At 34.8% G+C, this 72,089-nt stretch overlaps 1 protein-coding gene across 1 annotated transcript; it reads left to right on the plus strand.

Annotated features, from left to right (window-relative positions):
• The first annotated feature begins 14,677 nt into the window (after positions 1-14,677).
• LOC136037788 (tolloid-like protein 1) lies at positions 14,678-43,649 on the plus strand. The gene is made up of 8 exons (XM_065720624.1): positions 14,678-14,822; positions 15,425-15,595; positions 18,501-18,662; positions 21,590-21,757; positions 25,333-25,485; positions 29,632-29,802; positions 39,665-39,820; positions 43,559-43,649. The coding sequence occupies exons 1-8, from the start codon at positions 14,736-14,738 to the stop codon at positions 43,562-43,564; spliced, it is 1,074 nt and encodes a 357-aa protein (XP_065576696.1). The 5' UTR covers positions 14,678-14,735; the 3' UTR covers positions 43,565-43,649.
• The last annotated feature ends 28,440 nt before the right edge of the window (positions 43,650-72,089 follow it).

Below are 72,089 nucleotides of genomic sequence, written 5' to 3' on the forward strand. Positions count from 1 at the left end.
TCTAAAATCCTAATATGACTGGACTAATAGGTATTAGTAAAAAATTTCATCGTAAATTTTGGTCAAAGTGTAAAATTAAACTAAAACACCACTCCTGACTTCATTCAAATTGTCCCACATGTGCCAAAGATGTATACGGATTTCGTAGAAAAAAGGAGCCACTGCATTGTTGGCCATTAAAAATATGATTTTATATGTTTTTCACAGTAGGGAACAGTAAACCTGGAATTAAGCGTTTCCGATTACATTTATTTTTATCTCTAAGCGATGTTATTTTTGAGTAATCCCGAGCCCTCTCTTGAAAACCACTTTCAACGGTTTTGAATTCAATGGTTCAAGTTCATTTTCAAGTTCATTTATTTATTAATCGCACATACATGTATATATATATATATGACATAGGCCCATGGGGAGACAAGCTCGAAAAACTAGGCCTAGACAAAGAATAAAATAATAACACACTACAATACAAAGATAAACATGACGGCAAAGATACAATAACACAACAATAGTATGAAAGTAGCAGCTAGCTCAGGATCATTCAATACTGTTGAAGAAATTAAGAAAGTAATATTATTAAATATAAATTAATACTGGAAGATAGCTGAGAGGCCCATAATCACCCAGAGCAACGAACCATACAAAAACTTTGCCTTACTAAAAAGATACTTAATTAATTAAAAATAATCCTGAACTAAATGAAATTTAAGTTTCCTTTTTATTAAATGGATAGAGGAAAATTTATCAATAAGAGCCTTGTGAGCATCCCAGCACCGAGCTATTGACAAAAACGGAGCGAATTTAGATCTCTCAGTATTATATTTGTCAATGTAGATATCCTTTTTTTGTCGAGTGTTATAATTATGTAAATCTTGTGATTGGGAGAACAAACTTTGATGGAGGTAATATGGCGGTAATTTCTTAATGTCATAATTGATTTTGAAAAGAATTGCTCCAAAAGTAAATTGTTGAGTGACTGGAAGTATATCTAGATAAGTATATAAAGATGCAGTAGAAGACTTATTTGGAAGTTCAATAGGTGATGGAATAAAAAGTTTAAGGATTCTTAGGGCTTTATTTTGTAAAATCTGTATTGGTTTAATATGGCTTTTAAATGTAGATAAATATACTAGAGAACAATAATTAATATTAGTCTGAATCAGAACAAAATAAATACTTCGTAAAGCAGAGTAGGGCAAACAAAGCTTTAACCTTCGCATTAAACCAACATACCTTGAAATCTTTAATCGTAGATTTTGAATGTGTGTTTTAAAAGATAAGCTTTCGTCAATCACAAGTCCAAGGTACTTTGTCATTTTCACCCGAGATATTGATAATAGATACTTTGAAGAAGTAACTCGGGTAATACGAGGGCAGATATTTGACTTTCTGCCGTAAATTATGAAATTTGTTTTTGATACATTCAAAGCAATAAAATTTGAAGAACACCAATCAAGAACATTAGAAAATGCAGTATTCAGTTTTGTCTCCAACTCCTCGTCATTCTTTTCAGAAATTGAAACTGCCGTATCATCAGCAAAATGTGTGTTGAGACACGGGGATGTAAAAGCGCGGTGAAAATCATTTATATAAATTAAAAAAAGTAGAGGACCTAGGACAGAGCCCTGAGGTACCCCAACCTTCGAAGACTGATGTACAGGTGAAGAGAGAAAATTGCCTCCATCTAATCGTTGCTTTCTCATATCAAGATAAGATTTAACTAGATCCAACGCCGGTCCACGCACACCACAATTATCCAATTTACTAAAAAGAATACAATGGGATATTGTATCGAATGCTTTTTTAAAATCTAAATATATTGTTGCTGGAATTTCACCTCTATCTAAGCATTCATGAATATATTGGATGAGAGCAACGGTAGCATGTTCAGTGTTGTGTCCAGACCGGAAACCAAACTGGAAATTTGTGAAGAAATTAGACGATTTAAGAAAGTCATAAAACCTCTTATAAATTGCCTTCTCAAGTATTTTAGAAAATGCTGACAAAATAGAAATAGGGCGGTAATTTGATGGATTTTCAGGAGAGTCACCTTTGTGAAGCGGAACTATCCGCACTTCTTTAAAAGCAGATGGGAAAACTCCAGTTTTAAATGAAAGATTAATTATATGCTGTAATGGTAATATTATTGCAGACAGTATTTCTTTAACAATTTTAGAACTAGACCCGTCAATTCCCGCTGAATTACCTGGATTTAGATCACACACTATTTTTGTTATTTCAGAATGAGAAATAGGCCCGAGAAAAATTGAATTACTTTGAGGAGACGGAAGGTATGAAGAAAAATGTTTATTACTACGTGAATCAAACTGGTTCATTACTGATGAAACAATTTTCTCTCCTATTTTAGCAAAATGAGTATTCAAAATATCAGCCACTTTCTCCGATTTATTAGTAGTCGAACCATCTTCTAAACTAATAACTTCAGGAAAATTAGACTTACTTTCTTTTTTTATAAAATAATTAATTAAAGACCACGTTTTGCGAGGAGAATTTTGAGCTTCTTCGAAAGACTTTTTATAATACAATTGTTTCGACAAACGTATCATTGTGGTTAATTTATTTTTGAAAATTCTAAAATTTTTAATATTATAATCAGTTGGATTCTTTAACTGCTTTTTAAATAACTGATTTTTTTTCTTAACTGATATCAAAATTCCAGACGTTATCCATGGCCTTATAGGAAATTTTTCTCTGCAACTTTTAATTGTAACAAATGGGCAACTAGAATCAAGGCAGCAATTGAAATTTCTTAGAAAATTATCAGTTGCCATATCTGTATCCTCCGTGGATATTACCTCCTGCCAATCCAATAGTCCAAGGCTTTCATTCAGGTGCTTTAATGTTATTTTATTTGTTAATCGTCCTTGACGTTCCTTACTTATCTGCGGTATTTTATAAGTAAAAGCTAAATCTGAAACCAGCAGGAAATAATCCGATATATCACTTAAAACTGCATAATTTGCTTGAATAGGTAAAGATGTAAAAATATTATCAATGAGAGAAGCAGAACTAGGTGAAATTCTTGTAGGTATCAGGCAAGTAGGAAGCAGACACGCAGAAAAGCAAGAAGACAATAACTCAACAGAAGATTCATTTGAAGTTTCTAGAAGGTCAATATTGAAATCTCCGGAAAGGATTACATCTTTATTTTGAAAATGGGGTTGATGCAAAAAATCATGGAGTTTAGAGAGGAAAGATTTGACTGGAGAAGAAGGCGGTCGGTATACTACGCAAAAAAAAACATCTTTTTTTCCAAGACTAATTTCAGTCACCATTACTTCAAAAAGCATTTCCTCATGAGAACCTTCCAGATTTGCAATGCGTCGAAAAGAGATACCTTCTTTAACTATTACTGCTAAACCACCTTGGCGCCTAGTCAATCGGTTTTTAAAAATAAATTGTTATCCAGGAAAAACAACCTGAGGAGTCAGGTCTGTAAGAAAAGTCTCACAGAATCCAACGACATGACAAGATAATTTATGAACTACATCAATAAGATCATCCTGTGAACTAAAAAAACCCCTACAATTTAAAAATCCTGTTCTCACAACACCGGTACTGGGAAGATCAGAAACTTCGGAAGGTAATTTATATTTACAATTTGGAAAGTTAATTAGCCCACCGTCATTTATCTTATTTCCTGAAAATTTATCATGGCTCTGGAATATGGAAAAATCAAAAGGGTTAGATTCAAGGTATCTCAGCCTATCCCCAATGCAACTATCATCCAATGTGCAAAATCAGAATTATGATCCGAGCTAGCAGAAACTTTTGCAAAATGCATACCGTCTGAGTCTTAAAGTAGCAAAAACAACTGAACCAGTGAGAACTCGAAAATAATGAAAGAAAAAGAAAAAGAAGACAACAAAAGACAAAAAAAAGGACCATGATTATTACGGCTAGATCGTATTTAAATTTTAAACCAACCATGATGACGACAAGAAAAAAAAAGAAATAAATATATATATATATACATATACATATACATACACATATATATATATATATATATATATATATATATATATATACCCACATATACACATACACATACATATCTCCCTACAAATTAAAATATAACCCATACTAACAGCAAAAATCTTCACTTATCTTGACAAAACCCCATCAAAAAAAAAAAAAAGAAAAAAGAAGAACTTTCAACTGTTGTCACTTAAAAGGAATAATAGACATTTTAAATAATCATTATAATCTTCACTGGAGTTCAATAATAACTATTAAGCTTCATGTTGGTCATCGTATTTTATCCACTTATCAGAGTTCAGGTGACATACTTCTAACCATAGATCCGCTCCCTTTTGTTTGATCCTGGAGGACTCCCATTTTCCAGCTTCGCGCAGACCTTTAGCCTTAGCAAGGAGGTTGTTCCTGATATCGTTAAGTTTGGGAGGAAGATCAGACACAACGCGAGCTCCGGACCCTTTAAGTTTCCCCACATTACGCATAATTAATTGCACATCTTTGTCGTTGCTAAGGGAAAGAAAAACTGGTTTTAACGTCTCAGTTTTCGATGAGCCTCGCCTAGTGGTAATGTTATTGCTTGTTTTAGACCCCAGTCTATACAAATTGTCAATTGTAATAGGGCTAGAAATTCCCAAAGTATCACTGATCCATGATTTCACGTTAGATTCCAGGGTTTGGTTACCCTTTTCGTTTCGTAGACCATGAATGATGAGGTTTTTTTCCTGCTTTTTAAGTCAACTAGCAATAGTTCTTTCGAAAGTAATTCGCAGGAAGCTTTATGAGCATTCAGTTGACTTTCGAGTTCACGAATCCTATTGCCACGTTCTATTCCATCCGATTTTATGACTTCAATATCAGCTTTCAAACTCACAAACTTTAGTGACAATTCGTTTTGGTTTGCCAAAATTATATCAAGTTTATCAAGTTTCATCAGCTTGGCATTAATGTTAACTTTAAAGTCCTCAAAATCCTTTTTGCTGACGCTCGCCATCATTAAATAAATCAATAATTACGATCTAGTTAAAATCACCTTAGATCATTCCTTGCTATCAATAATAATCTTATGCAAAAAACAGGTTTTGCACGGTTGACTTTAGCGAGATGCTAACACCTTGAATGACCAGCCAGAGAATAACAATTGTCTTACTGTATTAATGATTATATCCAAAAAGGTGTTTGCAGTATGAACTCTCAAACATAACTTTTATTTTGATGTGAAGTCGTGACCTTTTCGAATAACCTTTCATGATCTTTTCAAAATTTTCAAAAATGAGGTTTCATAACAAATAAAAACTATCACTTTGCTAAAAAAAAAAAAAAAAAAAAAAAAAAAAAAAAAAAAAAAAAAAAAAAAAATTAATAGCTCCAGATGAGCGTAAATTGGAAAACTTTCTCGCTATATACATTTTCTTGGAAAACAAGTTTTACTCTTGCTATTATAATGGGGCGTAGTCCACTCTCTGGTAAACTGTGGTTACTGCTGTAACCTTTGATAAACTTAATTGAGATTTGTGGAACGTAAAATGAAAACTTCTTTGATAAACATGAAATATTAGCGTACAATAAGATACATTAAATAAAAAGCTTTAGGGCTTTGCTTAAGACTGCTTGGGTGTTTTAAATCAGTAGGCTACTGATCGACTTTTGTGCTTCTAACCTTTTTTATTGCCTCTGTTTTGTGTTTTCGGCAAAGGAAAATTTTTACAAAGGTCTACAAGTATAGGGAAAAATCACAAGTCTGTTTGTTTGAACCATATTTTCAGATACATCTTGCGTAAACTAGGAAGCAATATTTTATGTCCTTTTTAAGATTCAACTTCACTCTTTACTTCCATCAAAAATACTTTTTTTTATTATTTAGAAACGAAACGACTCATAAAAATGCTTTACCTGACGTAAAAATGTTTATGTCAGGTATGAAGACCTTGAGCGATGTGTTTGTATCATTCTGTATACGGTATTCCCTAATAAATTGGTTTTCATCCCTGAATCAGCTTGAAAAGCAATTTTTCTCCCTTGCCAGTATGTTTTTTCTTTTCTTCTGTACTCTGGGCCACGGTTTGTCCTTCGTAAGGTTGCAGTTACTCCTGTAACTATGTTTGGGCAATACTGGGACTTCGCATACTGACAAAGTTGTGTTTCTGAAATAGCTGTCTCAAATAACTGTCTTTTCGATAGAGTTAGCAAATCAAACAAGGAGTGGATAACAAACGACCGATACGCGTTTGCTGCTGGATCATATCTAGAGGCATGTAACGCTGCTTATGTTGTTTCCGTCTCTAAGGCAGATGTAGACCCAACTAATGTAGGATCATGCAGACGAATCCGGCTGCTGTCCTGCATAGGAAAAGTATATAATATTCCCATTAGTAAACTGTAATGCCAGCATCCTGAGTCAGTTGCTAGTTGATAACCAATGCGTCTTTTTTTTTAGAAGAAAACGTTCTAAGCTAGATTGTCTAATTGCATTAGCTCAGGATTGGGTTGGAATTTTTTTTTTAGGGATAAAACATTGACCATCCTACAAAACGTTTTGATTGTTTTGACATGTTGGTTTTCCTTTTAAAATTTGGGTCTATGGAGCTAATGATTGGCTTCTTTGAATCCTTGTTAATTTCACTTACAAAATAGCCCAACTTGGATCGAGCTGAATGTAAAAAAATTCACGTTTTTTTAAGCATGAAACAGACACTGGTACATTTTTGATTCGAAAAACAACCAGAAATACATTACAAATTAAGTGCCATATAAGTTTAAATCAATTAAGGTGAGCTAGAATCAATCCAACCAAGAACTTGATATACCAAACTACAAGAGCTGATTGAGGAAGGAGATAATGCATCCTTAGCAAAAAAAAACTTTTAATGTCCTAAAGTGCAGTAGAAGCAGCAACTCCAAAGTTGTCAGACTTAACCAGTTTTCTTTCTTTAAAAAGCAGACAATTATTTGGTGAAACAGAGAATGCAAGAGAGCAATAGAATAAAAGTAGGAAGGTAGAAACAAAACCGAAAAAATTCTTATCCTGATATACTTTAGGTATCGGAAGAAGTTGATTCAATTATAAGATCGGGGTGATGATGGGATTTTCGGACCATCTGTTTCAGATGATCTATTTCAGGACTTTTTCAGACCACTGGTAAATCTTTTACTTGACATTTCTGTACTATGGATCTTCAGTGTGAAACAAGCAAAGATGATTTTGGAGCAAAATCTAATCGACATCAGGGGTATTAATCCACAAGAATTGAAGGTAAAAATGTATTTTTTGACATATAAGGCAAAGGTCGAATTTGGTGTTTTTTTCCCCATAAATACGTATAATAATATTTTTCACTGAAAATACTAAAATACATTTTGAAATATATGGGGGTTTATTTACTACCCACCCAACAGAGGCTGAATGCTTAGCGTTGATCATAGGGCTTATTTTTAAACTCTTTAAATGATTTCGAATGAAGTGTTCTTTAAGGTTTTACTTTTAACTTGTAAGAATTTTGCTCAAAACCTAAAAAAAATTCAAGAGCAAAATCATTTTCGCCTTAGGAAATCACTATAGGAAAGCATTTAAGAATTCTGTCATATCGACAAAATCCTTGAAGCGTTTTGTTAAAATACTGTGCGTCTGAAAAAGACCTGATAAACAGTCTTTTAAGACCCAAGTTTTATTAGACTTGATATATTTGGTTTTTAAACGTATGGGTCTAAGGTCCAAGTCAATAATAACAATAAGACCAATTGTCATTTTTCAGGTTATAAGTGAACTAGCAAGATATATTAACATGCTAAGACATTCAAAAGAAATATTTGCGAACAAAAGTTCAACGGTTAATAATCATTCACGAAAAAACTGTGGAGGGCGAATCCTATCAGCTGTTAATTACATATAATTAAATGTTGGTTACAGGGCTTTTTCATGTAAAGTAAAGAGTTAGTTTAAGATTTTTTCGCGCAAAATATTTTCGCTTATATAGAATACCAAACCTAATAAGAAAAGAAATTATCCAATTAAGCGTGGAACTGCCATTCTTTAAGCCTTGAAAAGGGTAGGGTATCTTTTGCGGTTTTCTAAAATAAAAATTCTTGTTTTACTAAGTTTTTTTTTGTACAATTTTCTTTTTCTGGCATCCTTACAATTGAACTAAAGTAGTAGAAACTAGTCTGAAGGATTCTAAAATTTCTAATGCCCTTTTCTAGCGCCAAAAACAACCAGAGGGCAAATTTATCACCCCCTCAGTGCCACAAGTGTCCTATGATACTCTTTTTTCCCAAGACAGCATGGCATATGATCAAGATTTAAAGACTGCTATTTTAATCAAAACGTCAGATTAGTCCAAAAATATACCCTTTGAAATGTAAGTACAGCCCATGTGGTATAGGTTACAAGTCGTTCAGATAACCCACATTAAATGTTTCATTAATAAATTTTTAGTAGAAATAATGGACAGGTTAAATACCGGTAAAAGCAATGAAAGCTATGAGAGGAGTTTCAACATATAGCATTAATTTTGCCTTTGGGACTGTGTTCCTTCCACATCTTCACCACCCTCAAAAACTTGGATCGTATTTTTTGCTTTTTTGACATAGAATAAAACAGACTTTTAATAGAAGTCTCTGAAAGAGACTAATATTTACAGGTCATATCAAACAAACTGTAAATATTAGGTTTTGGAGTTTCTTCTTAATTAGAATATGTAGATTGTTCTACATCATTACGCATATAATTGACATTTCCAGAAAAAAAACGAATAAACTGTTAATTTAAAACAGGTTATGTTCCTTTTCTGCCCTTTTTCTATTCCTTTTTGGTTCCACTACTATTCTAAGGAAAGAGAAAAATTGACTATTTGAATTATTAGTGTGAGCATTTAGCTGCAGTTCATGACATTCGCCTATTTGTAAAGTTTTCCAATAAAGAACCGTTTAGCTCATATTTTTCCTTAACGCCCACCCATAGATAGTACAAGTTTGTTAAAACCTTGAAAGAGAAAAGAACATTTTTTTTAGCTTGGTTTATTGTTTGAATTCAGAAGTTAAAAAAGATATTATGTGAAATGAGAATATTCCCTTAGGAGACTCCAAATGAGTCCGTTGATTTTTGAATTAAAATGGAATAGTTGTGGGCATCAAGTCTTGGATAATTGTAGAAAAAGCCAAGACAGATAGTCCAATTGGGTGAGAGGCAATTCTGGCATTGTACCCTCCCCCCTCTTATTGGAATTGCATAAAAATAATGTTGTTTCAATCGTTAATAGATAGATATGTCTATCTATTTTCCGTCTACGCGTCATTCCTTGAGCAGTAGAACTAAGGTAGTTAGTCATAGAGCTAAGATAGTTATAGAACTTATTGGTTTCCAAGTGTTTGGTTAAATGGCTGTATGTGACAAAATTCTTATGCTCATTCAACAGTTTCTATTATTTGTTTATCTATCAAAACAAAAACTGCAGTAAGCCAAAGGCTTGTCATAAAATTCATATTGGCGTAATCATTACTACCCTTTTTTACTATCAATACTCAATTTAACTATCATGTAAGATGTTTCCTAAGGGGTATAAATGTCTATTGAAGATGATAGAAGTATCAAAGATGTTTGAGTTTTACCTCATATCCTAAAAAGTACAGGTCATGTCAGACTTGGTATTAGTAGTCTATTTAATTTTTATTTTGCTTATAATAAAGTTAAAATTCGCAGATTAGTTCTAAATAGTTTTTTCTTAACTAAGAAATAGAAATTCGATATTTATATCTTAAAGTGTAATTTTGTGTTTTTTTATTTTTTTTAAGCGTTTTATGAATAATCTTTCTTTCTGCCTTTGACTTGTCAGTTCTAAGAAGCCAAAAATTTTCAAACAGTCGGCGTAACGGACTGTAAGTAAGGAGCGACTCGGCTCAATAGTAACGGACACTATAAAAAACGCAATTTTTATACAAATAAATACATCAAACGAATTAAATTCTCACGAATTAATACTAACGAATTAATACTGATTTTAAATATATAAATTTCACCAACTTTAATCCTACACATCAAAAGTTACGAGCCTGAGAAAATTTGTCTCATTTTGAAAAAAAGGGAAAACATCCCCTAAAAGTCATAAAACCGTAATGAAAATCATACCTTCAGATTCAGCCTATCAGAGAACCCTTTTGCAGAGGTTTCAAGCTCCTCGCTGCAAAAATGCGGAATTTTGTATTTTTTGCTAGAAGAAAGATCACGAATGCGTGTTTATTTATTTATTTTTTGTTTTTGTTTTTTTCCCATGCGTGATCGTATCGACTGAGTTGTCATTAGAGGGCTCATTCGAATGGAAATTAAAAATTCTAGTGTCCTTTTTAAGTCACCAATAAATTGGAGGGCATCTAGCCCCCCCCTTAAAGCTCATGCTTTTCCTAAGGCCACCGGATCAAAATGTTGAGATAGCCATTTTGTTCAGCATTTCGAAATATCTAATAACTATGTCTTTGAGGACGACTTAATCCTCAACAGTCGCCGAGGAAAAGGCTGCAAATTATGAACTTTGCCCATTGTTTACATATAGTATTGGCTATTGGTATGTATATAGACGTTTTCAGTCAGGATTTCTTCTGGTGGGGGTTCAGGGGATTTGGTTACGTGGGAGGATCTTTTCATGGAGGAATTTTCCATAGGGAAAGAGAATTTCTACGAAAAGGTGCTGGATTTACCAGCATTATTTAAAAGACAATCGGAAATTAAATAAAAAAAGAACTTTTTTGAACTGAAAGTAAGGAGTAACATCAAAAATTACAACGAACAGAAAATATCACGTATATGATGGGGTTCGTCCCCTTGTCAATGCCTTGCTCTTTACGCTAAAGAATTTTTAGTAATTTCTAAAGAGCTATTTATTCTAATTAAACGGCCTTTGTGATTCAGGGGTGATTCTTACAGAATTGAAACAAAATTCGAACTTTAGCGTAAAGAGCGAGGTATTGACGAGGGGGCAAATTTTCTTATATTACGCATATGAGGGAGTTAACCCCCTCGTCAGTGCCTCGCTCTTTATGTTAAAGTTCGAATTTTAATAAATAATGGCCGATATAAGCAATAATTTGTTTGCGTTATTGTGCTGCGAGAGTAACACTTCGTTTTTTTTCCTATGCCGCCGATATCGGCTTATTCCTGGAAACTGGTAAGGGTCTAACCTGTGCGGTTTGTACAGAAAGTGTGGACCTCAGGCCGGATTGATGAATATGACATTGCATTTTGGAAAGCTCCACAGACTCTTGCCTGGGGCCAAAAAGGATGGTTTTTGCTTGTCCACGAGCCAGAGCCTATGGTGTGCGAAGTGAAGTGGATTTATATAGCCTATGTCAGAGAGGAGTATCTGAAGTTGTGCAGCCAAGCTTTCGTTTCATCAAACCATGTTTCTGCTTTCGAGTGGAAAGCTCCGTTCTAGCAGGCAAGCAGGCAGACACCACTTTCAAACTGAAGATGGACTAAAATCTATAAGTGTTAAATATATGCGGCAGTTACCTGGCCCCAAAGCCAATATATCTTCTTTGAGTAATAAATAGAAAAATTTACAGAAGCAAAAAAGTGGCATTTTCCCACGGGTCCGAAAGTGCTGCCGTGATTTCGGCTGGGTTTATCATTTGTTTTTTCGGACTTGGGATTGAGGTAGAGAAATGTTATCAGATGTACCTCTTGAACTTTAAAAGTTCTGTCATTGCTAAAGAAATTGGAGCTTATCCTTTGCTGCTTTCTAAGTGGTGACGTTAAAAAGTTGGCCTACGGCAAAAAAATCAACTTTTGAACTAAGACAGATAGAATTTTTTCTCAACGGCAATCGATAGCTCTTGACGAGCTGATATCTGATCCATTTTTTTGGTACAAAAAATACTTCATGAGATATACTAGTTTAAAAGTTTCAACGGGGTTGACACCTTCAATAGTAGGGTACACACTGAAACGAAAAATCGGCCGATACCAATTGTGAGACAAGTAGAGGACTTGTAAACATCAGTCGGCTGTTAGACCATAATCATCTTCGGCAATAAGGGGTTTCCAACTTTGGCTAGTTGGTGTACCTATTATTTGTATCCGGTGTATTTGATGGTAAGACCAATTTGGTTCCAGTGGTAAGACATGCAGGGGACTTGTAAGTAATAATCGTCTTTCAGGCTACAATCATCTTCAGTGAAGAGGGGTTTGTAACTTTTGCTAGTTGGTGTAGCCTACCCATACTCACTGTAACCTAAAATTAAGTGTTTACGCAACGGGTACAAACGATAACGTAAAACAATGAGGTATTCTCGTAATAATTAGTGTCACCTATGGTATTTTAACCCTGAAAAGTTACGGATAGCTTTATAGTACCAACTAAGATTATATAAGATATTGATCCAAGTTTTCATCCGTCACGATGTCTTCGATTGAAAAGGATAAAGTTCAACTGGCTGCAAAGTCAATTTAGGTCCTTCTTTCAATATTCTTTTGTTATTGTTGTTTTTTCAACGCTGAGGAATAGCCTTTGATCATGTGATTACTGATCGCGTTCTTCTTTGAACATAACGTTTTAAAAGCTTCGATAGGCTGACAGCTTCCGCGTTTAACCTATAGCAAAGAAACAAAACCAAAGTGTTGCTCTCACAATCCTTTTGTCGGCGAAGCCGAAGAAAGGTTGCCGCAACACTTCACGTTGCTCAGGCAACGTAGGTCTAGTTTTATGGCCAATCTTAGCATTTGATTTTATGTTAAAAAGCTTCATAGCTTTCATCTTTATGTGATAATAAACGAAAAGAATTGTATGTCTTCGGCTTGTGTTTGTTAATAAAAAGAAAACTAAACAAGTTTTTTTCTAACTGAAAGTAAGGAATAACATTAAAACTTAAAATGAAGATAAGTTGTTGCGCATATATTTTAAAGCTCTTTTCTTTCATTCATTTTAGTCATTTGAGAATTGCTCAACTTGTGACTTTCATTTTCATAAAAATAGTTTCGACCCCCTTTGACTGTTCTGTTACTATGTCTTACAAAATTAGTTCCGCTAATATGACTAATTTAAGTTATGTGGGAGAATCTTTCCACAAAGAAATTTCTCGTGGGGAAGGGAATTTTCCATAAAGGGGGAGCTGGGCTTAACAAAATTATTTAAAAAACGATCACAATTAAATAAAGAACAAGTTTTTCAACTGAAAGTAAGAAGCAACATAAAACTTAAACAAATAGAAAATGTTACGTATATGAGGAGGGCTGTCTCTCCCAAATCGATCTTTCTTATGGTAAATATTCTTTTTTAACTTTTAAAAGAGGTTATCATTCTAAATGGACAGCCTTTGTGATTTAGGAGTCATTCTTAAGCAACTGGAACAAAAATCAAACCTAGGTTAATTATAAGGTCATTATTAGTTAAAAAATAAAATTAATAATCAAATTTGTTTTAAGTATTCATTTATGGTGAGCCATATTTAAAACCTGCATTAATTCAAAAAGTTTAGAAATTAAATAAAAAACGAGTATTTTTTTAACCAAAAAAGTTTGATTCTAGTAATTCGCAGCATCATCCTGTAAATCCGTCATATCCTGTAAATTCAAAGAGGAGAAAAATTATTATTTTTTAAAGTTTTTTTTTATTTTGAATCGAATATGCTAAACACACCTTGAATAACAGAAAAAAACCTAAACAATGATCAGCAGACAAACTTTAAAAAAGTAGACAAATCAGACCTAACGTTACAGAGCAAGTGTTGACCCTTCTCAGAATTAAATGAAAACACGACAAGAGACACACAACGCTGAGAAGTGTCAACACTCTCCCTATAACGCTAGGTTTGATTTGTAATTCAAAATAAATTGTAAAATAAATTTGTCCGTATCACACTTAAACAGATGAAATCAAACTATTTAACAGCATCAGACTTTATCAAGACCTCAATGTGTATTATGCAAGAATTTTCATCTTCTTTGGTTGATCACATCTAATTTTTGTATCAATTATTACACTCAGCAATAGATTAAGCGCAGCATACTGTAGCAACTCCGTCCTTGATTTTTTTTTTCTAACACAGTTTCTGCTGCTAAGTGTTTTGTAACTCTGAGGAGGGGGTAGATTTTCAAATACTAATAAAAAAGGCACTATTTAGCCCGGCGGGGTCAGCGTACGGTCTACGTATGTCTACGTACGGTCTTGTGCTAACTCATAGCCCCGGATTCATGAAGCAGTCAGAATATATCGAAAACAGGTTGTATTTTTCCAGACGCAGGTCATCACGAAAAGGTGAATTAAATAGCAATGTAGAATACCTTACCCCCATCCCCCATTTTTCTCTCTCGCGAAATAGAATCCTTCGTCTCATTCTCCAAAATCTATTCTTTTCAGTAAACTCTTCACACCTTTTCCCCTTTCTTTTTTACTATTTTTTAGAAATAGAATTTTCATGGGAATGTTCTTTTCCATTCTTGTCAGTAAACTCTTCACACCTTTTCCCCTGTCGTTTTTACTACCTTTTAGAAATAGAAACTTCATGAAAATATTCTTTTCCATTCTTTTCCGTGAACTCTTCACACCTTTTCCTCTTCCTTTATTGCAACTTTTTAGAAATAGAAACTTCATGGGAATATTCTTGTTTGCCTCATTATTTATTATAGATGAAGACTCGTTAGAAATTTTGTTCAAGGAAATATTTGATTTGAACTTCATTATGATAAGAAGTGATAAAGACTTGTGAATTGAGAATCTGAGTCAATTTCTTAGAAACATATCGCAAGAAACATGTTGAAAGCTTTAACCTTTTATATCTTTTGTGCTTCTTTGACAAATGGAAAAGTCATTTTTAAGTCTGTAAACCCTAGGGATGAGGTAATATGAATTCTTGTTTAATCTTATTTATCTTAAATTTGAATACCCTGCCATGTAGGCTAATTGACTAGCCCCCGATGACGGCACAAGTTAGGCTGTTGCCTAGGATGTTATGCTTTACGAAAAACACCTGTTTTATTTCAATTTTTGACACATAAATTTTTAGGTTTTGTTACAAGGGTCAACGATAATTCAAAATCTTAGTCTTTTTCAATTTTTATAATAACAATACCAGCAAATGCATTTTTCATTGTAAAAACCACAGAAAGTATTTTTCAGGATTTAGGAAGAAGACAAAATCCAAAGTAAAAAATATCTGCTCCTGCTCCTCCTCAATTGGCAACGCTGAGGGGGCGGGTACAGTAAGCCTTAAAAATTACGATGTGATCGAGTAGAACCAGTATATTTTTTTTTACAGAGATAGTGTCATACATTATTTTTTGCCTTCCAAGAGAAAAAATATCTAACCCTTCACCGTCCCTCTTATTTGAAGAAGATCCTGCCTAAAACGGAAATTTTCAGCGATTTTTTTCTAAACACTCGCTGAAAATTTCATAAATTGCATATTTATCTTCCTTAAATTAATAGAATTTAACTTTCAGTGTGGATCAGTTCTATCAGGCAATGAGGGAAATTTTACCAGCCCTGGATACCCAGACCTATATCCATCTAACGTGACCTGCGAGTACATTATATCTACTTCAAATGCAGACAGAGGTATACGACTAACGTTCTCAGATTTCAGTACCGAACTTGACAACGATTATGTAGAGGTTAGTAACTATATAAACAGTTATTTACAGCAGCAGATACTCTTACGCACACAAGACTATGCGTGAGGGAAGGGATGGGCAGTGGCACCTAGCTTGAACTTCGTCCTAAATTTGGAAAACACAGAAAATTGCTAAGAAATGTGTACTCCTTTACTATAATGTTTTAAAAGGCTTGGTTCCGTACTTTGAATGCTCCCAAAACAAACTCTAAACAACTGCCTGTCAATATATGTTTGATTTCACATGTAAACAGTTCAGTTATGTATGTATACAGGTGTGCACATCGAAGAAACTATGAAATTCCTAAGGCTTTTAGAATTATGATTCTGTTTTTTTTTTTATGTGTTTTAAACATTTACCTTTTTTATAAAATGGACCACCTCCCTGCAATATATTCCACTACCTATTCAAGATTAATTTGTACGTACATCCCAATTTCCAGATAGACATTTTTTTACTTTTTGTTTTACAAATGAAGCCTATTTCTTTCGAATTTTTCATTTAATTCATGAAATTAGGCCTGAAACAGACTGTTAAGCCTGAAACAGTGAAAGTTTAATCCTTTCTCCGCTATTTTATTGTTTACTATCCAGAGTTCGATTTATTGTTTATCCACGCGAGATTCGGGAAATTTTCCAAATTTAGCTCATATCTGAAATTAACGGAATTCAAGAAAAAACTAACGGTCGGAAAATGGTTTCGAAAAGAAATCTCATGTTTTCAACTAACGGATAACATGTCTTATATTAGCTTTAAGACTCATTATTAAATAAAAAAAAATAGTTTTTTTTAACTGAAAGTAAGGAGCGACATTAAAACTTAAAACGAACAGAAATTACTTCGTATGTGAAATGGGTTGTCCCCTCCGCAATCCCTCGCTCTTTACGCGAAAGCGTTTAATTGTTTTAAAGCTTTAAAAGTAGAATTGTGGCAAAGAGTCAAACTTTGCGTAAAGAGCGAGGGATTGCGGAGGGGACAACCCATTTCATATACGGAGTAATTTCTGTTCGTTTTAAGTTTTAATGTTGCTCCTTACTTTCAGTTAAAAAAAACTAGTTTTTTTTATTTAATTTCTGAACGTTTTTGAATTAATGCATGTTTGATTTTGGCTCTCCGCACATAAATTATTAAAATGAAATTTGTATATTAATTCTTTTTTTGGCTAAATGGCTTTCTCTTAGTTTTGATCAGACGATTTTGAGAAATAAGGGGTGGGGAAGGAGGCCTAGTTGCCCTCCAATTTTTCGGTTACTTAAAAAGGCAACTAGAACTTTTAATTTTTAACGAAGATTTTTATTAGTAAAAAATATACATAACTTAAGAGTTAACTTACGTAACAAAATTTTATATTCTTATATTTTTATTTTGTATACAAGGGGGTTTGTACCCTCGTTAATACCTCGCTCTTTACACTAATTCGTAAGTTTTGTCCCAATTCTTTAAGAATGACCCCTGATCAGAAAAGCCATAGAATAAATAGTTGAAATTACTAAAAATACTTTAAATACTTAAAAATACTTATCTCCTCCTAAATACCTCGCTCTTTATGCTAAACTATTTTTAGAACACCTCATATGCGTAATAATCTGTGTTCGTTTTAAGTTTCAAGGCTACTCCTTACTTTCAATTGGAGAATTGTTTTCATGTTTATTTTTTCATTGTTTTTTGTATAGTAATACTAGAAAATCCTGCGCCCTTTCCATTGAATTTTTCTTCCCCCATGACATATTCCTCCAAGGAAAGATCCTTCCACGTAGTCCCTCCCCTCAACCCCGCCTCCCAAACCAAAAAATCCCCCTGAGAACGTCTGTACACTTCCCAATAACCATTACTGTATGTAAACACTGGTCAAAGTTTGTAACTTGCAGCCCATCCCCCAGGGATTGTGGGGGAGTACGTAATTCCTAAAGACATAATTATTATGGTTACCAGGGATTGTGTTGACTTTGGGAAGAAATGAGCGTGGGAGGGGCCTAGGTGCCCTCTAATTTTTTGGTCACTTAAAAAGGGCACTAGAACTTTTCATTTCCGTTATAATGAGTCCTCTTGCGACATTCTAGGACCAAAATTTTCCAAAATAAGGCAAATTTTCTCAGGCTCGTAACTTTTGATGACAATGACTAAATTTGATGAAACTTGTATATTTAGAATCAGCATGAAAATTAAATTCTTTTGATGTATCTTTTAGCATCAAAATTCCGTTTTTTAGAGTTTCGTTTACTCTTGAGCCGGGTCACTCCTTCCTACAGTTCGTTACCACGAACTGTTTGACTACTGTTTAGATGTCAGAATCCAAAACCACCAAGAAGATCCAAATGCACCTCAATCACCCCTTAATGTTGCTTATAAAAAGAAAAAAATCCTAAAGTAAATTGACATTTTACAACGAAGAAGTAATTTAAAAATCTACTTCAGATTTCTCAACATATTGGCAGGAAATATGGGCAGGAAAGACTTTCAAGGATTAAAAGATGTTTAGGGATTCTAGGGAGGGAGTATACTTATGCTCACTCTTTTATTACGCTCTTATGCTTTCACGCTGATTGTTCTATGGGTGAAGCCTCTGTGGCTGTGGTTATGAAATTCAGCCAATGATTTTTAACAGGTTTGCTATGAAAACCATTAAAACATTTGTATTTCATTGTCAAAAGAGCACTTCCAGAAATTACAAAATCATTAAGCTCTAAGAACTCAAGCAACAAATAGATACTTTTTTGGTTTTGAAAGCAATTAATCCTAGCTGACTGTTCTGCTGAAAAGTAACTATTTTTTTCTGACAACTTCTAGCTACCAGAGTTGGCAGGCAGTGACTTTTTAGCAAATTACTAAATCTGATGGGCCTAAATAGGTTCTCACATTTTAGTGACTCACAAGACGGTTAGTTGTTATGATTGCTTTTTCCTAGGTCAGAGATGGAAACTCGTCTACTGCACCTCTTCTTGAACGCATCACTGGTGAACCAGATATTTCAACTTTAAGTGCAACTTCAACTTCTTCAAATATGTACGTAGCACTTGTGACTGACTCATCTGTAAGAGGAAGAGGTTTTAGTGCCGCATACGCCTCCGTAAGTGTTTCTTATTGTCTCAGCTACTTGAATAACAGAGTCATAGACAAATAAAATATTGATTTTGGCTCTGCTTTGACAGTTTTTGAAACACTTCTCCCCTACCATAACTGGTTAAAACGGTCTGATTTTAGTAATGTCACTTTTAAAGACACTCTTTGAGGTTGAATGGCTAAGAATTTTTACTACAGTAAACAGTTTATGCTGTTAAACTATGTCAAATTCTTTGGGGAACATACGCTATCATTAATCTATCATAGATTATTCTCATTTACTAGATTGCAGCAAGAAAAACATATTAAAATCAACATACAAATATAATCTGGAGCAAACCCTGAAAAAATATAGATATAAAAAGTCCAGTGCCAATTCGTTTCATGTAGGTAAGGTAAAAAGGTAAAGGATACGGCATTAGACTTTATAGTCCCTACTGGCGGTGCTGATCTCCGTTTCTTGGCCCTTCAGACAGGAAGTGCAATGGGGGGTTGGGGGCCAGCCATCCTGTGCTTTCGCGCACCCTTCCTGTTTACCTTCCCCAGATTTCTCCAGGTACCCATTTAGAGCTGGGTCGACTCTGGCTAAGCTTACAGAGTCACGCCACTGACCCCCGTCCCAACTGAAGAATTGGGTACACTGGGATTCGAGCCCGCGTCCTCTCAGACAAAGGATCCCGAATCCAGCCATGTAGGTGCGTAAGAATATTTCTTTTTTCACCAGCAGGATTCTAAATTTCATGAGATGGAACAAAAATTCTATAAAAAGGAAAAATATGCAAAATATTAGACATACAGAAAAATCATGAAAAATAGGTATTTTAAGGGACACGGGTCCATAAGCCCCGTGCACCAGTGTAAGTCTCTGGTCTTAGCACCTCTACCTCAGTCTGGTGTTCCTATGATAAACAAAAATGTTGAGTAAAGGAATTATAAAAAATATTTAGCTTACGCTATGCCAACTCCGATAGCGGCTTTCTATTGAATAAAATTTCTGAATTTGTAAAATCTCCGATCTTGGAATCTCTGTGATGCTTGTGATCAATAAACAAAAGGTTCAGAGCCAAAAAGCCAAGATAACCTTCTTTCAGCATTTGCGAAAGATAGTTTTAGAAGTCTAAACTCAGTAGTCTTATTTGATAGAAGATCATGTTGGTTACCCTTAGTTATGTTTCTCATGCCTGTCTTCCTATCATTTGTATTAAGAATAACAAATTCAAATTATGCCATGAGATTGACAAATGACATTTTAGAGACCGTCAATTCGACCGGTCTATAATAAAACATGGCCACCAAATTGGTTGGCAGTTGATCTCCGTTTAGCTGATGATGAGTATTTGACCAATTATACTCATGTTTCTAGATGGAAGTATACCCGAATTTTTATAGATTTGATCATATTAGAAAAATTGTAATCGGACTTAATAGTAAGTTTATCAACGAAAACTTAGGGAAATACCAGAAAAAAGTTGTTACAGGTCCTACTTAATGGAGAAACAAAGAAATTATAATCATTTAAATTAATTATAGCTTTTGAAAAATACTGAAAAAGATGGCCTTATGGTGTTTCAAATTTATCTACCAGCATAAAAAAAGAAAATGAATTGGGTATTTTGTTTACTTAGAATTGATTTAGAAATAGATGGAATATTCCTTAAAATAAAATAACATTTCTTGTAAGAAACAAAATAGTTCTTATTCTACGGCTACTACTAACAACTCACCGCAGTACCAAGCCGCCTGACGCCAACACAGCTACACACACTCCTCTTCCATCGCAATTTATTCAAGGCCTCCCTCTTTACACCCTCCTATGAAGCTCCCATTTCCTTTAAATCTTTCTTTATGACATCCTCTCACCCCCAGACGGGTACGACCTGCTTTCTGTTTAGAGCTAAACGGTTGGCCGAAAAGTACAATCTTTAGCAATCTGTCATCCTTCATCCGCAGGACGTGCCCTAGTCATCTCAATCTCTCTTTCATTATAGCTTTAGAAAGATGGATTGAACGACATTTACTGCACAGTCTACAGTTTGAAATACTGTAACTCATCCGGGTACCCAGACAATCCATTGGCAATTTTTCTGGAAAACATCTAGTAAATCTTCATCCGTGTTTCAGAACGCCCATGCTTCAGAGCCATATTTGACCACTGTTATCACTGAATTCGCGAAACCTCTAAAAGTTCTTTGCTTTTACTCACACTTTCATCTAGGATGCTTAAATCATCAGCATAACCTAAGTCCAGAAGAGTTTTTCCTCCCCATATGATCCCGTGGTCTCCCATTGCCTTTCCTGTGCTCCTTAAGACAAAGTCCATCAAAATGGCCTCATATAGAGGGAGATAGAGCACAACCTTGCTTAACACCTGATTTAATACAAAACCAGCTACTAATCTCATTTACTCCCTTAACTCCAGCAGTGTTATTTATGTACCTATCACTGTTCAATATTTGACGAAGTTCAATCTTAAGATTTTTCTCAAATGTCAATAAAATCCAAGAATTATTTTTGTTCATCAGAAGAGTCTATCAAGAGATGGGTTGAAACCTTAAATTGTATTTTTAAGTCAAAATTTTGAATTTTTTTGACTGGGGAAATTGGACTTTTCTTAGGTCTGGAATTAAAGTTAAAAGTTAATCATAAGTTACAATGAACATTGATAAATCATTCTCCTACTGAGTACAATTATTAATCGCATTTTAGAAATATAATTTTTCACGTCAGCTTGTATTTTAGTCCTTGATTTTCATTGTTCAGTTTTAAGCATTAAAGTAAGAAATATTCTTTTAGTAAAGATATTTACTAAGTAAAACATCATCAATTTTTTGGGATTAAAGTCATTTACTGTTTTGATGGCAAATTGCATGCCGAATGTATAAACCATTATCCATCCTGCTTCTCTGGATGTTTAACTATAATTTGAACTTTTAGATCTGTCCAAACTTGTTGACCGACGACAAAGGAGGTTTTTCATCTCCAAATTTTCCGTCCCCTTACAATCCAGACGCAAATCTTTGCTGGGGAATCAGTGTTCAACCAGGATTTGCAATTGAATTGGAAGTAACATCGTTTGTAACCAGCCCAGAAGATGTAATGACGGTAAGTTTCTATCTTATTTCAAAATTGAACAAGCTTTTAATAAACCAAGCACGTACAAAGGATTTTGTTTAAACGATAGAGCCCAAATTTTTTTTGTTGTTTCTTTTTGTGATCGGCGGCTTGTGGCTTGGAAATGGCAAGTAAAAAAGCTTGAAATTTCTTTCTGTGATATGAAGGTAATGACAGAAGGGAGTTGGTGAATCTACACTAGCTTGTGACATGTGTCTTTCTCCAAGGGGAGGGGGGTCAGAGATCAGCCCAATTTATGCAGAGAATGGGACTTCATAATTCCTAGTCGTTCCAAGTCATCTCACGAAAAGGGGCCATCGAGCAATTATACTTAGTCAGAAACACTAATTGTACTCCTTTCAAAGTGCAGGACCACTTTAAGCTTTGTTGAGGGTGATCCAACACAGCTTCAGAGACAAATCGTTCCTGTGTTGATGTCTTTTTTACAAATTCACGTAAGTTGATCCCTTATAAAAGGCATTTTGAAAAAGAATGGCTTATCATAAGGCAGTTTCTAAATGTGCAACTTGGCCTTAAAATTACCCATCTATTTAAAAATGGAAGGTATGGTGTAAGTCCGAGGATCTTTATGGAGGCTTACCGCAGTTGCTTCAGTTGCATTTCACGCCTGTTTACGAGGGAGTGTTGATAAATAAGTGGGCTATATATGAGGATCATATTAAGGGCTAGTAAAAGCAATTTGATCATAGGCAGCGCAACACTGCTACCTAAGTAAAGAGCGATGTGGGCACAATTATTATTTTTTTATTATTATTATTGTTTTTCTTTTTTTTGGACCTGGGCACTCCGTATCGAAGGAGTTGTCGTAGAAAATTTGAAAAGAGCTCATTCGATTGGAAATTGAAAAGGCTAGTGTACTTATCAACAGTTGAAAGTAATTGGAGGGCAACTAGCCCCCCTCCGACGCCCACCATTTCTCCAAATACATCGAATCAAAATTTTGAGATGGATGTTTTGTTCAAAGTAGTTAAAAGGTCTGAAAACTATGTCTTTGAGAATGAACCCCCATCCAGAGCCCTACGGGTAAGGGTTGTAAGTTATGCCCTGTGGACGTATAAGGTATATATAGAAAGGATGATCGTAACAATTTAGGAATGGGCTCATTTGATTGGAAAGCATACTTTCTAGTGCCCTTTTTAAGATTCAGAGTGATCAGAGGGTGGATAACCCCACCTACACCTAGTGTTTTCCCGAAGTGTATCTAATAGAAATTTTGAGATGGTCATTTTTTGTCATAGAAAATTCGGAAGAACTTTATCGATTGGAAATTGAAAGGGCTAGTGGCTTTTTTGAATGGTCGAAAGTGATTGGGGGGCAGCTAATCCCCCTCCCACCCCCATCATTTCTCCAAACACATCCAATCAAATTTAAAGAAAGTGATTTTGTTCAACGTAGTTGAAAGGTCCGGAAATTATGTCTTTGAGGATGGCAACCCCCCCCCCCCCGCATCCCTCAATGCAAGGGTTAAGCCAATCAGAAGTTCCAGTGCTATTTTTAAGATTCAGAGTGACTGGAGAGTGGATACCCTCCCCCACACCTCATATTTTCCAGAAATGCATCTGGTAAAAATTTTGAGATGGCCATTTGTTTTCTTAGAAACTTCGATTGGAAATCAAAAGGGCTGGTGCCCTTTTTAATAGTCGGAAGTGATTCGAGGGTAACTAACCCCTTCCCACGCCCAACATTTCTCTAAGCACATACAATCAAAATTTTAAGATAAGACATTTTGTTAGGCGTAATTGAAAGGTACGGAAATTATGTCTTTGGGGATGACAACTCCCCAGAGCCCTCAGGGCAAGAGTTGTAAATTATGCCCTAGGGGCATATAGGGTACATATAGAAACGGTGATCGCATAAATTTTGGAGGGGGTTCAATGGATTGGTAATCAGAAGTTCTTGTGTTCTTTTAATATTAAGAGTGATCACAAGGTGGATGTCCCCCACCCTCACACCACATATTTTCCTGAAATGTAACTGATTTTGATTTTGAGATGACCATTTGTTTTTGTAGAAACTTCAGAAACAGCTCATTCAATCGGGAATTGAATCAAAAGGCACTGTGTTTATGGTTGCCAATGACACTGTAGCAATATATCGAAACGACTGGGGGTATTAAGTTAAAACTTTTGGGAATACTACTATTACTACATCTGCTCTTACAATTTAAATAAATAAAAAGGGTGTTCAGGTCACCTTCAGAATCTATTAAATCCAATTTAAAGTTGTACTGTTTGTGTCAGGATTAAAAATTTTTTAAAAAAAATTCTCCAGCATACAAATAGCAACTCATACTATGAATTCTTATAGAAAAAACTGAAAACGTATACAACATTGTTTTTTCCATGAAAAAGACTATATCAACAACAAACAGAAATCGATTTAAAAAACTTTTACACAAAACAAGTTGTTCAAAGAAAGTAAAGAGCTCTAATCAGCCAAGAATGAGCAATAAGTAGGTCAAACCATCTTCCAATCGTAAAACTGCCACAAGTCGCTATCAACAAATAAATGCAACTAAAAACAAACAGAAATTACAATGAATAGCCGAGTCAAACTCAAAACGAGCAAAAATTAACATGACTTGGGCTGACAGCCTCCAAGTTTTCTCAAAATCAAAACACAATTTGTGCTTTAATGAAAACAAAATACGTTTGAAATGTTTTCACCTTTCTTACTTCCATAAATCCAAAATTATCAAAACCCTAAGGAACAAATGTAGTATATGTCAATTAAACTGACAATCCACGGTCATTTGTTTGTTGGTGTTTTTTGTTTCTTCAATAAAGCGCCAATTGTGTTCTGGTCTTGAGATGGCAAGGGGGTTATCAGACCTGCTCATATGAATTTTTGGTCGTTTTGAGTTTCACTCGGTTATTTATTGTGATTTCTGTTCGTTTTGAGTTCCATTAATTCACTGAATAGTAATTTGTGGCAGTTTTACGACTGGAAGATTATTTCACTTATTTTTTGCTCATTCTTGGCTTAATGGAGCTCTTTACTTTTCTTTGAAAAACTTGTCTTGCGGAAAAGAATTTTGAAAATAATTATCTTAAGGATTAAGTCTGTGCTTTTAAATAAAAACTATGTCTAACATTAGCTGGTGGAAGAATAAATGCTTAAAGTGCTATGTTTTCAATTTTTCATATCTAAATGCCTACTACCCTCCCCCCTTCGTATATTAAGTGTTATTTGAGGGTAAGGATGATCATTTTGGTGGTGTCTGATGTTTCGTGGTAAAAAGATGCGTAAAAATATATTAAAATCTTTTTTGGCTTACCCACCCATTGTTGTTCAACATCATAGCCGTCAAAAATTCAGGAAAAAAGGAAGAATTTCAGTTTATCTCTTCGAAAAATAAAGAATGTATGAGGGGACCTACGATTTTCAAATTACGGGCATATCCATTCTTTCTCTACCCTTGTCACTATGGCATTGTATCCTTGTTATTTCTTACACATACATTTGCCTAAGCAAATTATTGTGCAAGCGTTTTGGGGTTTATGTAAACAGCAGAATATTATCGTAAATATTTTTTTTATTTACAGATCTATGATGGTGCTAGTGAAGATTCTCCAATCATTACCAGCTTAAGTGGAGAGGTAATTGGCGACTATTATTCGACTGGCAATAACATGTATATCACTTTCATAAGTAATCCTGCTAATGAACTTGAAGGATTTGTTGTATATTACAAACAGGTAAGTAAGATATAATCAATGGTAGTACCATCTTATCATAATAAAAGCATGTTCGTATTTAAGTAACCTCAAGATAATTTTAAAGGGACCTAAAAAAAAATGCTTAAAGTAATTGTAAGTAATTTTGTAAATGAGTCTATAATGTTAATTATATGAAATCTTTGGTCATTTCAGCTTGTTTAATACGTTTGTATGTAAATATTAAATATGTTTGGTGCTTGATTATGTTGAAATAAGTTGTTCTTATATTTATTCTTTTTTGGGGGGGAGAGGGGTAGTAATAATACGTAAATAAAAGTGGTATTTTGGTATAAATGAAAAAATTCTTTGGTAATAAATTAGCCAGCATACGCATTGTCTTCCTGGGACGGGAGGACATCCTCTTTGGGATATGGCCTGTTTGGAAGGTTACAATGCTTTAGTAGAAATAAAATAATACAAAACCACTCGGCTGCTACTTTAAACTAAAAATAATTTCTTATATAATTGATAATATCTATAGTAGAATTGAAGAGATAGTATTTGAATTCATATTTTATATATCTGCTTGAAAAGTGAGAATTCCCTTCTCACTGAGAGGAGGGAATAACAAATTAAAAAAAAGTATGAAAGTGCTGAAGGGCTACTTTATTTACATGTTAAGACCAAAACTCACTAGCTGGTAGTCACCAAGTTTCCTTATGTTTTAAATCTTTTTCTTTTTAACATGATCCACGGTATTCTGACAAATTTGAAGTTCTCATAAGAGACGGAGTACTGTACTGTAAATAATAATAATATAATAATAATAATAATAATTTATTCCAGAAAAAGCCCGTGGGCCATAGGAAATTTACATAATTAAAAACAAACAACAAATTAACTGAATTAAATTAATACTATTTAAAGAAAACGCTCCCGATGTGCCGCTGCAATCCTCACAAATCTTGCTATCCTTTTAATACTCAGGAAATTTGTCTCTTTCATTCTATCTACCATCCATATCTCATTCAATTGTTCTTTACCATACATCTCTCGCCTCCAATCATTCAATTCGACACATTCACACAAAAAATGTATTAAACTTTCATCGTGAGATCCACACATAGGACAAGCAATAGATTCTACCTTCTCCCCTTTTCTCCCTTGATGCTTTCTTTTCTCCCCAATCAAAAATCCATTTCCCCTTCCAATCCAAATAAGCCTTCAAATCCTCTCTACTTAACCCAGCCTTCCAAAATACCTCCTCCCCCAACTACCCTTTATCTGTCTATACAATTTTAACGACCCTGAACGGTCTAGACTTGTATTTCTCTGTATTTCTTGGTTCTTCAACCTCTCTTGTACCTCCCTTATTACGATTTCCAATATAGTGACAATTTTGACCAACAACTGTCTGGTTCTTCCTAGGAATACCAAAGGCCGAATAGAACAACTTTGACAATATCTATACATCTCTGTTTTGAATCTTTTTATTTGTTCACTCGATTGTTGTGTCATATTTCTTTCATTTTGTGTTTTTTTTACATCACGTTGGCCCTGTTGTTTTGTTTTTGTCTAATATTGGTACTGAGGGTCTATTCATTAATCAAAAGTTCTCGCCATTGCCAGTTATTTATTAAGGTCCCAGTGGTCCGTCTAAAGCATTTTGTGAAAATATTTGGCAAATTGGCATAATTTTTATGTGAAAAAAAAAAAACAACAACAAAACCATAGGCTTCTGTAGTGACATTTCTTAGAAAAGTCCCAAAACTTTTCAGTCTATATATGGTATGTTTTTCCTTTTTTGGTATGTTTTTGTTTTCTTGGTATGTGTTTACTTTTCTTGGTATATTTCTACATTGTATATCTTTGTTGCTTTGTTCAGTTGCTTTGGTGTTCTCATTGAAGTAACTCTAATAGCTTCTTTTCCCTATGTGGATCAATAGCGACAATTGTATTTATTATTGCTAGTGGTGGTTTTATTTGTTTTTAGTTTAGTGTTTTTTTTTTATCTTGTGCTGAGGACGCCTAGTTTAGATACAAGCGAAATATCCGCATTATTTTAGTCTTTTCTCTCTACTGGCCGCAGTCTTGTTTGAGATTTTTTGTGGAGTTTTATCTCTCTTTGTTGTTTGTTGTGTTCTTATAACCTAATAAGGTTGGCCCCATATGCACCAGTCTGGTGGTTTTGGGGATCTGAAATCTGCACCAAAACCATCTGATGATGAGTCCTGTAGACGGTGAAATTACCTCACATCAATAATAGTTATAACTAGATCTACGTTGCATAGGCAACGTGAGGTGCTGCGGCAATCTTTGTTCGGCTTCGCCGAGTAAAATGTTGCGAGAGCGACACTTTGGTTTTGTTTCCTCGCTTCGATTAAACGCTGAAGTCGTTAATCTGTAAGGATCTTAAAATAGGTACTAGGTACACCAACTCGCAAAAGTTCCAAACCCCTCATTGCAACCTAGTAAAAGTTGCAAACCCCTCATCGCTGAAGATGATTGTAACCTAACAGCCGATTAATAATCACCAGGTCCCCTACATGTCCAATTTGGTTCCAGTTACAACTGGAACCAAATTGGTCTTACCATCCAAATACACCGAAAACAAATAATAGGTACACCAACTAGCAAAAGTTGCGAACTCCTCACTGCCGAAGATTATTATGAGCTAACAGACGACTGTTGCTTAAAACTCCCCTATATGTCTCACAATTGGTATCGGCCTTTTTTGGTTTCAGTGTGTACCTTGCTACTGAAGTTGTCAACCCCTTTAAACTTTCAAACTGGTATGTCTCATGAAGGAATTTTTCTATCAAAAAATGGATAGATTATACTTTGATCAGCTCATCAAGAGCTATAGACTACCATCGAAAAAAAAAATCTATCTGTCTTAGTTCAAAGCTGACTTTTTTGCCGTAGGTCAAATTTTTAACGTCATCACTTAGGAAGAAGCAAAGGATAAACTCTAATTTTTATAGCAATGAGAGAAATTTAAAGTTCAAAAGGCACATCTGATACCATTTCTATGTTGGCCTATTTTTGGTTTCAGTCTGTACCTTACTACTGAAGTTGTAACCCCTTTAAACTTTCAAACTGGTATATCTCATGAAGGAATTTTTCTACCGAAAAATGAATACCATATACTTTAATCAGCTCATCAAGATCTATCGACTGCCCTCGAAAAAAAAATCTATCTGTCTTAGTTCAAAAGTTGACTTTTTTGCCGTAGGCCAAGTTTCTAACGTCATCACTTAGAAAGAAGCAAAGGATGAACTCTAATTTCTATGGCAATAAGAGAACTTTTAAGATTTAAGAGGCACATCTGATACCATCTCTACCGCAATCCCGAGTGCGAAAAACCGAATGATTAACTCAGCTGAAATCACGAACAGAAATGGGTATAAAGACAAGCAAAAACCATCCTTTTTGGCCCTAGGCAAGAGTTCTAAAAACTTTCCAAAATACAAAGTCATATTCATCAATCCGACCTAAGGTACACACTTTTTGTAAAAACCGCAGAGATTAGACCCTTACGACTTTCTAAGATTAAGCTGAAATCGGGGTGCCAGGTAAAGAAAACACGTCAAAACCAAAGTGTTGCTCTCGCAACACAATAATAGTTTATTTTTAACCCACATCATATAAAAAAATACACTTGTGGATTATATAGAAGGGAGAAAATTTAGTACATACATGAAAACTTATAAACTTTACAAGGTCAGAGTATGACCTTGCCTATTTATTTTCGCCTATTTACGAAAATATGCGGTTAAGACGGTGGAACGGGCCTAGACTTAACTAAGCATAAATTAATTGTTTAGAAATTAATATTTAAGATGTTTGAAAAATATACGTTGCTGAGTATTACGAAATTAAATTACTAATATGGAAAAATCGAGAAATATAAAGCGAAAAATTAATATACCGGTAATACTCGACCTTGACTCTTGCTGGTATTTTATTACTACCCTTCGTCCTTGCCTTAATCCTTTTGAAGGGGAGGGGGGCAATGGAAGCATATTATCCTTCTTCTACTGTCTAGCGTCTATAACACGCCCAAAAATGTCTGGAGTGTACCTTTGACAAAATTAAATAGTGTTTTTTGATGATCGAGGTGTAAGAAGGGAAAAGAACTCTTATTTGGACTAATCGCGTTTTGACTTTTCCTTCTTTTTATAGGTTTGTGGAAACCGCTTCGTGGATCCCTCTGGCACTGTGTCTAGTCCAGGCTACCCCTCTCCTTATCCACAAAATGCAAATGAATGCTATTTCATTTCCGTCACTGCTGGAAAAACGGTTCAAATCACTTTTACAGACTTTGTCACTGAGCCAAATTATGATGTCCTGAGGGTAATTTTTTTTTACTTATTAATTGTATGCCATATTAGTTACGCGCCATTGTAGTTGTGTCCCTGCGTCCCACCTGGGAATATATATATATATATATATATATATATATATATATATATATATATATATATATATATATATATATATATATATATATATATATATATATATATATATATATGTTTTTAACTACGTAAAACTTGCAAATATACAACATTCTTCGCTGTCCCATTGTCTGTGCATATAAATAGATTGTCGGGTTTACCGACTCTTGAACATGCAATATATAATTGTCCATGGGAAAAACAATCCGTATTCAGATCTATACTTCATTATTCTAATGTTTGCCCTTGAGCTTTGTTGATGATGATTGCTAATCGAACATTCCCTGTGTCCCTGCCGTCATTGATATATCCCCCTGTCCCCCCGGCGTCCCCGTTGTAGTTGTGTCCCTGTGTCCCGGTCGTCATTTATAGTCCCTATGTCCCGGTCGTCATTTGTGTCCCGGTGTTTTTTTCTTTCTAGTTTTTTACCTTTTTTATTTTTTTCCTTCTCTTTAAGTTTTACTTTTTAGGTTTTTTTTCTTTTTTTAGCTTTTTTCGCGCCATATTAGTTACGCGCCATTATAGTTGTGTCCCTGTGTCCCATCTGTGAAGATAGATATATATGTTTGTAAAACTTGCGAATATACAACATTCTTCGCTGTCCCATTGTCTGTGCATATAAATAGATTGTCAGGTTTACCGACTCTTGAACATGCAACATATAATTGTCCATGGGAAAAACAATCCGTATTCAGATCTATACCTCATTATTATAATGATTGCCCTTGAGCTTTGTTGATGGTGATTGCTAATCGAACATTCCCTGTGTCCCGGTCGTCATTTATATATCCCCTCTTTGCCCCCCCGTCCCCGTTGTAGTTGTGTCCCTGTGCCCCGGTCGTCATTTATATTCCCTGTGCCCCGGTCGTTATTTGTGTCCCGGTGTCCCAGTCTGTAATTTCTATCTGAGTGTCCCGGTCGTCATTTGTGTCCCGGTGTCCCGGTCTGTAATTTCGTCAGTCGACAAACCTGACGTCAGTCTACAAACAACTTCATGACGACATACAGCTCAATCCTTATAATGACGTCAGTAGACAAACATGACAGCAGTCGACACACAAACATGACGTCAGTAGACAGACACACAGACAAACAACTTATTTTTATATATATAGACTAGCTTTTGGGGTGGCGCTTCGCGCCACCCCAACGCCTATTTGGTGGGGGCGCTTCGTGGCCCCCCCAAGCCCCCCCGCGCGCGTAAGTCGTTACGCGCCATATTAGTTACGCGCCATTGTAGTTGTGTCCCTGTGTACCACCTATGAATTTAGATAGATTTATATCTTAGTTTTGAACTACGTAAAACTTGCGAATATACAACATTCTTGGCTTTCCCATTGTCTGTGCACATACCAAGCCTTATGTACTTATAACGACGTCATATGCAAACGCTCTTTTTAAAAACAAACAAACATGCATTCACACAACTCGTTTTTATATAGATAGATAGATAGATAGATACAATACAAATTAACTGCGTAAAACTTGCGAATATACAACATTCTTCGCTGTCCAATTGTCGCTGCATATAAATAGATTGTCAGGTTTACCGACCCTCGAACATGCAACGTACAATTGTCCATGGGAAAAACAATCAGTATTAAGATCTATACCACATTTTTCTAATGATTGACCTTGAGCTTTGTTGATGGTGATTGCAAATGCTAATCGAATTGGGAATTGCAATCTTTTAAACTGAAAAGGCAGATCCGTTGGAATCATGGGAATGCGAGGAATAAGAACAACCTCACCCTCAAAAGGCCCTGTCAAGATTGTGGCCTCTATTACGTTTTCCATTGTTTTTTTTTTTACGGCGAGTCGCGTGCCATTGCAAAGCTTTGATGGGTTGATATTTCTTAACAGTATTATTGGTACGCCTATTTTTAGTTGTAGCACGTGTGTTGGAAACCCTGAAAGATCCACGGAATTTAAAAATTCAGATGGATAATTAACCGCCTCATTTGGTTCCAAAACTGTGTCGACTGACTTGTAAAGGACTGCCTGGTCTCGAATCTTGGTTAAAACAATATTGTTGATTTTGTGGACGTCTATATTTTTGGGTGCAAGAATCGCTCTTTCCGTTAGCCAATTATTATTTTTATAATTGTTTAGAATATTCGGAAATACTTTTTCAATCAATTCATTTTTGGACGTCATTAAATTACAGAATTCAGCAGGTAGTTGTATACGTCCTGAAATTGAGTCTACTGGGAGCTTTCCGTTTCCAATTGCCAGCAATAGATCTGAAAATGTAAGACCAGAGTCATCGTTTTGCAATCGGACACGCATATTTATAGTTAATTTTAATGTTTTTACGTCTGCCCATAAATTAGAATTTTTCAGGCAAGCATTCATTTCGTCTGCAGGGGTTGATCTAGGTATTATAGGTAATTTTTGCCTGAAATCTCCAGCAAGCAATATTAATGTGCTGCCAAAGGGTTTCGAATTCCCTCGCAAATCTTTCAAACATTGATCCAGAGCCTCGAGCGATTTTTTGTGTTCCATTGTGCACTCGTCCCAAATAATAAGTTTGCATTGCTGCAATACTTTACCCATCCCTGATGATTTGGAAATATTGAACGTGGGAGCTTCTGTAGAATGCAAATTCAGAGGCAATTTCAAAGCGGAATGAGCAGTTCTTCCACCAGGCAGCAACATTGCGGCTATTCCGGAAAACGCAATTGCCAAGGCTATATCATTTTTTGATCGAATTGATGCCAGAATCAGTTTTATCACAAACGTTTTACCAGTACCTCCTGGCGCATCCAAAAAGAAAATTTCTCCAACGTTGTTATCGACACAATACATTATCGTATCATAAATGTCTTTTTGTTCCGACGTTAACTTGGAAGTGTTATTTTGTACATACGACAATAGATCATTCCTACTGTAACTTTGTTCACGATCCAATTCTACTCATGTCGAAACAGCAGCGGTATGATTAGGTGAAGGCATTCCCAAATCCTGAAGAGGTTTGTTTGCCATACATACGCACAAATCTTCTATAATAAATAAAGTGTAGTTATAAATTTCTGATGTAAAATCGAAAGTCATATCTGACGTCTCTAACCGTTTTCGATGGAGTATATCTTCGGACATTTTCGATTTATATTTTCCCCATAACTCTGTAGGAGCTGAAGGAGAGCAAGTTGTTAGAATGATTCCAAACAATGCACGAATTTGACTTGGAGTTGAAGTTTCACACGCGTCATTGATGCAGTTATCCCAGTGTTGGTCATTCTCCAATAAATTCAGAGCTTGGCATGCACTACGGTAAGTGTCATGTATAGTACCGTTTACAGTTCTCAAATACTAAAAAGACGTCGGACCGGGTACATTCACCAAAAGCAGGCGTAGAAAGAAGTATTCATGTTGATTGGGATGAACGGTGTAGAGTCTTCCTATCGTGGTATCTTTGAAGATGGTAGGTTGGCCGTCGACTGACTTACCCTGTTTTCGACGTTCAAATACTTTATTTTTAGTGTTCCACGTGTAATACGAATGCACTTCAGTATACAGCAGTTTTTTTCCAAAAGAATCATTTTTGCATAGCGAAAAGAAAGCAGTTAACTTTGTATCCGGTGGATTCAGGGCTCTTTGTTGCAAGTTGGATTCCGAAAAATAAACACGTTGACCATTCTGTAAATGTACCGTTAAGTGAACAACAGCTGGACTACGTTCATGTATCGGAAATGAAAGAATTCGCCAAAGAGCTTCATTACTGCTTATGTATCTTCCAGCCTGATATTGCACGATTTCGTCGATATCTTTGATTTCGGACTGCAAGCCAAAAACTGCCATGTCACTGCCTTTGTTGACGTACTTACATATGTATTTGATTGCCTTTACGGAGTTACAGTATTCAACGTTTATGTGTGCATTAAATGTTTTTGATAATAATGGGGAATATGGAACAACCCACTGGTTATCTACTGATGGTGGTACCGTTACGCTTCTTTATTATTGATGTCTTACCGCCATCTTCAGTAGATCTTCTTCTATATTGTGGGTAACCATCATTGCCAGTAATTGTGTTGGGTACTAAAAGTCGAGGATATTGCTTTGTGCACGTTCCTTTGGCCATGCATGGTGAATTTTCGTTCAGTGCACCACAAGGTCCATGTATCACATTTTTTACAACAATATCATATAACCTCTTATCGACATTTTCATCAGGTATTTCAGCGGAAATTACATCATCAATTTCGTTAGAAGTAATTTTATAATGTAGCCAGATTAGTATATGTGCGTGTGGCAATCCTCGTTTTTGCCATTCCACTGAGTACATCCAGCATCGCACTGACCCAGGTTACTCTTGTGATTCCTCGGCACGCTTTCTTTTGGTGATTTCTCTTTGAGACGCAAGCTCGGCACGCTTTCTTTTGGTGATTTCTCTTTGAGACGCAAGCCTAATTTCACGGTGTTGTTGTGATTCCTCGGCACACTTTCTTTTCTTACTTTCTCTATCAGCCGCAAGCCTGTTTTCTTGCTGTTCTTGTGATTCCTCGGCAAGCCTTCTTTTTTCACTTTCTCTTTTAGCAGCAAGTCTGGTTTGGCGTTGCTCTGGTAGTTCCTCGGCACGTTTTCTGTTCTTACTTTCTCTATCAGCCGCAAGCCTGTTTTCTTGCTGTTCTTGTGATTCCTCGGCACGCTTTCTTTTCTTACTTTCTCTATCAGCAGTAAGTTTTTTGGCATAGACTCTTTGAGCAGCTTCCTCGGCTGTTGCCATTGTAGGTTCTTCAGTCATTTTACAATTAAACATTTTTCCGTGAACGAATGTCTTAAATACCTTTAATGACGTCATCGTCATAGCAAACATGACGACAACTAACTTCATGACGACATGACATGATGACATGACGTCACTCGACAGACAAACAGACAACTTATTTTTAGATATATAGATACGTCAGTTGACAAATATGACGTCAGTCGACACACAAACATGACGTCAGTAGACAGACACACAGACAAACAACTTATTTATATATATATAGATTAGCTGTTGGTGGGGGCGCTTCGCACCCTCCCCCCAAGCCCCCCCGCACGCGTAAGTGGTTATGCGCAATATTAGTTACGCGCCTTTGTAGTTGTGTCCCTGTGTCCCACCTCTGAATATATATATATATTTATATATATACATATATATATATATATATATATATATATATATATATATATATATATATATATATATATATATATATATATACATGTTTTTAACTACGTAAAACTTGCGAATATACAACATTCTTCGCTGTCCCATTGTCTGTAAATATAAATAGATTGTCAGGTTTACCGACTCTTGAACATGCAACATATAATTGTCCATGGGAAAAACAATCCGTATTCAGATCTATACCTCATGATTCCAATGATTGCCCTTGTGCTTTGTTGATGGTGATTGCTAATCGAACATTCCCTGTGTCGCCGTCGTCATTTATATATCCCCCTGTGCTCCCCGGCGTCCCCGTTGTAGTTGTGTACCTGTGTCCCGGTCGTCATTTATATTCCCTGTGTCCCGGTCGTCATTTGTGTCCCGGTCGCCCAGTCTGTAATTTCTCTTTGCGTGTTCCAGTCGTCATTTATATTCCCTGTGTCCCGGTCGTCATTTGTGTCCCGGTGTTCCAGTCTGTATATACATTCGTTTTTGAATTGGTATATGATGAAATAAATTTTTGTGTTTTTCCCCTTTTTTCTTTTTAGTTTTTTTTTGGTTTTTACCTTTTTTTTAGTTTTTTTAGTTTTTTTTCTTTTTTGTTTTTAGTTTTTTTGTGCAGAAGCTTCCTTTTTGAAAGCTTTTTTTGAGCAGCTTTTTAGCAGCTTCCTCGGCTGTTGCCATTGTAGGTTCGTGCCACCCCAACACCTAGTTGGTGGGGGCGCTTTGCCCCCCCCCAAGCCCCGTGCACGCGTAAGTCGTTACACGCCATATTAGTTACGCGCCATTGTAGTTGTGTCCCTTTGTCCCACCTGTGAATATAGATATATATATATATATATATATATATATATATATATATATATATATATATATATATATATATATATATATATATATATATATATATATATATATATATATATATATATATGTTTTTAACTACGTAAAACTTGCGAATATACAACATTCTTCGCTGTCCCATTGTCTGTGCATATAAATAGATTGTCAGGTTTACCGACTCTTGAACATGCAACATATAATTGTCCATGGGAAAAACAATCCGTATTCAGATCTATACCTCATGATTCTAATGATTGCCCTTGAGCTTTGTTGATGGTGATTGCTAATCGAACATTCCCTGTGTCGCTGTCGTCATTTATATATCCCCCTGTGTCCCCCGGCTTCCCCGTTGTAGTTGTGTCCCTGTGTCCCGGTCCTCATTTATATTCCCTGCGTCCCGGTCGTCATTTGTGTCCCGGTGTCCCAGTCTGTAATTTCTCTTTGAGTGTCCCGGTCGTCATTTATATTCCCTGTGTCCCGGTGTCCCGGTCGTCATTTGTGTCCCGGTGTTCCGGTCTGTATATACATTCGTTTTTGAATTGGTCTTTTTTTTAGTTTTTAGTTTTTTACCTTTTTTTTGTTTTTTTTTTTAGTTATACCTCATGATTCTAATGATTGCCCTTGAGCTTTGTTGATGGTGATTGCTAATCGAACATTCCCTGTGTCCCCATCGTCATTTATATATCCCCCTGTGTCCCCCAGTGTCCTCGTTGTAGTTGTGTCCCTGTGTCCCGGTCGTCATTTATATTCCCTGTGTCCCGGTCGTCATTTGTGTCCCAGTGTCCCGGTCTGTATATACTTTCGTTTTTGAATTGGTATATGATGAAATAAATTTTGTGTTTTTGCCCTTTTTTCTTTTCAGTTTTTTTTTTATTTTTACCTTTTTTTAGTTTTTTTTTAGTTTTTTTCTTTTTTCTTTTTAGTTTTTTCGTAGTTTTTACCTTTTTAGTTTATTTTTAGTTTTTTTAGTTTTTTTTCTCCTTTATTTTTTAGTTTTTTCCTTTTTTTTATTTTTTTTTCTTTTCTAGTTTTTTTAGTTTTTTAGATTTTTTAAGTTTTTTTTATTAGTTTTTAGTTTTTTTTTCTTTTTTGTTTTTTTGTAGTTTTTACCTTTTTTTAGTTTTTTTTTTAGTTTTTTTTTACTTATGTCCTGGTCTTCATTTATATTCCCTGTGTCCCGGTCGTCATTTGTGTCCCTGTGCTTTGTTGATGGTGATTGCTAATCGAACATTCCTTGTGTCCCGGTCGCTTTCTCTTTGAGTGTCCCGGTCGTCATTTATATTCCCTATGTCCCGGTGTCCCGGTCGTCATTTGTGTCCCGATGTCCCGGTCTGTAATTTCGTCAGTCGACAAACATGACGTCAGTTGACACACAAACATGACGTCACTCGACACACACACACAGACAACTTATTTTTATATATATACTAGCTGTTGGTGCGCTTCAAGCCCCCCCAAGCCCCCCCCCCCCCCCGCGCGCGTAATTCGTTACGTGCCATATTAGTTACGCGCCATTGTAGTTGTGTCCCTGTGTCCCACCTATGAATATATATATATATATATATATATATATATATATATATATATATATATATATATATATATATATATATATATATATATATATATATATATATATATATATATATATATATATATATGTGTGTGTGTGTGTGTGTGTTGCATATAAATAGATTGTCAGGTTTACTGACTCTTGAACATGCAACATATAATTGTCCATGGGAAAAACAATCCGTATTTAGATCTATACCTCATTATTCTAATGATATGTCCCTGTGTCCCGGTCGTCATTTATATTCCCTGTGTCCTGGTCGTCATTTGTGTCCCGGTGTCCCAGTTTGTAATTTCTCTTTGAATGTCCCGGTCGTCATTTATATTCCCTGTATCCCGGTCTGTAATTTCTGTTCGAACAATCCCTGTGTCCCAGTCGTCATTTATATATCCCGCCTGTGCCCCCGGCGTCCCCGTTGTAGTTGTGTCCCTGTTTCCCGGTCGTCATTTATATTCCTTGTGTCCCGGTCGTGATTTGTGTCCGGGTGTCCCAGTCTGTAATTTCTCTTTGAGGTTCCCGGTCGTCATTTATATTCCCTGTGTCCCGGTCGTCATTTGTGTCCCGGTGTCCCGGTATGTAATTTCATCAGTTGACACACATGTCGACAATCCTTATAATGACGTCAGTCGACAAACACGACGTCAGTCGACACACAAACATGACGTCACTCGACACACACGCACACAGACAACTTATTTTTATATATATAGATATAGATATAGGCATTTTCTTATATGATGTCATGCACAGTATAAATAAGATTTTTGAGTTTCCAACATATCAATTATTTATGTCACTATCCTCAGATTCTTTTTCGACTATAAGACCTGGTTCAAGCAAAGCCTTAGAATTAGCTCAAGTATATGTTTTACTACTTGATGAAGCACTCGTACTTCCAAGTGTGGCTTACAATATATGGATCGGTTGTTGAGACCCCTTGTAAATCCGAACTTGCCATACGGTGGGAAAATTTTAGTGGCTGGAGATGATTTCCGACTGGTGTTTACCAGTTTAACGCCGAAGCAATCGCTGTGAAACACTCGATTTATCAAGAAAAAAAGTCACCATTAAAAGCATTTCAAGCGTATTTCCTTTGAGAAAAATATGCCGGTTTATTCTGAATAGGAAGCATTTGCATCCCTGGCCATGGAGCCTTTCGAGGGGGAATAAGTGTGTTGTAATTCCATTTTGAATTGTATTTTGTATTGTATTGAATAATAAGAAACTTCTTCTTCTTCTTCTTCCTCAAATGTACATCCTTGAACTGGGAAATGAAATCTTCCTAACAATCTTCTTAATGAGGTCGAATTACAGGAAGACATAATTTTCAGCGGCAATTTAATTGAGGAAGTGTTTTAAGAATATTTGTCTAAACAAAATTCCAATTTGATGAAGGATTGAGTTACTTTAGCTTCAATCAAAAAGAAGTTAGTAAAAAAAATATGAAAATTGTCGATCGCCTCCCAGGAGATCACAAATCGTATAAAAGTTACGGTTCTGCAAAAGATAAAGAAAAAGGAGTAATTGATTTACTACAGAATTCAATTAAGACTGCAGAACCACATGACTTAAAAATTAAGAAAAATACGATAGTTATGTCTCTGCGTAACTTAGATATTTCAGAAGGGATGTATAAGGGGACCTGCTTTATTGTTACTGAATTATGCAACAAGATAATAAAGGTGAAATAATATATATATATATATATATATATATATATATATATATATAATAATATATATATATATATATATATATATATATATATATATATATATATATATATATATATATATATATATATATATATATATATATATAATATATATATATATATATATATATATATATATATATATATATATATATATATATATATATATATATATACATATATATACCTTTTCTGCTAATGACTGTAAATTCTAATTTCTGATTTGTTGCTTTCAGCTATCTGAGCCCAACGCACTGGTGAACCCTGTCCCCTGATCTCGACAAGCTTAAAGTAGCTGCTTAGGCCCCCAATATCTTAGGTATATCTTATAATTCTGTCCTACCTTAATCGAGGAGTATGGTTAATATAACCAGACGAATTTCTCTAATTTGCGACTAGTTTCTCAGTGAGGCACATAAACGATTGAATCCTAATTTTATGCTATTCACATTGAAAATAAATACTTACAGATTTACGACGGACCTACTGCTGAATCTCCACTCCTTGCATCGCTTAGCGGTGGGGAGACTGGAACTGTTGTGACTTCAACTTCCTCTAAAGTATATATGGTGTTCACTTCTGATGCTGACACAGGAGGAGCTGGATTTACCGCCGAGTACGTTGAGGTAAGCTACAATTTTCGTCTTTTTTACTAGAGGTAATTAAAAACTAAATCGCTTGCACACACACACAAAAAAAGAAATATTTAAACACGCCGTTTATTGTTCAGTATTTGATAAAAAAAAAAATAGCAGCACGAATAAGATATCACTTCAGGAAATAGGTGAGATTCGAAGAAAAAACGCACTTATTTTTCTAGCTCTATCTGAATGCCTACTTGCTTAAATCTTGGCTGAAGTATAATTCGGCCAGCTTAAAACTATTTTTGGCACCTTGAGAACAAAGGAGCAATATTTAGAAACGTACCCCTTCCCTTAAATCAAGAATATTTTTATATCATTCCTCTAATTTACTGTGTTCCCGTAAATTCAGGATTTGTTTCCGTGTTGTATTTCAGTTTCATACGTGTCTGATCTTTTTTCTATAATAAGTCTGATAATTAGTAAAAAAACAAAAATTTACAAAATTTAAACTGAGCTGTTCGAAAAACGGATGATATGAAAAAAAAGTTTTTATGAAACTAAAGAGAAACTTAAAAACTTTGATGAGCCTTGTCGACCGGGGGATCCAAAGGAAATAACAAATGAATATAATAAAGTTGTAACACTAACTGATAAACACTAGCACGGACTGTTTATACTGAGTTATTGCAACAGTGTCTATTACAACTTTTATGCTAAATTCTTTTAAGTTTTATATCTGTCTTTTTTGACTTTTCCCAAATCAAGCTATTGCGAAAACTTGAAAGCATGTTATTTGTTCTCAAGCGGTAAATTGAACATTAATCGAAAGTTTTTGAAGTGAAAGTGACGACAGATCATTAAAACTTAAATTACAAAGAAATTGATCTCTATATGGAGGGGTGTGCCCCATCATCAACAACTACTCTTTGTGCAAGAATTTTAATGTGCTTTAATAAAATTATTTATGTAAATGCTGTTAGGGATCCATGCACTTAAGTATTCTATTCACAATTAGTAACAGAAATTGTCATAGGATTGACTCTTGAGGGACACCACAGTCAGCTTTTGAGGGTGAACGGATAAGTGGATCAACAACAATTATTCCAATGGACATGGAAGGTTTAAACTGAAGAAACACAGTACCTTCTATGCCAAAATAAAAAATTTTAGACCGAAGGATACTGCAGATTAAAGAATAAAAAGCTTTGCAAACGTTAATGAGTAAAGAAGCAGATTTCAACAGAGACTTTAGCGCAGTTTGAAGATAGTTAAGGAGAAATTATGTTTAAATGAACGATTCATCTTATAAGAAAATTTAATATTATAAAATAAATCTTTAAAAGTTAAAAAATTGTCAAAATGCAGAAGCATCGCCTTTTCAAAAAGTTTGCTTCAGAATTTTTATTTTGCGCCAAAGCAATAGCAGAAAGCGCCACTCTGAGGTAGGGCAATTTCTTTTTCTACTTAAAACAGCAAAATTTTTTTAATGTCTATTCACTTGTGCCCCATCTCGATATTCTTCGATCGACCATTTAATACGATTACCCTTGGAAGCAGAAGCAATAAATATACGTGCATAAATAACCATCTTTCCTTTTTTAACATAGTTTGGTCTGGTTATTTGTTTTACATTTTAATGTTTTCAAATATTAAGTTTAAAGAAAAATGATTTCCTTGATGTATACCATAAGTATTTTTAGTAATTTTAGTTGTTTTCTATCTAAACTTACTCGTGCATGAACATAGTTATCTACATTATCTTTACTTTATCCTTGCTACCTTTATTATCTTTGTTTCACCTTACCTTAGTAGTATTATGTTATTTTAGTTAATTTCGAACAGTACTTAGGGCAGCGTAAGTATCGAAATCATGCTGATGTTTCACGCTATGAAAGTAATTAAACAATTCATTTCCATGGTTTCAAACTGTTCGTGGTAATTAACTGTAGTAAGGAGCGGCCCGGCCTAATAGTAAACGAAAGTCTAAAAAACGAAATTTTGATACTAAGAGATACATTAGAAGAATTGAATTTTTATGATGATTTTAAATATACAAGTTTCATCAAATTTAGTCTTAGTCACCAAAAGTTACGAGCCTGAGAAAATGTGCTTTATTTTGGAAAATAGGGGGGAAACACCCCTAAAAGCTATAGAATCTCAACAAAAATTGCATCATCGCATTCAGGGTATTGGAGAACCCTCTTGTAGAAGTTTGAAGCTCCTATGTACAAAAATGTGAAACTTCATATTTTTGCCATAAGAGCGATCACGGGTGCGTGTTTATTTGTTGTTTTTTCCCCCAGGGGTCATCGTATCGACAAAATGGTCCTAGAATGTTGCAAGAGGATTCATTCTAGTGGAAATTAAAGTCCTAGTGTCTTTTTTAAGTGACCAAAAAACTGGAGGGTACCTAGGCCCCCCCACGTTCTTTTTTCCCAAAGTCAACGGATCAAACTTTGAGACAGCAATTTTGTTCAGCATAGTCAACTAACATAATATCTATGTGTTTGGGAAATGACTTACTCCCCTACAGTCCCTGGGGGAGGGGCTGCAAGTAACAAACTTTGACCAGTGTTTACATCCAGTAATGGTTATTGAGAAGTGTACAGACGTTTTCAGGGGCATTTTTTGGTAGGGGGGTTGAGGGGAGGGGAATACGTTGGAGGATCCTTTCTTGGGGGAATTTGTCATGGGGGAAAATAAATTCAATGAAGGGAACGCAGGATTTTCTAGTTTTATTATAAAAAAAAATACGAAAAATAAATTTGAAAAAGTTTTTTCAACTGAAAGTAAGGAGAATCATTAAAACTTAAAACGAACAAAGATTATTAAGCATATGAGGGGTTCTTCTCCTCCTCAATACCTCGCTCTTTAAGCTTAAGTATTTTTAGTAATTTCAACTATATATTCTACGGCCTTTGTGATTCAGGGGCCATTCTTAAGAATTGGGACGCAATTTAAGCTTTAGTGTAAATAACGAGGTATTAACGAGGGGACAAGCCATCTCATATACATAGTAAAAACATACGAATGTAGAAGTTTTTTACGTAAGGTAATTCTTGAGTTATTTTTTATTTTTCATTTTTTTTTTTTTTACTAATAAAAATGCTCGTTAAAAGTAAAAAGTTCTAGTCGTCTATTCAAGTAACCGAAAAATTGGAGGGCAGCTAGGCCTCCTCCCCCACCCTTTTTTCTCAAGTCTGATCAAAACTAAGAGAAAGCCATTTAGCCTAAAGCAAGAATTAATATGCAAATTTCAGTTTTATTATTTATGTGCGGAGAGCTACAATCAAACATACATTAATTCAAAAACGTTCAGAAATTAAACTTAAAAAACATTTTTTTTTTAAATGAAAGTAAGGAGCGAAATTAAAACTTAAAACGAACAGAAATTACTCCGTGTATGAAAGAGGCTGCTCCCTTCTCGACTCCCTGATCTTTGCTTTAACGTTTTTTTTACTGTTTAATAAAGCAGAATTGAGAGAAACAGTCAAACTTTAGCGTAAAGAGCGGGGCGTTAAAAAGGGATCTGACCCTTTCATACACAGAGTAATTTCCGTTCGTTTAAAGTTTTAATGTCACTACTTACTTTCAGTTAAAAAAACTTTTTTTTTTATTTAGTTGAAATTAAAGGCATAGATCGAAGTTCGAAAATTGCTTCTCTCTCTCACTCTCTCTCTCTTTTCTCATTTTCTTTATCCCTATTTCTGCCACGCACAACAACGCTCTCTATTGCCATAAGTATTTCATTACAATAATTTAATGTAATTCTTCTTTCAGGTTTAAAAGAGCTGGAGACACTTTGGATTTATCCTGCTGACATCTATTTGTTAATTTTAGGATATGCAATAAATAAAATAAGTAAATATTATTTACTGTTGCCTTTATGATTTCTTATGTTGCATCTATAGCTTAAGAGGTATTTTTTTTCACTAATTTATGGCTCTCATGGATGGCTTTCGAAAATTATCTTCATTCTACAATAAGTATAAAATAATCAATTGCCTATCAGCCCAATGAAGGGATTTTCGCATCGCTAAATAATACAAATAAAAAAACAAATATGGTGGGTTTTTTAATTATTTTAGTGATTGTACTTTTATGTTGTTATTATTTTTCAATTTATGGAATGGGGACTGTTGAGCGGACATGCTGCCCAAAATGTTTGTAACTCTGCTCCGCTTTAAAAACACCTCGTTCCCAAAACATTGTCATAAAAGTATTTTTATTTCGTTTAGTGTAAAAATCATTAAGATTGATGATAAAATGATTCACGATCAATGCGAACAGGTGATTTAATGGTTTGTTGACATTTGCAAAGGAGGCCACAGAAAATTTTCGAGGGGGACAATTGAATAGCTGGGGGGAGGGCACGGGAATATATTTTAGAAGTCCTGCATGGAAAGTTTTTACTGATTAAGATGACTCCCCCTTCAAACAATCCCCATAGACAATTCCATCCTCACTAAAAATTTCCCGTGGACACTTACGCCTGAAAATTTCGCCTTAGCCTACTTTCATTTGAAGAAAAGACTCGTATCTTTTTTAGTTTCTCATCACTTATTGAATCAAGTCGTAAATTCCTTTTCCTCCCCGCAGGAAAATTTTCCCAGAGATCCGAGATCCAATGAAAAGATTCAGCCGCACAAAATTCCCTCATTGCAAATTACTGATGTGGAAAGTCTAGGGAATAATTTCCCTGACAACTCCATCTTCGCTGAAATTTCCCCCACACAGTTCCCCCGGGACAATTCTACATGTCAAATTGAGTCACTAATCCTTCAGGCCACTTAAAAAGAGTATTATAACTTTTAATTACCATTGAAATGAGCTCTTTTTCAATCTACAAGCGAGGCTTAGGTAGAGAGCACGCTCTCTTTCTATTTGTAAATGTGTTAAAGGATATTTAAGACCAAGGTTGTTTCTTGATGTTTTGTGCACTTGCTGTTGCAAGAGCTTTGAACTCGTGCATATTTTCGCAGGTGTTGTTTTAAGCCCTTATGAAGGTATTGATACTCCAGTAATTATCTGTTTAAGATTTATGAATAGGAATCCGAAAGCAAAAAGTAAATATAGCAGTCTGCTATTTTGTATCCTGAAAAGTGTGCGCCAAGGAGCTTTTATTTCTCCAGTTGTGGTCAATAATGAAGCTACTGGTACTCAGGACAAGTTATATATATATATGTATATATATATATATATATATATATATATATATATATATATATATATATATATACATATATATATATATATATATATATATATATATATATATATATATATATATATATACATATATATATATATATATATATATATATATATATATATATATATATATATATATATATATATATTATGGAAAAATCATGGGAGCTGACCATATCCAAAAATTGTTGATGCTGATCCATGGCCCTCAATGGCTCGAACACCCTACCCTCAAAAAACCAACAACAGCTTATCAATGATATTTTATTCCAGAGAATAGGGGAGCTGACCCTCGGACCTAAAAGGACCGATCCCTCACAAAATTAGCGATATTTTAATCCAAAACTTATGAAAACTGACCCCCTGGTCCTTCGAGGCTCGACCTCACCCCAAAAATACTATTAGTGATATTTTATTCCAAAACTTATGAGAACTGACCCTTGCCCCTCTAGGGACGGACCGCCACCCCCAAAAAACAACAACAAAAACAAATGAAGATATTTCATTCCAAAACTCATGGGACCTAACCCCTTGGCTGTCCATGGCCCAACCAATCCATCCATTCCTAAATAAATATTAACCATAATTTATTCCAAAACTTATGGGAGCTTACCCCTTGCCCACGATGGTTTGACCCCTTGACCCCGCCCCCCCCCCCAAATATACATTAACTATATTGCCTTATTTGAGCTAACCCCTAGCTCTCTATGGCCTAAACACATCCACCCCCCCCCCCCAAACAAAAAAAATAAATTGAATTACATTTTATTAACAAATACATCAGTGCTGACTTCTGGCCCTCCGTGAAATTACCATCCCCCCTCGAAAAAACTATTAGAAGTATTTTAATCCATAACTTATGTGAGCTGACCCCCTTGTCCCGACCTCTCCCTCCCAATTAACAACGATATTTTATTCCAAACCTATGCAAGCTGACCCCTGGCCCTCTATTGTCCAAGCCATCCATTCAATCCCAAACAATTATTAGTTATTTTCAGATGAGTCCTTGCTCTCCATGGCGCATCTCCTCCCTCCCAAAAAAATAAGATATTATCTATTGCAGCTAACCCCTGGCTCTTTGTGGCCTAACCCCATCCCCCTCCTCAAAAGAAAATATTAACGATTTTTATTCCAAAGCTCATGGGAACTGACCCTGGCCCTCTATGCCCCCAAAAATTATTAACGATATTTTTATACAATTCTAATGAGAACTGATCCCTAGCCCTTCATGGACCTCCCACCCACCAATAATTTTCATAAATATTTTACTCCGACATTTTATTCCGATGGCTCGATCCCCCTTCCCCCATAGAAAAAAGCACTAACGACATTTTATTCTAAGCCTATTGGAACTAACCTCTGGCCCTCCGAAACCCAACCTCCCTACCTCTAAAAACTTTCAGAAAAGTTCCCCCTTTCACAAATTTTTTTAATTTATTCAATTCCAAAACATATGTGATCTGACACCTGGACCTCCATGACTCAAACCCACATCCCAAAAGAACATTAACGGCATTTATTCCAAATTTATTGGAACTGACCCATTGCCGTCCAAGGACCGACTAGCCCCGCCAAAAATATCAATGATATTTTATACAAAAATTATGGGAGCTGGCCTTGACCCTCCGTGGCTTGCCCTCATACACCCAAAACTATTAAAGATATTTTATTCCAAAACATATGGGAGCTTACTCCTGGGCCCCTAGGCTCACCCCCCAAACCCCTAAAAAATGATGATATTTTATCTCCAAACTTTTGGAAGCTGATCCACCTTTATCTATGGCCCAACACACCTACCCCCCATCCCAAAAAAAATTAATGATGTTGTATTCTAAACTTATGGGAGCTGGTCCCTGGCAATCAAATAATTAACAATTATTAAAAATAGTTTACTCAAATTCTTATGGAAACTGAAACCTGCCCCTCCATGACACGACTTTTTGTTTTGGTTCGGGCCACGGGGAGCCAGGGAAGAGCTCCCATAATTTTTGGATATAATCAGCTCCCATAATTTTGGAATAAAATATTGTTAGGGTTTTTCAGCGGGGGCATGGAAGGACTGTCTCCCTTAAATTTTCTAATAGACTGTCATTGATTTTTTGGGGGGGAGTTAGGGGGTCTGGCCAGGGAGGTCCAGGGGTAAGCTCCCATAAGAATTGGAATAAGATATTGTTAATAAGTTGTTTCATTAGAGGAGGGGGAGTGGGCCGTAAAGGGCCAGGGGTAGGCTCGAATAGTATTTGGATAAGGTCAGGTCCCATAGTTTTTGGAATAAAATATCGTTAATAAGCTGTTTTTAAAGAGAGTCGGGCATATCTGATCTTAGGATTATTTAAAAAAAAACCTTAAAAACATAAAACTCTATATGCCCCTGGGGCATTGTCCTATCACCAGGTTCTGGGGTTTGTGTCTACCCTGGAATTTCTGTTGTTTTATCTCTGAACTGCTTTTAACGAAATGACTGTCTTAAAATTTTTATCGGAAGTATTTTAGGGAAAAAGGGCAGAGGATGGGTTTAGTTATCCTCCAATTCCTCTTGATCATTAAAAACGGCACTAACGCTTCCAAAATCCAATCAACTGAGCCCCTTAAGATTTACCTGCATTATTTGAAAAACGGACAGAAATTAAAAAAACATGTACTTTAAACTGAAAGTAAAGAGGATTTAACATCAAAACTCAATACGAACATAAATTTTTCAGTATATGAAGGGTGGCCCCCTCTTCAAAACCTTGCTCTTTACGCTAAACCTATTAACACTTTTGAAAAAGCTTCCCATTCTAATTAAACGGCCCCTGTGTCTCAGTAGCCCTTCTTAAAGAATGGGATTAACGGTCAAACCTTAGTATAAAGAACAAGACATTGAGGAGGGGGTAACACAGCAAATACGGAATAATTTATGTTCGTCCTGAGTTTTAATTTTGCTCCCTACTTTCAGTGTCAAAAACATGTTTTTTTCTGTTTGTTTTTTCAAATAGTGCAGGTAATTCTTACTCGGCCTTCAGGAATTATGCCCCTTACCAGCCCTCACTGGAAACTCCTCTCTATAAAATTTCATCTAAAGTAAAATACACCTTACCCCGATCGTGTTCCCTATAGGCAGTTCTATCCTCACTGAAAATCTTCCTCTGTAAAATTTCCTGCGGAAACATTTGAGCCTGAAGAATTATCCTTAACATACTTTCATTTCAAAAAGACTTTAATCTCTAATTGGCTTCTTGATCACTCTGGAAATGCCCCCTTCCGTAGAAATGTTTTTCTAAAAATTGAGTTGGCAAAGACAATGTAAGGCAATTAACGGGAATTTCGTTTAGGAATTCTGTCAAATTCCCCCAGTGTAAAAATTTAGTGGGGATTAAAAAGAATTTAAAAGAATTTAAAAAGAATTTAAATAAAAAGAATTTTGTATAGGAATCCTGACAAATTTCCACAGCGTAAAATTTTCCCTGGAATTTCCACCCCACCCTTCCAGAAATCCCCCCCAAGAAGATTCTCCCAATAGAAATCCACCCCAAGCACAAAATCCCGTTACGAAAAATATCAATATACTTCCCAATAACAAATACTATGCGTAAACAATGGGCAAATTTCACAACTTACAGGTCTCTCCCCACAGAATGTGGGGACCATTTTACCCTTAAAGGCATAGTTTTTTGATCTTTGAGCTATGCTGAACAAAATTGTTATCTCAAAATTTTTATGGGATAAAGAAAGATATGGGCGTGGTTGGGGGGCTAGTTGCCCTCCAGTATTTATTGTAGCTTAAAAAGGACATTACAGCTTTTAATTTGTGTTCAAATGCACCCTCTTCCGATCTTTTAGCACCATTATTTCAATAGGATAACCCCTGGAAAAAAGAAAAAGAGAAGGAAAAAAACACATCCGTGATCTGTCTTCTGGCAAATATACCAAAATTCCACATTTTTTGTATATAGGAGCTTGAACTACTACAGGAGGATTCTCCAGGATGTTGAATCTGATGGTGAGATTTTCATCAAAATTCCTTCAATCTTAGGGGCTCTTTCCCCTTATTTCAAATATCAGGCTTTTTTTCTCAGTCTCTCAACTTTTGATGGGTGACAATAAACTTGATGAATATTACATATTTAGAATCAGCAAAATAAGTTGATTCTTTTGATTCATTTTTTTAGAGTTTCGGTTACTATGGAGCTGACTCACTTCTTACTTACAGTTCGTTACAATGAACTGTACCCAACTTTTCAGTGATTATGAATTCATTGGTTATATCAGAATTTCTACTAGACAGCAATTTGGCCATTTTGGGGCAAAATTATTGTATTTGGCCACAAAATGCCATAAAAAGCTATCATAGGCAGCGCAATAGTGCTGCCTAAGTAAAGAGCTATGTCGACAGAATGTATTATTTTTTTGTTTGGTTTAATACCAGGACATGTCTGGAAATTGAAAAGGCCAGTGTCTTTTTTAATAGTTAAAAGTGATTGGAGAGCAACTAACCCCCCTAGCGAGCCCACCATTTCCCTGACAAATCCAATCAAAACTTCGAGATAGATTTTTTCAACGCAGGTCGGGAGATTATGTCTTTGAGGATTACAACCCCCCTCCCCCAAAACCCTCAGGGTAAGGTTTGTAAGTTACGCCCTGGGAGCATATAATGTCTAGAAAGGGTGATCGTATAAACGTCAGAGGGGGGGGTCATTGTACTGGTAATCAGAAGTTCTTCTGCCTTTTTCATGATTCAGTGTGACTGGAGGGTGGACCCCTCCTTCACGCCTCGTATTTCTACCGATGTGCATATGATAGAATTTTTAATATAGCCATTGCTGTCGGATAATCAAACAGTTCGTGGTAACGAACTGTAGTAAGGAGCGACCCGGCTCAATAGTAACCAAAACTCTACAAAATGGAATTTTCATACCAATAGCTACATCAAAAGAATCGCATTTTAATGCTGATTTTAAATATACAAGTTTAATCAAGTTTAGTCTTACCGATCGAAAGTTAGGAGCCTGAGAAAATTTGCCTTATTTTAGAAAATAAGGGGAAACATTCCTTAAAAGTCATAGAATCTTAACGAAAATCACACCATCAGGTTCAACGTATCAGAGGACCCTATTGTAAAAGTTTCAAGCTCTTATCTACAAACATGTGGAATTTTGTATTTTTTGCCTGAAGGCAGACCACGGATGCGTGTTTATTTGTTTGTTTGTTTTTTTTCCCAGACGTGATCGTATCCACCCTCTTGTCCTAGAATGTTGCAAGAGGGCTCATTCTAACAGAAATGAAAAGTTCTAGTGCCCTTTTTAAGTGACCAAAAATTGGAGGGCACCTAAGCCCCCTCCCACGCTAATTATCTTTCCAAAGTCAACGGATAAAAATTCTGAGATAGCCATTTTATTCAGCGTAGTCGAAAAACCTTATAATTATGTCTTTTGGGACGACTTACTCCCCCACAGTCCCCGTGGGAGGGGCTACAAGTTACAAACTTTGACCAGTACTTACACATAGTAATGGTTATTGGGAAGTGTACAGACGTTTTCAGGGGGATTTTTCGGTTAGGGGAGGGGTCGAGAAGAGGGGGACATGTTGGGAACACTTTCCATGGAGGATTTTGTCATGGGGGAAGAAAATTTCCATGAAGGGAGCGCAGAATTTTCTAGCATTATTTAAAAAAACACAATGAAAAAATAAATACGATAAAGTTTTTTCAACTGGAAGTAAGGAGCAGCATTAAAACTTAAAACGAACAGAAATTTTTACGCACATGAGGGGCTCATCTCCTCCTAATACCTCGCTCTTTACGCTAAAGTATTTTTAGTAATTTCAACTATTTATTCTACGGGTTTTGTGATTCAGATGTAGTGACATAGAGGTGAACTCCTCATATATGTAATAAAAACATGAGAATACAAAAGTTCGTTACGTAAGCTAATTTATAATTTACGTATATCTTTTGCTAATAAAAACAGTCTTAAAAAATTAGAAGTTCTAGTTGCCTTTTTAACTCACCAAAAAATCGGACGGCAGCTAGGCTTCGTCCCCCACTCCTTCTTTGTCAAAATCATTCGATCAAAACTATGAGAAAGCCATTTAGCCAAAAAATATTTTTAGCCAAAAATATGCAAATTTTGTTTTAATTATTCCTCTGTGGAGAGCCAAAATCAAAACATGCATTGATTCACAAACGTTCAAAAATTAAATAAAAAACACAAGTTTTTTTAACTGAAAGTAAGGAGCGACATTAAAACTTAAAACGAATAGAAATTACTTCGTATATGAAAAAGGCTGCTTCCTCATCAACGCCCCGCTCTTTACGCTAAAGTTTTTTACTGTTTTAAAAAGAAGAGTTGAGAGAAAGAGTCAAACTTTAGTGTAAAGAGCGGGGCGTTGATGAGGAAGCAGCCTTTTTCATATACTAAGTAATTTCTATTCGTTTTAAGTTTTAATTTCGTTCCTTACTTTCAGTTAAAAAAGCTTGTTTTTTTTTATTTAATCTTCGAAAAAGGCTCATTCTAGCCCTTCTTAACAAGTGGTATAAACAGTCAAACTTTAGTGTAAAGAGCAAGGTATTTAGGAGGGAGCAAGAGGTTCTATACGGAATAATTTATGTTCGTCTTTAGTTTTAATTTTTCTCCTTATTTTTAGTTGAAAAAATATGTTTTTTATTTCTGTCCGTTTTTCAAATAATATAGGTAAATCTTGCTCGGCCTCCAAGACATTGTCTTTGCCTTACATTTTCTTTGCCAACTCAAATTCCGGAAAGAATTTCTATGGAAGGAAGCATTTCCGGAGTGATCAGGAAGCCAATTAGAGATTAAAGTCTTTTTCAAATGAAAGCATACTAAGGACAATTTTTCTGGCTCAAATTCGTAGGCAAGAAATTTTAAGGAGGGAGATTTTCAGTGAGGATAGAACTCTCTGTAGGGAACTTGACGGGGGGAAGGCGTACTTTACTTTGGATGAAATTTTATGCAGAGGAGTTTCCAGTTAGGGAGGGTGAAGACTGTATTTCTTGGAGGCCGAGCCAGATTTACCTGTATTATTTGAAAAACGAACAGAAATAAAAAAAAACATGTTTTTTCAACTGAAAGTAAGGTGCAAAAATAAAATTGACTCACTTCTTGCTTACAGTTCGTCATAACGAACTGCACACAACTTTTCGGTGATTATAAATTGATTGGTTATATCAGAATTCTTACTAGTTTAGTAAGCCCCTTGCCCACACTCACTGGATACTCTTCTGTATAAAAATTCATCCAAAGTAAAGTACACCTTCCCCTCGTCAAGTTCCCTATTGGCAGTTCTATCCTCACCGAAAATCACGTAAAAATGACACTAGAGCTTTTAGTTCGTGTTCCAATGCACCCTCTTCCGATCTTTTAGCACCATTATTTCAATAGAATCACCCCTGGAAAAATATATGGATATCAATTTTTTTTAGTTTTGGTTACTATGGAGATGATTCACTCCTTCCTTATAGTTCCTTACCGCGAACTGTTTAAAAGATCAGTTCCCAACTTTTCGGTGATTTTAAATTGATTGATTATATCAGAGTTTTTACTAGACAGCCATTTGACCGTTTTGGGGCAAAATTTTTGTTCTCAACCACAAAAGGGCATAAAACGCTATCAAAGGCAGCGCGATAGTGCTGCCTAAGTAAAGAGCGATGTGGGCACAATGTATAAGTTTTTTTTTGTTTATGACCAGGACACGTCATATTGAAGGAGTTGTCGTAGAAACTTTGAGTTCCTATTTCTCAATTTCCAATTGAGGCTCACCCAATTGGAAATCGAAAGGGCCAAGGTTCTTTTTAATAGTTAAAAGTGAATGGAGAGCAACTAACCCCCCTAGCACGCCCATCATTTCCCCAACCCATCCAATCAAAACTTTCTTATATATTTTTTTCAATGTAGTTAATAATTCGGGGAATTATGTCTTTGAGAATGACAACCCCCCTCCCCCATATCCCTCAGGATAAGTGCTGTAAGAAAGGGTGGTTGTACAAACTTCAGAAGGGCTTATTGGATTAGTATTTAGACTTTCTTGTTCTAGTACCCTTATTAATACTCATAGTTGTCGAAGGGGAGATAACCCCCCATAAACCTCGTATTTTCCCAAAGTACATCTGATACAAAAGTAGTGAGGCCCGAATAACCTATAGAATAATCCGTACCCATTTTTCTTCCTTAATGGTTTAAAATCGCGAAGAAGTTTAACGGCGGTTTGCTCAAGACACAGGTGCTATTAACTTTCGTCAAGATGTAGTTGTTTTTTTACGCAATTACATAAAAAAACTAGTTTTTCTAACTGAACGTAAGGAGCGACATTAAAACTTAAAACGAACAGAAATTACTCCGTATATGAAATAGGTTGTCCCCTCCGCAATCCCTCGCTCTTTATGCTAAAGCTTTTAATTGTTTTAAAAAGCAGAATTGTGGTAAAGAGTCAAACTTTAGCGTAAAGAGCGAAGGATTGCGGAGGGGATAACCCATTTCATATACGGAGTAATTTCTGTTCGTTTTAAGTTTTAATGTCGCCATACTTTCAGTTAGAAAAACTAGTTTTTTATGTAGTTTCTGAACGTTTTTGAATTAATGCATGTTTGATTTTGGCTCTCCACACAAAAATTATTAAAATGAAATTTACATTTTAATTCCTTTTTTGGCTAAATGGCTTTCTCTTAGTTCTGATCAGACGATTTTGAGAAATAAGGGATGGGGAAGGAGGCCTAGTTGCTATGCAATTTTTCGGTTACACAAAAATGCAACTATAAATTTTAATTTCTAACGAATTTTTTTATTAGTAAAAAATATACGTAACTTAAGAATTAACTTACGTAACAAACTTTTATATTCTTAAATTTTTATTATGTATATGAGGGGGCTTGTACCCTCGTTAATATTCGCTCTTTACACTAAATCGTAAGTTTTGTGCCGATTCTTTAAGAATGACCCCTGAATCAGAAAGGCCGTAGAATAAATAGTTGAAATTACTAAAAAATACTATAGCATAAAGAGCGAGGTATTTATCTCCTCCTAAATACCTCGCTCTTTATGCTAAAGTATTTTTAGAACCCCTCATATGCGTAATAATCTCTGTTCGTTTTAAGTTTTAATGCTACTCCTTGCTTTCAATTGAAAAAACTTTTCCATGTTTATTTTTTCATTGTTTTTTTTATAGTAATTTTAGAAAATCCTGCGCCCTTTTCATTGAATTTCTGTTCCCCCATGACATATTTCACCAGGGAAATATCCTCCCACATAGCCCCCTCCCCTGAACCCCAACCCCAAAACCAAAAAAAAAATCCCCTGAAAACGACTGTACACTTCCCAATAACCATTATTATATGTAAACGCTGGTCGAAGTTTGTAACTTGCAGCCCCTCACCCAGGGACTGTGGGGAGTAAGTAATTCCCAAAGACATAGTTATTATGGTTTTTGACTATGCGGAAAAAAATGGCTATCTTAAAATTTTGATCTGTTGACTTTGGAGAAAAAATGAGCGTGGGAGGGGGCCTAGGTGCCCTCCAATTTTTTTGGTCACTTAAAAAGGGCACTAGAACTTTTCATTTCCGTTAGAATGAGCCCTCTTGCAACATTCTAGTACCACTTGGTTGACACGATGACCCCTGGGGAAAAGAAAAAAAAACAAAAAAAAACAAACAAATAAACACGCACCCGTGATTTGTCTTCTGGCAAAAAGTACGAAATTCCACATTTTTGTAGATAGGAGCTTGAAAATTTTGCTGTAGGGTTTTCTGATACGCCGAATGCGATGGTGTGATTTTCGATTTAAGATTGTGTGACTTTTAGGGGGTGTTTTCCCCTATTTTCTAAAATAAGACAAATTTTCTCAGGCTCGTAACTTTTGATGACAAAGACCAAATTTGATGAAACTTATATATTTAAAATCAGCATGAAAATTCGATTCTTTTGATGTATATTTTAGCATCAAAATTCCGTTATTTAGAGTTTCGTTTACTATTGAGCCGGGTCGCTCCTTACTACAGTTCGTTACCACGAACTGTTTGATAGGGAGTTTTTTCTTTAAAGGTGCAGATGTTTGTTATGTTAAAAACATAAGGCTGTAGAAAAAAAACCTTCAGGGTCCTCCCTAGTAGGGTCATAGTCCAAATTGATCATAGCCTAAACTTTTTCTGCTTCACACATAGAGCCTTTTGTCCCTTTGTTCTCGGCAAACAAAGATTTTTTTCCCTATTTCTAGGAAAAAGGAGTGAAGCTTTATACTATGCAGACGTCTATTGACTTTCTAGGAACAAGAGATTTCCGTTATGAAGTGATTTATAAATGCGCTAGTGAGACCTGGTGATTTCTATTTTTCTCTGGGGATATAATACCGGGTTTTGCAGTAGTATTTTCATGTCTTATATAAGATACTAGCTGTTGGGGTGGCGCTTCGCGCCACCCCAACACCTAGTTGGTGGGGGCGCTTCGCACCCCCCCCAAGCCCCCCCGCGCGCGTAAGTCGTTACGCGCCATATTAGTTACGCGCCATTGTAGTTGTCCCACCTGTGAATATAGATAGATATATATATATATATATATATATATATATATATATATATATATATATATATATATATATATATATATATATATATATATATATATATATATATATATATATATATATATATATATATATATATATATATATATATATATATATATATATATATATATATATATATATATATATATATATATGTTTTTAACTACGTAAAACTTGTGAATATACAACATTCTTTGCTGTCCCATTGTCTGTGCATATAAATAGATTGTCAGGTTTACCGACTCTTGAACATGCAACATATAATGGTCCATGGGAAAACAATCCGTATTCAGATCTATACCTCATGATTCTAATGATTGCCCTTGAGCTTTGTTGATGGTGATTGCTAATCGACCATTCCCTGAGTCGCCATCGTCATTTATATATCCCCCTGTGCACCCCGGCGTCCCCTTTGTAGTTATGTCCCTGTGTCCCGGTCGTCATTTATATTCCCTGTGTCCCGGTCGTCATTTGTGTCCCGGTGTTCCAGTCTGTGATTTCTCTTTGAGTGTCCCGGGCGTCATTTATATTCCTTGTGTCCCGGTGTCCCAGTCGTCATTTATATCCCCCTGTGCCCCCCGGCGTCCCCATTGTAGTTGTGTCCCTGTGTCCCGGTCGTCATTTATATTCCCTGTGTCCCGGTCGTCATTTGTATCCCGGTGTCCCGGTCTGTATATACATTCGTTTTTTAGTTTTGTTTTTCTCCTTTATTTTTTTCCTTTTTTCTTTTTTTTTCTTTTTTAGTTTATTTAGATTTTTAGATTTTTTAGTTTTTTTATTAGTTTTTAGTTTTTTTGTAGTTTTTACCATTTTTTTAGTTTTTTTTAGTTTTCTTTTTTACTTATGTCCTGGTCGTCATTTATACTCCCTGTGTCCCGGTCGTCATTTGTGTCTCGGTGCTTTGTTGATTGCTAATTTATATTATATTTATATTTATATTTTTTATATTTATTAATATTTTTTTAGTTTTCTTTTTCTCTTATTTTTCAGTTTTTTCCTTTTTTTTAGTTTTTTCTTTTTTAGTTTTTAGTTTTTTTTTGTTTTTTACCTTTTTTTAGTTTTTTTTAGTTTTTTTTAGTTTTTTAGCTTTTTTAGTTTTTTTTATTAGTTTTTAGTTTTTTTTTAGTTTTTGCCTTTTTTTAGTTTTTTCATTTTTTTTTAGTTTTTAGTTTTTTACCTTTTTTTTAGTTTTTTTAAGTTTTTTAGCTTTTTTATTTTTTTTTCTTTTTAGTTTTTTTTTGTAGTTTTTACCTTTTTTAGTTCTTTTTCTTCTTTTGTATTAGTGTGAAATAATTCAGACGTCATATGCGGACAAACACGACGTCACTCGACAGACAGACAGACAGACATAACCCACAAACAACTTATTTTTATATATATTTATTCATATTTTTTTAGTTTTCTTTTTCTCTTTTATTTTTCAGTTTTTTCCTTTTTTTTAGTTTTTTTCTTTTTTAGTTTTTAGTTTTTTTTTAGTTTTTTACCTTTTTTTAGTTTTTTTTTAGTTTTTTTAGTTTTTTAGCTTTTTTAGTTTTTTTATTAGTTTTTATTTTTTTTGTAGTTTTTGCCTTTTTTTATTTTTTTCAGTTTTTTTTTAGTTATTCGATTTTTACCTTTTTTTAGTTTTTTTTAGTTTTTTAGCTTTTTTAGTTTTTTTTTCTTTTTAGTTTTTTTTGTAGTTTTTTTCTTCTTTTGTATTAGTGTGAAATAATTCAGACGTCATATGCGAACAAACATGACGTCACCTGATCCACAGATCCACACACAGACAATTTATTTTTATATATATAGATACTAGCTGTTGGGGTGGCGCTTCGCGCCACCCCAACACCTAGTTGGTGGGGGCGCTTCGTTGTGTCCCTATGTCCCACCTGTGAATATAGATATATATATATATATATATATATATATATATATATATATATATATATATATATATATATATATATATATATAAAAATAAGTTGTCTGTCTGTGGATGTGTGGATGGATGTGTCAGGTGACGTCACCTGAAAAAACTGGATCAGGTGACGTCAAAACTGAAAAAACTAAAAAAAGGCAAAAACTACAAAAAAAACTAAAAACTAATAAAAAAAATAAAAAAGCTAAAAAACTAAAAAAACTATAAAGGTAAAAACCAATAAAAAACTAAAAAAAAACTGAAAAAACTAAAAAAAGGCAAAAACTACAAAAAAAAAACTAAAAACTAATAAAAAAAGTAAAAAAGCTAAAAAACTAAAAAAACTAAAAAAACTAAAAAAAGGTAAAAAACTAAAAAAAATAAAAAATAAAAAAAAACTAAAAAAAAGGAAAAAACTGAAAAATAAGCTAAAATAAAGGTAAAAACCAATAAAAAACTAAAAAGAAAAAAAGGAAAAAACTAATAAATGACGACACTCAAAGAGAAAGCGACCAGGACAAAAGGAATGTTCGATTAGCAATCAACAAAGCACCGGGACACAGGGAGTATAAATGACGACCAGGACATAAGTAAAAAAAAAAAACTATCTATATATATATAAATAAGTTGTCAAACTAAAAAAAGGCAAAAACTACAAAAAAAACTAAAAACTAATAAAAAAGCTAAAAAACTAAAAAAACTAAAAAAAAGGCAAAAACTACAAAAAAAACTAAAAACTAATAAAAAAAATAAAAAAGCTAAAAAACTAAAAAAACTAAAAAAACTAAAAAAAGGTAAAAAACTAAAAAAACTAAAAACTAAAAAAAACTAAAAAAAAGGAAAAAACTGAAAAATAAGCTAAAATAAAGGTAAAAACCAATAAAAAACTAAAAAAAAAACTGAAAAAACTAAAAAAAGGCAAAAACTACAAAAAAACTAAAAACTAATAAAAAAAGTAAAAAAGCTAAAAAACTAAAAAAACTAAAAAAAACTAAAAAAACTAAAAAAAGGTAAAAAACTAAAAAAAATAAAAAATAAAAAAAAACTAAAAAAAAAGGAAAAAACTGAAAAATAAGCTAACATAAAGGTAAAAACCAATAAAAACTAAAAAGAAAAAAAGGAAAAAACTAAAAAAAATTTTCATCTAAAAAACTAAAAAAAACTAAAAAAGGTAAAAACTAAAAGAACTAAAAAAGAAAAAAATAAATGACGACACTCAAAGAGAAAGCGACCAGGACAAAAGGAATGTTCGATTAGCAATCAACAAAGCACCGGGACATAGGGAGTATAGGACAAAAAAACTAAAAAGAAAAAAAAACTAAAAACTAATAAAAAAACTAAAAAATCTAAAAATCTAAATAAGCTAAAAAAGAAAAAAAAAGGAAAAAAATAAAGGAGAAAAACAAAACTAAAAAACGAATGTATATACAGACCGGGACACCGGGATACAAATGACGACCGGGACACAGGGAATATAAATGACGACCGGGACACAGGGACACAACTACAACGGGGACACCGGAGGAAACAGGGGGATGTAAATGACGACCGGGACACCGGGACAGGGAATGGTCGATTAGCAATCACCATCAACAAAGCTCAAGGGCAATCATTAGAATCATGAGGTATAGATCTGAATACAGATTGTTTTCCCATGGACCATTATATGTTGCATGTTCAAGAGTCGGTAAACCTGACAATCTATTTATATGCAAAGACAATGGGACAGCAAAGAATGTTGTATATTCGCAAGTTTTACGTAGTTAAAACCATATATATATATATATCTATCTATATTCACAGGTGGGACATAGGGACACAACTACAATGGCGCGTAACTATTATGGCGCGTAACGACTTACGCGCGCGGGGGGGCTTGGGGGGGGCGCGAAGCGCCCCCACCAACTAGGTGTTGGGGTGGCGCGAAGCGCCACCCCAACAGCTAGTATATATATATATATATATATATATATATATATATATATATATATATATATATATATATATATATATATATATATATATATATATGTTTTTAACTACGTAAAACTTGCGAATATACAACATTCTTTGCTGTCCCATTGTCTGTGCATATAAATAGATTGTCAGGTTTACCGACTCTTGAACATGCAACATATAATGGTCCATGGGAAAACAATCCGTATTCAGATCTATACCTCATGATTCTAATGATTGCCCTTGAGCTTTGTTGATGGTGATTGCTAATCGACCATTCCCTGAGTCGCCATCGTCATTTATATATCCCCCTGTGCACCCCGGCGTCCCCTTTGTAGTTATGTCCCTGTGTCCCGGTCGTCATTTATATTCCCTGTGTCCCGGTCGTCATTTGTGTCCCGGTGTTCCAGTCTGTGATTTCTCTTTGAGTGTCCCGGGCGTCATTTATATTCCTTGTGTCCCGGTGTCCCGGTCGTCATTTATATCCCCCTGTGCCCCCCGGCGTCCCCATTGTAGTTGTGTCCCTGTGTCCCGGTCGTCATTTATATTCCCTGTGTCCCGGTCGTCATTTGTATCCCGGTGTCCCGGTCTGTATATACATTCGTTTTTTAGTTTTGTTTTTCTCCTTTATTTTTTTCCTTTTTTCTTTTTTTTCTTTTTTAGTTTATTTAGATTTTTAGATTTTTTAGTTTTTTTATTAGTTTTTAGTTTTTTTGTAGTTTTTACCATTTTTTTAGTTTTTTTAGTTTTTTTTTTACTTATGTCCTGGTCGTCATTTATACTCCCTGTGTCCCGGTCGTCATTTGTGTCTCGGTGCTTTGTTGATTGCTAATTTATATTATATTTATATTTATATTTTTTATATTTATTAATATTTTCTTAGTTTTCTTTTTCTCTTATTTTTCAGTTTTTTCCTTTTTTTTAGTTTTTTCTTTTTTAGTTTTTAGTTTTTTTTTGTTTTTTACCTTTTTTTAGTTTTTTTAGTTTTTTTAGTTTTTTAGCTTTTTTAGTTTTTTTTATTAGTTTTTAGTTTTTTTTTAGTTTTTGCCTTTTTTTAGTTTTTTCAGTTTTTTTTTAGTTTTTAGTTTTTTACCTTTTTTTAGTTTTTTTTAGTTTTTTAGCTTTTTTAGTTTTTTTCCTTTTTAGTTTTTTTTTGTAGTTTTTACCTTTTTTAGTTTTTTTTCTTCTTTTGTATTAGTGTGAAATAATTCAGACGTCATATGCGGACAAACACGACGTCACTCGACAGACAGACAGACAGACATAACCCACAAACAACTTATTTTTATATATATTTATTCATATTTTTTTAGTTTTCTTTTTCTCTTTTATTTTTCAGTTTTTTCCTTTTTTTTAGTTTTTTTCTTTTTTAGTTTTTAGTTTTTTTTAGTTTTTTACCTTTTTTTAGTTTTTTTTAGTTTTTTTAGTTTTTTAGCTTTTTTAGTTTTTTTATTAGTTTTTATTTTTTTTGTAGTTTTTGCCTTTTTTTATTTTTTTTCAGTTTTTTTTTTAGTTATTAGATTTTTACCTTTTTTTAGTTTTTTTTAGTTTTTTAGCTTTTTTAGTTTTTTTTTTCTTTTTAGTTTTTTTTGTAGTTTTTACCTTTTTTAGTTTTTTTCTTCTTTTGTATTAGTGTGAAATAATTCAGACGTCATATGCGGACAAACATGACGTCACCTGATCCACACACAGATCCACACACAGACAACTTATTTCTTTTTTTAGTTTTTTAGCTTTTTTAGTTTTTTTATTAGTTTTTATTTTTTTTGTAGTTTTTGCCTTTTTTTATTTTTTTCAGTGTTTTTTTTAGTTATTAGATTTTTACCTTTTTTTAGTTTTTTTTAGTTTTTTAGCTTTTTTAGTTTTTTTTTTCTTTTTAGTTTTTTTTGTAGTTTTTACCTTTTTTAGTTTTTTTCTTCTTTTGTATTAGTGTGAAATAATTCAGACGTCATATGCGGACAAACATGACGTCACCTGATCCACACACAGATCCACACACAGACAACTTATTTTTATATATATAGATAACGTACAGGTAAATTTTCTAAAACGGAGATCTCGCAAAGATACCAACAGATAAACCTCTAGGTCAATTAAGGATCCCCCTCTCCCCCACCAAAAATTGGGGGCGAGATTACAGACAAATAAGAACTAATGTACTTCACTATATTGGATTATCAACTAAAAGCTCTTGCCCCTGCCATTGCATACCTCCATCACTGATAAATTAATCTTATTTCTATCGTAAAATTCATGTCCCATATTAAATTGCTTTTTGCGCTCTTAAATAAGCGAGGTAAAATTTTATAAGCAGCTGCATGGTTTGAACCCTTAATTACATCACGGATCAGCTAAAAGGTTAGTTTCTATTAAAACACCCGGTGTTGATCACGGTTTGCAGCCAGTAAATTTAAATGGTCTGGTATCACCAGCGTTTCGTTATTTAGAAGTACTTTTCTGATCAAACTGCCGACGCAAACTGCCGATTATTTTTCAAAAATATATCTTTTATTTTTGAGAAGGGGTGGCCTATTTTTATATTCAAAATATTACTAGTTCTATTTTAACCGTCCAAAATATATTCTGAAGGGGGGGGGGGGGAATTTAATTGATTATACGCTTGTTAATTGCTAAAAATGGAATAGCTTTAAACAGCTGCTTTAATCTACAAAATTAGATGAATTTATTTAAATCTTTAAGTGAAATGATCCGAAAAACTTATTTCTTGTTAAAATTAAGAGATTATGGTTAAATCGGTTGTATTTTAAGTGAGGATTCCGTACTGGGAATTAGACATGTCATTTAAACTGTAATAATGAATTACTATGTGAGGGCCTTCTCTTAATAAGATCAGATGTAACCCTGGGCTCTGATTGTAGGTTGGCCTATTTATTATGTTTATTCCTCATGAAAAAGTTGGCTCTCATAAAAAAATGCCAAACAAAGTACCCTAAATCCACTGAAAATTAGCAAAATTCTAGTTTAGCTACTTTTTGCTATCTTGAAAAGAGGTTAAGTTGGGACAATAAGACTTTCAGGGATGGGTCTACAGACTTAAGTATGTCCAAGGAAGGTATTTGAAGAACGTACCAAGCTAGGCCTATTTTGTCTTCCTTTATGGAAATGAGTGAGAATCTGCGTACTTAAGTCTACATCGAACTTTGTATTCTCAATTGATTGCCGAACTAAGTGCGGTTTTCGAAGTTTTGGCCTAGAATTGAGGCACTTTTAGCCTCACTAACATTATCTGGAGGCGGAATGATGGTAAATATTATAAGCAACACATGAAACCTTTGTATTTACTTTTCTTTGAAAAACTTATTTTTCTTTCATAATTTTCATGTTTATCTTTTCGAAGAATGCTTATAGACTTAAATTTTACAGAGGGGAGGCTTTCTATCATTGATGTAGAATGCGTAAGGTCTTTTTTTTTTTTGACTCAACTTATTAGTAAGAATTGAAATTTAGTTTCTGTTTCAGAAAATTCTGAGGAAGAACCTTCCAGTAAGAGGGTGAGGGTAAACTTCGGCTCCCACACCCAATGGCTGTGAATCTGTCAGCACACCGGGACCTATGCTCCATGACCTTCTTTGTCCCTGACCTTCTGCACCAGATGACATCGTTAATACTAGCCTAAAAGTAAGTAAAATTGGAACTATTTACAGTCATATTGAAATTTCGGCCCTCGTTGTTTTTCGTAAAGGTTTATGTTTTAGCGGTAAAAAAACACATTTTTTATGCAAGCTAATTTTTTCACTCTATTAGAACATTGATGGTAATGCCCAATCCAAAAACTAAGTTTCTTTTCAGCATAATTAAGACAAAATACCATATTCCTCTCTTTAGTTTTTAGAGGGCTTTATGGAGCCTCTTAGCACCCAAAGAAACGGACTTTTCATTATGCTTTAACGATAAAAGCAAAATTCTTCGGACTATTAGAATATTAATGGTCCAAGACTAGACTAAAGCTACAGATTATTCAACTCGTAGTTTCTTAATTCAATGCTGCTGTTGGGAACATCTGCCCCTCAAGTAAATAGGTTTTTCACAAAGATGAAAATAATGTTTTTTTTTAGTGCTTAGTACCATTTTACTGTTGAATGAGGGAGGGGTGACTGTCCAATAATTCTGACGGGTTGGAGAAGCCACTCACTCTCACAATAATAATAAATACATTTTCAGCTTAATGATAAATACCTTTTCAGCTTAATATTATTTTTCACAGCTTAAAATTAAAAGTGTTTCAATATAGTAACAACTGTCACTCTTTTCCAGGCCTCTAAAAATGATTTTTACCTGAAGTGATAATTTGCTGGCTAATTTCCTCGGAGATGGAGCGAGCACCACCCCGACAAAGGCCGCTAATTCCGTCTCTTCAAGTATTTTTAGTCTCATAATTTCAAGAGGGAACTTCGTAATAGCTGAAGCTTTATAAGGGTAACTTGCCCCAATGTATGGGATAATGTTTGGCCCTTTAATTCTTAGCTGGAAGAATACCCTCACCAAGACCGAACGGCTACTTTAGCACCATGTATGGTTTGCTTTCCGGTTATTAAACCTTTAGATGGTAGTGTTGAGTTTCTATATCCCAAACGTCACTTTGCCCTCTTGAGAAATTTTCAGACGAATAGTATATTCTATTCAGCCTAATATAAATTCTTTTTCAGGATGAACTCAAAAGTGTTTCAGTGGGATAATAGCATTTCATTATTTTTTGGCTTTAAATATCGATATTACCAAAATCTCAAGGGGCCAAAACCTATATGATGATATCGAAACGTTAACAGAGTTGGAACAGGCCCCAGAGGAAAGTGAATGTGAGGAGAATTTTAGTGAGGGGGTAAACCCAAGTAGTTTAGCCCCCCATCCCCATTTTCAATCTAGACGCGTTTTTGCAGAATATTGGACTCGACAAAGACTATGAATGGGTTAGCCAGCTACAAGTAAGAGAAACACTAAAAGCAGTGAATCACTGCCTGTGGCTTCTTTACGAGCTTGCCAAAAACCCTGAGTCAATTTGACATTTCTTTCCAATTCCCTACATTAGTTGGGTTTTAAGTGAGGGTAAAAAGAGGCATGGGGTTACTTGTTATTATTGTCCAATTTGTCTGTCTAGGTTTTATACCAAATTAAAATTGAAATATCACTTGAGACACTGTAAGCGTCATGGGTAGCACTTCGTTGAGACGGTTTTGGGCGAAAATACCATCTTGCGTATCAAGAACTTTCAAAATTCACTCCTGCAGAGTGACAATTTGGTATTAGATATTCAATCCAAACTCACGGATGTGTGCGATTCATCAACCTCGAAAAATATAAAAGAACATGAAGCCATTGCAATCTCTTATGTATATGTGTAAAGAGACTCGATAAAAGAGTAAAGAGGCTCGATCGTAAAGAGACCATGCAATTGGTAGAGGTATTTTAGACATTGGGTGGGGAAGAATATGTAGGCCCAGCTATTGTTGCTCTTATTAAAACTGCCAATAATTCAATTTTACGGCCGCGCAATGTAAACTATTCAATGACTCTGTCCTCAGAGGACGAGTTGGCAATTAAGAAACGGGTTGGCCATATCAGAGGATATTTCTTTTGGGTAGTGAAGAAACGCTAGTCAGCGACCAGGATCATTTAAGTAATACTATTTAATCAGGGGGAGGGTGGTAACTTCTGTTTACTGGCACATAAATCAAGTAGTTCAAACACAGATAAAATTTATGAAGAACTTTGGCTATTATTTTTCAACTCCTCATCTGATGATATATTTAATTGTTAGGATCAGGAAAGAGGAAATAGGTCTGATTATCGATGTGGATCAGCATTTATTTTTAGAGAGATCCATACGGGGGCACTACATTTTCATTGGTACTTATCCTGGAAACCAATTTGACTGGACAAAGCATCGGTGAAAAGTTGAATGCTATTTTTCTGGATATGAACTCCCTTTGTGCGTCGGCAGGATCTCACTGGTTTTTGCCGCGTGAAAATTAAAATTGGCTGGACAGTCCTTATGATCCGAGTTTCCTCAACATTGCCACTGTTGAGGAAAATGGACAACGAAGACTTTTCTTCGAAATTGATGGTGAAGAATATTTTCTCCCGAATATAAACAGACCAATGCCAAGGTTGCATTGATTCTCTATGATATTTTTTGGTGGAGGATGGAGGTATGAACTGTACACATTTGAAAAAAAAGTTTATTGTCGACCTTCACCCGAAACAGAATTTTGTTGTTCAGCACGTTCTTTTGCAGTGGGTGGTTACCAACGATTTCATCGCAAAAAGATTCATAGAGCTCTCCAGTCTGATCAAAAGCCATATATGAAGACGTTTATTGAAACCTTTGCCTGTAAGCTTTCTGTGGCGAAAACCAAAGTTGAAACACATTCTCTAACTCATTTCAAATTCAGCCTTTCGTAAGATGTGTGGCCATAGGAGTCATTGTGACGTTGTAACCGACCCACAAAAACCTGCCTGAGTCGATGCTGATCCGAATTTCACCTTGTTCACGACTATGGAATCCAATATTATTCTTTTGCATAGGAAAAAATAAATATAGCTATGAATAAAAATTTCGCTGATAGTAGCGCAATTTTAGAAATTTCCAGAAAACTCATATTGGAACTTTATTACAATGTGTGTAAGTTCCAATAGCTAAGGGAGGGAAAAGTATATTATAGAGACACTGATTCATTTCGGTTAAATGTTTAAATGGAAAATCTGCTGGACGACTTGGAAAATGGTGAGTAAATTAGCTCTCGAATTAATTACACCAACTGCGACCAGCCCATTTATCCGGAACTTGTGAAGCGTCAGGCCCCAAATAAGATGTTATTTTGAAAATTTAGACGGGGAGAGACTTTATATCAAATGGTGTACATGCTGGTCAAAAGGTGTACTCTGGGCAAACGCACAATGAGGATATCAAAAAAGTCTGTAAAGAGATGCCGTTACATTATATACAGGAAAATTTGGATATGAGTGCTTATAGATACTGTGTAGAAATTAGTTTATTTCAAAGAGTGAAGGTCATGATGGCTCGCTTTTAAAAATACAAAAACTGCACGGCTAGAGTCAAGAAAAACACCAAGTCAGCCATAACAGACAAAGTCTGTGCTTGCACTGACGGTGTGAGAGTACTAACACTTGGCAACTGCCTTACATCGGATCGAGACGAATATTATTGTACAGACAGCGTCTCATTCTGTAGAAGCCTTGTTCCATAGTTGGTGGGAGGAGGGCCCCTTTTCTACCCCAAAATTTTTTTCTCAGTCTCCATCCCAACAGTCTCCAGCTCAGCAATGTTTTTTTCATGTTTTATTTATATATTTACTTTTTGAGAAAGGCGCTATTAAAGTTTTCAAAAAGCAACTGATATCATACCATTTTTTTTCATCATAGCCCCGTGCCGGGACCTCAACCAATACCGCACCTTCCAGCTACCGTGTCTTCTGGTTGACCCCCAGCCCTCCTAGGAGAATCTTTTCTATGTTGTTTTTTCTACTGCCTATGATAATATGTCCAAGTGATTATTTTATGTAAATATGTTTCAAAAATGCTTTTAGTTTATTTGTTTATATTGAAGAAAATACGTATTTTCTTTCCTTTCTTTTTGTTATTTATTCAATAGATTGAGGTGGGGTTAGGTTGGTTTCATTTATATGAATAGACGAGTAATATGAATCAATTTAAAACTCCATTCAGATCATTTCTTAGCGGACCTTCAATGACTGGCAAAGCAGCACTTTTAACGAGAATAATTCAAAATCGTGATAAAACATTTTTTGAAAATCTTAAAAATATCTATTATTGCTAAATTGTGTGGCAAGAGTCGTACGATAAAATAAAGAATATTGCACCAGACATGATATTTATACGAGGACTTGACGCACTGAATATTATTGAACCAAAGTCGTGATTGATAATTGATGATTTAGCTGAATCCATTGAAGAATGGTCTCAGGAGATGTTACAGTTATTCACACTTTATTCTCATCATAAAAAAATTTCCGTGGCCATTGTTCTCCACAAGGTCTTTTATCAGAACAAATATATAGAACACCTTCTTTGAATGGTGCTTGCTATTTCAACTATATTGTTTTTCGTAATTCAAGTTTTCTCATAACTTCAAACAAACAAATATATCCTGGTGAACCGAAATATTTACTCTCGACATACAAACAGACTACAAATAAACCCTATAGTTAAATTCTATTGGATCTCAGTCAAAATACACTCAAAGATTTACGTGTAGTCGTGGATATTTTTGACACTGAAATCACCGTATATCTACCCGTGGATAGTAAAAAGGTCAATAGTCGCCATCATAACACTGAAGAAACTAGATGAAAACAGACATTTATTTTCTGTCCTAGGTAATTGAGAACCACAGAATAGGAAGCCTATACTCAAACAAGGCACTGACAGTGAACTCGTTAATCTACTATCTTTGTTTAATCTCAACTGAAGCCAATGTTCAACTGCCAGAAGTAGTTAATCAACAAAGAAAGCAGCATTGTTCACTTGTACGTGCCCTAGATTACAAAAAGAAAGCAAAAGGTTTATAAGTAAACGGATTGGTCCAGTAGGTGCTATTTGCTTTTCGTTGTTTTTGCCAATAATAGCGAAGCTTGTAAACAGTATTGTCTAGAAAAATAGATCAGCCTTACAAATTAACGCCAATAGAATTCACTCTTTCACCAAAAGAGAACTTTGAAGATATTCTCAATATATTTTTTAACTATTAAACAATTTCAGATGAAAAAAATTAAATTTTGCTTCAAATGCCCTTCGATCTGTTGACAAGCATAAAGCCTACCATGGAAGACCACTCAAAGTAAATGTCATTGATCAGCCTCAAAATTCTGAAAGTTCAACATTACTACCAGCACAATCTCCACCAAAAAAAAGAAGAAGCAGATTTATCTAAGGTCTTATCTAGTGTTTCAGACCGATTGCTTAATTCATGTTGCTAACAATGTAAAAGACTCTTTACCTATCTTGCTGAAAATGAATGTGTACAAATTTATGACAAAAAAGTTTTCATCCATGGCAAGAATGATAAACTAAATGGTTTGGCATCAGATTTGATTGCAAATTGTAAAAGACTAGAATCATTTGATATTAGTTTATGTAAATTTCTAAAGTCATCAAACATTCCAAAATGTCTTATTAGGAATAAACACATTTTGAATCGATTAAGGGAATATGAAGAAATACTAAAAAATGTTTTTAAATTTTTTCTGAAAATAATTGCACGCAAATTGGTGATGCTAATTTGAAAGACATCAACGAAGGCGTCTTAATAGCACACTTTCGCTTATTAGTATGCAAAAGTGTAGCTGACGCTTCACATCACACTTACGTTCAAAGTAGATGAAGTTTTTAAACAAGTTATTGAAAATATTGGGGAAGCGGGAAGCTGAAGTTCCCCCACCACACTTGCTTGAGTCACGGGAGATGAAAAAAAGCTAGCGACAGAGAATTAACACAACGAACCATTTACATTCTCCCTCGAAATCGTGGGGTTTGCGGTAGGCGTTATTGATAAACTAAGATATTTTTCGTGTGTCATATATTATAAGTAGATATGTTGACTCTAGACAAGATTCAATGGCGTTGCAATGAGCCAAAACAGTATATTTGACTTACAATCAGTGTTTTTGATGACTACACATATGCCCTTCCGTTGCGTTCAAACAGAGGTAATGAAGTTGCTAAAGCCATTAAATCTATCTTTGAACGAGATTCTTATAGAAAAATGTAAACAGATTTGGGTAGTGAGTTTTTTAATCAGCCAGTAAAAACGTTTCATTTAAATAATAATACAACAATCTATCATAGTCATAGTCCGATAAAGATGGCATTGTATGAACGTTTGATAAGAAAAATCAGACTTTTTATCTCAAGATAATGTAAATTGAAAATATTGCTTCTTTTTTTGCAACATTTGGATAAAAACATCTTTATTTATAATCAACACCATCAGCACTGAAAGTCCAATCTTATTTCTGTCGAAGTTAATCACGGTAACAATACACTTGCCTTTTTTCTTGAGCAATATTCCAATGAAGGGCCGCATTTGAAAAATAGGAAATTTAATGTCGGTGATACAGTTCGAATCAATCGAAACAGTAATATTTTTCAAAAAGGGAATTACTTGCGGTACACAGAATATTTTAAAGTGTCAAAAGTCTTAGACACTAAACCTGTAACGTATCGTCTACGTGATATGAAATGTAAAGAGATTTTTGGCGGTTTTTACAAGTATGAATTACAAAAAGTTAATAACACTGGAATGTATCAAATCGAAACAATATTAAAGAGTCGAACTCACAAGGGTAAAAGACAATTGCTTGTTTGTTGACTAAGATACAACTCTGTTTTTAATTCTTGGATTGCCGCTGAAGATTTTCAAATTACCTAATGATTTCTATGTGACATTCGTGTCCGACGTACCTGATCCACTGTACAATTATTTGAATCAAACAAGTGAGTTTTGAATAAAACATACCCCCGCTATCAAATCCGAGAGAAGGTATGGAGTTATTCTTTTTGGTTGTAGTCCGAAGATACATACGATATCCTGAGAAAAGATCTTACGCATGATACAAAAGTTAGACCATATGATCGGCCACTCTTTACCGAGGAATGGATACAATCAATTAACGTAGATGAATATCCATTCATTACATTACCACAAGAAATATAGTAATATGAATGATCTGTGTCGTACTATCAATAGAAGAATCTCCGCTCTTAAGAATAGTGCCCCTCAATTTATCTATGCAATAGAAAAGGGCCAGATCTACATTAGTTCCCCCATTGACAATGAGAAGGTTATTTTCAAACATAATCCGAGAAATGTTCTTGGTGTTAAACAAAACCTAATCTATGGTAGAAGTGCTGGAAGCATCAGTGGTATGGGTCGTTTTATTTTTGGAGACTATCCACCCGGCTTCTCATCAGAGAATTGTATAGTTCTTTATGCCTCCTTTCTTGACACATCGAGAGTTGGTAATACCAATATACCCCTTTTGCGTGTCCTCGAACGAAAAATCACTAACGAACACATTCACCGCTACAATAACATAGCACTTTAAAATATTCTAGTTGACACTTAATTTTCGGAACTCTCTCAGTTAACATTTAGAAGGGAATTTTGCGATCTTTTAGGAATAAAAAAAAGCTTGACTGCGATTGTATGTCATTTTGACCCATTCTGTGATTTGGCTAATAGAAAAATATACTTTTGTTTGTCCTGATATTTATTGATATGTTGCTACCCTTAGACCATGACAATTGGGTCATGGAATGGACTATTACAGGGGTCAGTCGTCAATGCCGGGTTACAATCTTGGCAATTGGTTTGTTAAGTTGTTTCGCTCTGCCTTACCCTTTGCTAAAAAAAATATACTGCTCTGGTTGCCACAAATTTTGCATCCTCTATACTACATGATTTGGGCTCTGTGGAGGATTTTAAAGAAAGTGTTTCGCGAAATCTCAGTTCTGGCACGCGATCCCTAAGCGATCCCCTTTGTCAATAAGTCGCTTTTGCAATTAAGATATTAAGAGCTAGTGGAAATATTATCACACAGATTCGTCATTTATCAATGGCAAAACTCCTTCAAAAGTCACTTTGGCCTTTGTAAAAAGTTCTAATGGCATAGGATCATGGACAGATTCTCCAAATTAATTTGAAATGTTTGAACTTTCATCTCTTGTATGTAAAGTAAATGGAATTCCACCCAACAATATATCCTCTGATAAATTCTACTGGACCCTATATGAATTGACAATTCAATTCCTAGATCGAGATTCACAACTATTTGAAAATGGTGTAACCGATGAAATGTTTGCAAAAACTCATGGTGTCATTGTCTTGGATTTGTTTGGTAATCAACGTCTGAACTGGCACACTACGTTCATAGTGTACCTTTGCAGAACCATTTGAGGAGAGTAGAGCATTTATCTTGCTAAATCAATTTGAAACATATTGGGAAATTACTTATGATGGTATTGTCCTATTAGAACCATGGACACAATTCAAACAATCAATGTATTTAATTTGAATCCCTGAAGGTCCAATTACAAACTCTATTGCATACTCTCAGAGTTCCTCGACCATATTCAAAATGTTAACAATATCCTTAGCATTGTTAATAGTAGTCCATCATCTTTAAAGACCGAGCGTTGGTTGTACATCTTCCAAACAGCAAAGAATATTGAGTTTTTCAATCATTTTGGCCTAATGCATGCATTGTACACGCTTAGCATTAAAAATTTTCTTGAGCAAAGTGAAAACCGTTGCTCAAAATAGGAAGCGAGTACAAGATTTATCAACCAAAAGCTATATTTTCATGCACTCTAATTTTTTATTTTTCGATGTGTCGTTCCTTACTTTCAGCTAAAAAACTTTTTTTTTATTCAATTTCTGAACGTTTTTGAATAAATGCATGGCTCTCCGCAGAGGAATAATTAATACGAAATTTGCAAGTTTATTTTTTTTTGGCTAAATGGCTTTCTCATAGTTTTGATCGAATGATTTTGAGAAAAAAAAGGAACGGTGGAGGAAGCCTAGTTGCCCTGCGATTTTTTGGTTACTTAAACAGGCAACTAGAACTTTTAATTTTTTGCGAATGTTTTTATTAGTAAAAGATAAACGTAACTTATAAATTAGCTTACGTAACGAA

Source organism: Artemia franciscana, chromosome 2, assembly GCF_032884065.1.
Source record: "Artemia franciscana chromosome 2, ASM3288406v1, whole genome shotgun sequence".
NCBI lineage: Eukaryota > Metazoa > Arthropoda > Branchiopoda > Anostraca > Artemiidae > Artemia > Artemia franciscana.

Coding starts and splice junctions, on each gene's coding strand:
- LOC136037788 (XM_065720624.1), top strand. CDS start 14,736: ATGTTGAAAGCTTTAACCTTTTATATCTTTTGTGCTTCTTTGACAAAT. Junction 14,823..15,424: donor CTGTAAACCCTAGGGATGAG/GTAATATGAATT, acceptor TTTAACTTTCAG/TGTGGATCAGTTCTATCAGG. Junction 15,596..18,500: donor TTGACAACGATTATGTAGAG/GTTAGTAACTAT, acceptor GCTTTTTCCTAG/GTCAGAGATGGAAACTCGTC.